Source organism: Streptopelia decaocto (assembly GCF_964273445.1).
Source record: "Streptopelia decaocto genome assembly, chromosome: 6".
NCBI lineage: Eukaryota > Metazoa > Chordata > Aves > Columbiformes > Columbidae > Streptopelia > Streptopelia decaocto.
The window spans coordinates 8,619,072-8,688,099 of record NC_138660.1 but is presented as its reverse complement, the minus strand read 5'-3'; the positions used below and the strand labels follow the sequence as shown (position 1 = coordinate 8,688,099).

General features: G+C 58.5%; 1 protein-coding gene across 2 annotated transcripts; it reads left to right on the top strand.

Annotated features, from left to right (window-relative positions):
* Positions 1-31,144: 31,144 nt before the first annotated feature.
* EPHB3 (EPH receptor B3) lies at positions 31,145-59,345 on the top strand. 2 transcript variants are annotated; one of them, XM_082055084.1, is made up of 16 exons: positions 31,145-31,313; positions 44,861-44,925; positions 45,297-45,969; positions 52,909-53,064; positions 53,183-53,518; positions 54,311-54,435; positions 54,598-54,766; positions 54,861-54,966; positions 55,370-55,422; positions 55,610-55,732; positions 55,831-56,078; positions 56,322-56,537; positions 56,628-56,777; positions 56,867-57,060; positions 57,228-57,383; positions 57,673-59,345. In XM_082055084.1, the coding sequence occupies exons 1-16, from the start codon at positions 31,217-31,219 to the stop codon at positions 57,779-57,781; spliced, it is 2,976 nt and encodes a 991-aa protein (XP_081911210.1). In that variant the 5' UTR covers positions 31,145-31,216; the 3' UTR covers positions 57,782-59,345. The 2 variants fall into 2 exon arrangements, with proteins under 2 accessions (XP_081911210.1, XP_081911209.1); XM_082055083.1 differs by having other exon boundaries at positions 55,325-55,422.
* The last annotated feature ends 9,683 nt before the right edge of the window (positions 59,346-69,028 follow it).

Genomic DNA, 69,028 nt, shown 5'->3' with positions numbered 1-69,028 from the left:
TGCAACAGCTCAGACCGCATCGGTGCCACGGGATGGCAGAACCTGTGCCTTGGCTGGACACTGCATGGAAGCGAGGAGGAGGAGGAGGGACAGGGACTATTGCAGCAGCCCGGTGTCACCGCTGCTGCTCCTGCTCTCCGCAGTGAGGTACCACAGGTCACACGTCCAGTGGCAGAGGGATGGAGTCTAACCCACCCCCTAATAATCCTAAGAATCAATTGCAGCATCTCCAGCCCCCCTGCATGTGCAGAACAGCTCAGAGTTAGAGGGGAACTTCTTGGCAGGATTCACTCTGGAACCTAGTGACAACACTTCAGGCATCCATGCTACCTCTGTCCCTGCTGCTCATTCTAGCAGCTAGCTCTTACTAATGAGCTTTACTCAATAGCACTAGATTTGTCTGTAAGAGCAGCCACTGAGGAACCAAGAAATAAGATTTAAAGATGCAAATATTCTGTGAGATAGCCAGATTTAAATGTCTTTTTCTTGGTTCCTTAGCCTGGAGTTCAGGGATAGATTTTAAAGGAAGCGAGGAAAGATCCTTCAGGGCGTGAGACAGAGAAACTTTTAAAAAGAAAAGAACAAATAAAATTAAAACGCTTTTTTGTTTGTTTGTTTTAAGCTTAAGACCACTGAATCTGGAGAAGTTTCCATCTGCCCACCCAAGGTGGTACAAGCGTGACTCCCCTGGGGAGAAGGTTGCGCTTGTCCACTCCAGTTTGCAGTCCCTTGCCAGGACAAGCTGTACCCTCGCTGGGGGTGCCGGGAGCAGCGGCACAGGGTGAACCCCAACCAGCCACCTCACTACCCAGAGCACAGCGAGCTCAGCAGACAAGGCCATGACAGCCTAAAAAGCTATGGCAGATGACAAAAAGTCCCAAATGAGCCCCCAGAGCAACCAGCCCAGGCTGGCAGAGGCTCCTCTCCTGCCCCGAGGCTGGACCCGAGTGCAAGGACCTGAGCACAAGGACCTGAGCTCAGACAGAGACACTGGGAGAATTCACACGCCAAGGCAGGTTGGTTTTGGTGTTTTTTAATCTACCACATGGCTTTTTCTTTTTCTTTTTTTTTTTCATTTTGAGACAGGAGTAATAACTGCTAAAGATGCATATGGAATTTGAATATGAATGATTAGAACAGCTGTGTATATCTATTATGAATGAACATAAACAGAAATGTATAAACTGAGATTTTGGGGCTTTTGGAAGAATTAGTGCCTTTGTTCCTGGATTTTTTTCCTATCAAAGTTTGAACCAAAGCCCATTAGCCTGGACTTTCCCGCAGCCGACCAAGCCAGGAGCTTCATTTCACCCTGGCTCCGAGCCACGATGAATTCTCCTCAACAGCTCAGTGAGCCCTAATCCTAACAAATTTACCCAGAGAAGTGGGTCTCTTATTACACAGCCTAATTTGAATGCTTTCCAAGGTTAATTTCTGCTCACTCTCTCTCTCTCCAAATGCGCCTGCCCCTCTGGAGCCAGCTCCCCCCTCTCCCAGCCCCCCATCCCACCCCGGGGGGAGCAGCCCCCTTCACCACCGTGATGGTTTTTAAACGAGAAAATAATGTGATGTGCGTCCCTGGGTCCAGGCTTTGCCCGGAGGGTTTCTTAATGCCGAGCGACTTCCTTTGCAAATTAATTGCAACTTTAGTTGGGCGAAAATAACCCTGGAAACCCCTTCCCCATGGGCTCTTCCGCATGTGATATTACTCGGTTAATCTGATTCCTGCGACTCTATTTCTTCCTTCCTCTCCCCGGCGTGCCAGTGGCTGCCTGCGAGGGTCCCGGCACAATGACCCACCGGGTGAGGGGAGCATCGCTGCTGCCCGGCTGAACCGGCCCTGGCTCTCACTTTGCAGCAGAAGGTACAAGAAAACCTCAGCACCAGGAAACCAAAACCCAGCTCAGTGCTGAGAGCAGCTGCCGGATCCATCAGGGAAGGAACCAGCTGTGCCTGGTGGGCGGCGATCGCAGGAGAGGGGTGGTGGGGGGCTGCCAGGTTGGTGTGGGCTCGCAAGCACCGGGGGATTAAAAGGAAGAGTTTCATGGAAAAAAGAGGTCTGGAGGAGCCAGGAGCCCACCTCGCCCACCGGCCTGGCTAGATGAGGCCCTGGGGGTGCTCTCTGCTGGTTTTAAGCTGCAAGAAGCAGAGCTGCAGGTGTGGAGCAGCGGCCTCGCTGCTCCAGGCTGGGGCTTCCTGTGTGCCTCAAGGCAGTGAGGTCATAGAATCACAGAACAGTTTGGGCTGGAAGGGACCTTCAAAGGTCATCAAGTCCAAGCCCATGTCATAAGCAGGGACATCTTCAACCAGATCAGGTTGCTCAGAGCCCCGTCCAGCCGTGAATGTTTCCAGGGATGGGGCACCCACCACCTCTCTGAGCAACATGGGACAGTGTTTCACCACCTTCATTGTAAAGAATTCTTTGCCATATCTAGCCGGGATCTCACCTGCTTTACTTTAAAACCATCACCCCTTGTCCTATCATAACAGGTCCCTGATGCATGCCCTGCCCATTGCCCAGTCACCGCGGCAGCTGCAATTCACCCTGCTTGCTCCATTTTCCTCGCTTCTGTTTCTTTGTACTTGGTTGATGCCTCTGTATTTTCCCACGCTGAACATCACAGGCAGCACAGCATCCCGCTGCTGGCCGGTGATGGAGCAGGGGTTGGGATGTGCCGGTGCGGTGCTGGGGTGGCTGTGCCAAGCTGGAGCAGCAGTGGGACCAAAGAACCAGGAGCAGCACCGAGCTCTTCCCGGCGGTGATGCCACAACGATGTCCTCTCTGAAGTGCCTCTGTAGGCCACGTCTGCTGCATCCCGCTGCCAGGTAACCTGTTGCTGCTCCCTGTCCCTCCCGATGCTGTCGGGCGGTTGTCTCACTGAGCAGATTCTCACGTTTGATGATTTTGCTCCAGGCGTACGAGCTGCACGTATCAAAGCTGAACTACTTCTTATCTACTGGCTGTGTTCCTGCCTGCTCCCAGCCTGGCAGTCCCGGCTGCGGGATGTTTGCAGCAGCTCCCTGGCACTGTGTGTCATGGTGGATTTGAGGTGCCAGTTTTGGGGGGGAGCCCCAGGGCAGGTCTCTGGGCTGCAGATCAGAGGGACGAGCATGGTGGGGGCTCCATCTGCCAGGAGGATGCTGGTCATTGCTGCAAGGTCAGCCTTAAATAATAGGGGCAATAAAAATAAGGCAGCCTGGAGGGAAGGAGAGAGAAACTGAGTCCTAATGAGGTTGCACGGATGCATCAGTGTGATTATTTCATGGAAATAGTTTAAAAAAGGAAAAAAAAGCATCAAGTTTAGGTTGAAGGATGTGGGACACAGCAGCCAGGGCACAGTCCCACGAGGGCATGGAGGGGTCTGTGCCTCCCTCCCCACCGAGTTCCCACCCCACTGAGCTGCCCTTGCCCCCCTGCACTGGGGAAGGTCCAGAGCAAGCCCAGGCTGCAGAGGGAGAAGCTGCTCAGCATGGGATGTGGATTGACATCTTGTCACCAGCTTTATTGCAACCAAGTGTGGTGCCTGGTATGAAGGGGCAGGAGGTTTGCTTTTAGGTATGGCCAAAATTTACCAAGAGTTGAGGTAGCAAACACAGAAAAAGGAAGTTTTTAGAAGGGAAATAAAACGTTGATGGCTCAGGGCTTTAGGCAACCCTTGGTGCCAAGGCAGGAAAGTAATTAGTGCTATAGATGGGGAAATAACCAGCATTAAATGTGAGCAGGGCGAGGGCAGGTTGAAGGGGCTGCAAGGAGGAGGATGGGCAGGGCCTGTCCAGGAGATGCAAGGACTGAGTCTGGAGCTCCCCAAGATACCCCTCCAGCATCTTGCCAGGGGGACACACCGGCAGCTCCCCAGCCACCTCCTTGCCCTGGCTCCCGCTGGCCCCGGGCCAGGAGAACGGCTCTCCCGAGCACGGCGGGACCGGTCCAGCCCTGCGCAGCTCCAATTATCCTGGGCTGGAGACTTTCCAGGAATCCCATCCCGTCTCTCTCTCCTGACCCTGCCTCCCCCGGTCTCTCCCCCCACAAAGCAATTTGACTTTTATAGTAATAACTTCTGAACCCTGAATTGGGGCCATGCCAAGGAAAGCAGCAGAAAACAATGTGATGGGCCTCGGCAGGCGCGGAAACTCCAGCGACCAAGACCAGCCCTAAAATAACTTTCAAGCGATTCTTATTTATTCTGGGAGAAAGTTCGTTCATTCACAATTTGGAGGGGAGATAAATCAGGGCAGGCTCAAGCTGCACAGAGGCAGCTGCAAACGCAGGGTGCAGCCAGCTCACCGCCATCCTCCTGCATGTGTGCATCCCTGTGCTCTGCTGACAAAAAACACACAGGTTTTGTTTGGGTTCTGTTTGTTGGGGGTTTTTTTAAGGGTATTTGGGTTCAGCTGAAAGCCCTGGGTTCAGGCAGAGGAGTCCAGCTTGAGGCTAGGGAGCTGCATGCCATGTGTGTCTGTGCCTGCATGTGCTTCGGCTTCCCCTGGCACGCTGGTCAGTGTGACCACTGTGCTGCACGCCCATGGCTTGCACGCTCAAGGTGCTGGTTCCTGACGGGCAGCGGGTGGTGCAGGCAGGTGTGGGACAGGGAGCACAGGCAGCACCCCACTGCAAGTGCCAGTGAGCATCAGCATGTGCTCGCCAGCTGCCAGCTGGGCAAGCAGCAAGTTATGTGACCTCAGAAACTCGGTGATGTTCCTGCAGTTCCGAGCCTGCTGTGGGTTCCCTACAATTCTCTGGGACAGAGCCAGAGCTCCTGGCTCTGCTGGAGGAGTTGTGGGCAGGCAGGACAACAGCAGTTGCTTTCTGAATCAGGGAAATGCTGCTGTCCAAGGGCTGGGAAACACAGTCCCTGCCTGCTGGGTGACGGGGTTGATGGAGACCTTACTGCACAGCTCTGTGGGTGTGATGCGGACAGACAGGGACCTAACTGGGGACAACAGGCATTGCCAGCTTTGTCTGCAGATCATCTCCAGGAAGGATGCACATCCAAGGCCGCCTGCTCATGGGCATCTCCACGGCAAGGTTTGATCCCACTCCACCGCAGCACCAGCCGGCTCAGCCACAATGTCACGGTGGAACAGGGCAGCATCGCCATTGTCACCGCCCTGCATGCTGGCTTTTGGGGTCAGCACTGCTCCAGAGTGGGAAAACTGAGGTGGGAAATGAGGGCAGCAGAGCTTGCCCACATCACCCCCGCTTCTTCTGCCTGCAGTCTGGGGGACGTTGCTGAGCATCCCCTCACATTTTCACTTTTGAGTTTGTTTCTGATATGCAGAAACAGTGAAGCTGGGACCCTGGAGCTGCAGAAGAGAGCCAGCCCAGTGCTGCCGAAGGGATGATTCTGTCCTGTCCCTTGCTGTGTGAGGAGAGCATGAGCTGATGTTCAGAAACACAAACAGCCTGGTGCTGGACAAACTGTGGCTTGGCCACCCTGGCAGCACAGAGTGTGGGCAGAGCAGGGTTAACACAGGCAGAGCAGCCCTCCAGCAGTGCCGGTTGGCACACACCGCTTCCTTCGTGGCACAGTGCCCGTGCCGGTGAGACTGGCCCTGCCAGGCCACAACCCTCATCCTGCCAGGCAGGAAAGCCTTCGGCCCTGCACTCCTCCTCACCTCCCTGTGTCCCCTGCCCTCTGCCCCAGCACTGCTGCAGGCAGCCCTGTCCTTGCCAGCTGACTTCCAGCCTCACCGCTCTTCGGGCTCTCTGAGCAGCTTGTGATTTTGGCAGTCAGCTCAGGGTCTTACCAGCCATTATTACAATGATTATTTTTGTTTTCCCAGCTTGAAAAGGCTCCCCTCTCACCTTGCTCCTGGCTGGCCCCAAGCCAGGTGGGACTGTGCACAGAACAAGGGGAGCAGGAGCATCCTGCGCTGCCACGGCAGGGGACCGCGGAGGGATGCGGGAGGTGGGGCGGAGGGGAGAGGAGGTCCCGTCCCTCCTCTCCTCCTGAAGGTTCAGATAGGAAATCAGCACCCGCTTGGTTAATTCATTATCTTTGATTAGTGACTCTGAAGCTTAGAACAGTTAATGGGCTCCCTCCTGCTGGTAAATCTCCAAGAGGGGCTCAGCGAAGTTATCGGCACCAACAATGGCAAGGGAGGGATGAGGATGAGAGCAATTGAATTAGGAAGCTGTTAAATGAAGAAGCCAAACTGAGCCAGAGTGGGGACGATGCAAGATGGTCACACCACTAAAACACAGGGTAGATCTCTGAGCTGTGGCCAGGTCAGGGCTGGGGCAGCAGCTCCCTGTGGCCACCAGCCCAGGCTGGCGTTTGTATTGCATTTGCTGGCTCTGTCCCTTACAGTTCCCTTCACCAACACCTTCTTCTCCCTACGTGGGCTGCATCTTCTTCCAAGTGGGTGTTCCTCCAGGGCCTAGGTTTGGTTGTTGATTAAATTAGCTCACAAGTAACCTATTTGTGATGATGACATGATGTAGCGACCTTTAGTGTTTTCATTAAAATATACATGTATATATTTGTTTTCTGTGGTTATGAATGTAATTCCACAATCCACTTAGGAGCCGGTAATTTTCTGGCTGAGGTGGGAAGTTGCTGACATCTTGTGATACATGACAAGATTGATTGTATTTGCTTACCCTTTAACCTAATAAAGAGAAAGAATGTTCCTTAGTCTGGCTAATGCTCTATAAACTTGGGCATTGCTTTAAATCAGCTGGAAGTGCAGGCGCTGAACCATACCATTGTCTCCCCAGGCCTTCTCCAGCTCCCAGCCAAGGGGGGCCTGCGGGGGAGCATCATCCCCAAGAACCCCCAGCACCTCCTAGGCCAAGGGGAACAGCACGGTCTCAGCACCCCATGTGTCCTGCACTCTGGGAAAGCATTAACCAATTTACTGCTAATGTGTTACCACCAGCACATCTGAGCAGCTGCTGGGGCAGCACCAGGCCAAAGCAAACACAGCCCAGCACCCCAAGGACAGGGAGCATGTCAAAGGCAGCTGTGCTGGCCCTGGGGCTACCAGGTCCCCCTGCTCCCACCGCAGAGTTGTCTCCTGCAAAGCAGGAGGCTCTGCAGGGCAAACCTGGCCAGCACTGCAGCACAGGAGGGATGCCGCCACGGCAGGAGAGGGAGCTGCCTTGGCCAAAAGCTGGTGACCTGGGTGACCTTGGGCACCCTGCATAGTGGGCACCATGCCCAGCAAAGCGTCTGCGCTCCTTTTCTGAGAGGTGGGAGGCAAGCGGTGGAGGAGCAGGCTGGACAGCTCGATGTGTGCCTTGGGGGAGAGCCGGCGCTGCAGAGAGGGGCTCTGCCATCCCACGGAACCATCTCCTCCAGCCTCCCTTCCTGGGGACAGCCTGCCCTGGGGAAAAGGGGTTATGCAGGGCAAGCAATGTCACCACAACACCGTTCCCCTCAATTACCCGCCCGCCCTCGGGGGAAACATTATGCCTGGGCTGTTCTTACTAAGTTACGGAGCCCTGCACCCAGCTCAGATCTTCTGACCTTTTCTGGGGCATGACACAGAGCAAATGGGGTGAGTGCATGTCCCCAGAGTGCCACATTGCCCCGCAGTGATGGACCGTGCCCACGGCAGCGTGTCCCTGACCTGAGGGTGCAGAGGTGAAGGGGCTAGAACTCAGAGAAGGGTTTTGCCAGTTGGGCACCGAGCTGTGCTGGTGGGGCTGGCAGGGGGTTGTTTGCCTGACACCCAGCTGGGAATTGCCTCTGCCTTTGCTGGTGTGCTTAAAAATAACCCGCTAGCTTGTCAAGGTTATAAACAGAGAACAAATTGCTTTCTGAGTTGATTAAACTGCTCAGCGTGGCTGTGCACGTGGCGTACGGCTGGGACAAGCCAGAGTCTAGCGTGGTGATTTGTACTCGTTAGTTCCTGTGCTAATAAGGCCTTGATGAGCTGCCTCCTCTTAGCCTCAACACTGGCCCCTACAAGCAACACTTGGCTGGGCCCCGAGGTCTTTGGGGCTTTTTGTCTTTTCAAAATGGCTTTTCTTTTTTTCTTTTTTCTTTTTCTTTTCTTGTTTTCCTTTCCATTGCTTTTGAGCAATGCCATGTTCAGCGCTGCCCCAGGGCTACTGGACCAAATCTCCAGAGGATTTCACCAGGTCCCCATTTCATTCCAGGGCAGCTGAGGGAGGATGGGCAGCAGCACACCCCAAAAGTCAGCTGCAGGGAGCAAAACCCACGCACAGCCATGAATTGCTGCCAGAGACGTTTCTCCAGGACAGTGCAAGAGCCGTCCTCACCGCCACACTGCTTAGCATCACCCCACGATGCTGCAGCCACGACGGGGTCTTCGCGCTTGAAAGAGGTTTCCAAATATAACCAGCCCCTCACTTCCCCCCCTACCCTCCCTCTCCAACTTTCTGGGAAAATCCCTTTCTGCCTAAAATTATCCAGATGTGCTTTACAGCTCGAGGGGAGTTTGTGGGAAAAAATACGAGGTTCGCTGGATGAGACGTTTCCTGAAGCGTGGGGCTGGGAGCTGGTTCCACTTTGGAGCAGACCCGCGCCGCTCACGTGCCCGCCGCTGCCAGAGCTCGGCTTAGTTAGGCCAGATTGGTTTTATCCCTTAATGAGAACTAGGGAATGAGGGCTTTTTTTTTTTTTCTTTTTGGCTTCTTTTCTTTTTTAATTCATACTGTGTGTTGGGGAAAGGAGGAAAAAGATTTACTAACAAGATTGGTGCTTCCTAGCACTCCGGCTCTGGATGCTGTATGTGTCTTTAATGGGTTATATAGAGTTTACCAGCACTGCTGTATCCCCCCAAGACCCCGCACCCCAAAGAGCATCCCAAGGAGCTGACGCCAGCACCCCATCCAGGGACCAAACTTGGGGCCAAGCAGTGCAAAGCATGCAGTTTGCCCCTGGGAGAGCAGCCCAAAGGACTGAGCTGATTTGGGGGCTGCTCACCCTGGGCAGCCTCCAACCGATAAATTCATTTTTAGGGGCGATGAACCAGCAGTGGGTGCAGACTTCTGTGTAGGGGCTTCACGTAAATCATAGCAATGCGCTGTCTCTGCCACTCTAAATCCTGTCTAATTATACCAAGGGTAGCATCTGACGTTAATTTGTTACAGAATTTGTGTATGGAGCACTCGACATTTTGGGGACGGATTTAAGAGCCGCCTTCAGATCTTTGCCCTTGCAATCCGCTGCAAGTTGCAAACGACAGCATTTGGCCATCTAGTGACCTGCCTACATTGGAAAATCGGTTATTTTGAAGTCCTGAATACTATTATTTTTATCTGCAATCATTTTACGGATGCAAAATTAGAGGCTGCATTCAGGCATCTTTGGGGAAAACAAAAAAAAAAAAAAAAAAAAACAAGGAAATATTTGCCCTCTTTTTTCCTAGCTGCCCTTTTCAGTCTCTGAGCTGTAAAATAAGACTGACAGCGACTTTGAGACACCAGCAGCAAAGCGCAGGCCGGGTCACAAGCCCGTGGAGCACTGGGGAGGGGAGGGTGCCTGGGATCCAGGCTGAGGAGCAGCCGGTGCGGACTGAGCCGTGCGATGTCAGGTGTTTAACCAGCCTGCTGGAGCTCTTTGAGGATATTACTGCTTTGCTAGATAAGAGAAATTCAAGGGATGTGCTATACTTAGAGTTTCAAAACACACTTGGCATCAGTGCAGATCAAAGCCGAATGGTGCAGGCAGCATCCCGGAATAGAAGGCGAAAGAGGGAAAAGATTTGGAATTTACTGGGAGGGAAAAAAAAAAAAAAGAAAAATACGCTGAAACCAACAGCACGAGGCTGCTGAGCTAAAAATAGCAAAGACGGTATTAGCAGCGGCTCCACGCTCAGGCTGACACTCGGCTCCGCTCTCCAGCTTGGGGAGAAACCTCCCACCCAAACTGGGAGATGCGCAAGGAAACCACGGCTGGTCTGCGGAGTGTCCGCTGTCCCAGCCAACTCCCAGCTGAAAACAGTGGGGACCAGTAGAGTTTGGGCGAGTCCCAGCAGGGCATGCTCAGCGTCAGCCTGTCCCCCGCGGGCAGCCCGTGCAGTCCCTGCAATGTCAGGTTGCCGGTATCCCACGGGCAGCTGTTTCCAATCCCATAAACTGGAACAGTGCTGCTTTGTCAGCTCCCGCGCCAGCGGCCAGCCGTGGCCGGGGGCTTGTGCTCTCCTTTGGGACATGGTGCTGTGACCACTGCAGTGGGGCCAGGGCACAGTGCCCTCCCCACGGCAGCACCCTGCTCTGCTCATGGCACCATAGGGACGTGGAGAGCTGAGATGCCCCACGCCAGCTTCCTCAGCCCTTCCTCCTCCTCGCCTCAGCCCTGTGCTCATGGCAGTAGTGACAAATCCACCCCTCGCCACCCAGGCCAGCAGCACCCAACACGCATCTCTCCCCAGCCCAGGGGAGATCAGGGGGGCAGAATGGCAGCATGCCTATGTGGTACCCCAGGTCAGGGCTGTGCTTCAGGACAAGCTTTCCTTGAGATGCTGGCTGACAGGGCTCAGCTGGGAGAGACCAGAGACAGGGAAAGCCCCACAGAGGGACACCTGTGAGTGATGGAGGGGTGGGGGCTCTTATGAACAGCTTGCAGGGCCCCAGCTGTGTGATGGGTGTTTGCAGAGTAGTGAGGTCTGGGTTCTAAGCAAAAGGGGGACTTGTGTTCTGCCTGTGGGTTCGAAGAGTGAAATACATTCTGCACCCCCAGGGAAAGAAGGAGGAATATTTCTGAGGCACCTCAAGCCATGGACCCCTTCTCTAGGTAAGTACAGTCAAGCTAATTGCATCTCTGTGAGGGTGGGGTGCAGGCAGGTGGTCTCTGCTGTGCAAAGGAAGATCCTGCTGGAGCAGGGGGGCTGATGCTACAACCCCTGTGGATCCCAGCAGCTCCCAAGGTTCCTGGGAAGACACTGGATCCAGGTCCCCTGCAGTGATACAAACATCTCCCCAAAAAGTGCTGGATCCCAGGGTGATGGCATGTGCCATCCAGCCAGGTCTTTCTGGGGATGGGCACCCCAGGGTGCCACTGAGCCGGTCCCCATCCCAGAGGTGACAGCTCACCATGCCACATGCTCGGCACCCAGGGCTGGAGCACAGCGGTGTGCTCAGTGGGGTGAGGGCTGGGTGCTGGGGTGTCTGCTGGGACACAGCCAGCCCGGCCTCATTGCGCGTCGCCAGGTTTCCTCTTGGCAATGCCAGGCCCCTGCCAGCTGAGTCTGAGGTGAGGTATTAACACTGGTATCTCTGTTAATATTGCTATAAAGCAATAAAGGGAACTTGATTGCGGAAAGGCATGGAGACCAGTGGGTTTGGAGCTGTTCCATGGGAGTGCTATTAGAGAGCTCGAAATGAGAGTTATTAAATTACTGCCAGGTACTGCAGGCTTTTCCTAACAGGGAGACTTCGGCTTGGCTTGGAAACTTAAACTCTGGCTTGTTCAGGTTAATTAAAAGAGAGCTGGACATCTTCCAGGGCCTCGTTTCTCATTTCTGACGGCCACCCCCACTCCAGGGCTCCGGTAGCATGTGCCATGGGCACCAGCACAGTGCGTCACCCCGCTGGGGGATGCTTGGGGTGCCTCAGGCACTGGCACTGGGCAGGGATGGCAGACCAGGGGAGCTGGGGGTGACATCCCACAAGATAGTGACCCAAAGGTCACCAAAAGTTCCTGGGTACCTTTGTGCCATCTGTCCTGGGATGCTGACCCATGGAGCACAGGAGATGCTGCAGGGCTGGGATCCCCACCCTTTCCTCCAGGAAAGGGCCTCAGGAGCCCAATGTAGGCAGCAGCCAGAGTCTTTCGGATGCTCACTGCAGTGGTTGTTGCTCTGCCTCCTGCCCTGCCCATTGCTCCCCGTCCCTGGAAAATTCCTGGTTCCTTTGCAAGGAAATGAGGGATGAGCGCAGCAGAGTGAGGGGGTCTGTGGGGGAAGCAGGGGGCAGGAGGGCAAACAGGGTCCTCTGTGCCCCTCTTCCCACCCCTTCTGTTGTGTTGCTCTTGACACCTGTGGTCAGGTGTGTTCTCACTGCTGCACAACTGGCGCTCAGGGATTCATGTAGCTTCTTTCCACGTGGACCGGCAAACACAGCGTGGCCGGAGGGGGGGAAGGGGTCTGGGTTTGCCCCAGGAGGCAGCAGAACCAGCCTGGGAGGGGATTGCCTTCTTCAGGGGAGGAGAAATGTTCCTCTCCCTTGTGCTCAGCTCTCTCCGCTGCTGCTTTGACTCCTGCATCAACCTCTGTGGGGATTTTCCTGCTCCCTCACCAGGTGATGGAAAGTTTTGGGCAGCCCCCTCCCCTGGCCCTGGAGCAGATCACCTGCAGAGTGGCCTGTGCGGGGCTGGAGGTGCAGGCAGGTGGCTGCACTGCCTGGCCCCCCGGGCTGGGAATGGCAGGAAAAGGGGTTGGGGGCTTGGGGCTGTGCTGACCCTCCCTCCTCCCTGCCTGGCTTTGATTCCAGGGCTGCTGGGGAGGGACAAGAGGGTTTATCCAGCAGCTCAGGCTATAAGAGTTCACATCACCCAGGTCTGGCTCGCTCCTGCTCCACCTGATCTCTAAGCAATGGAGAAATGAATTCCCTGGCAATCCCAAGTGGGGCTCAACTGGCTCCCCCCTGGTTTGCCCTGCTGTCCCTGGGAAAATGAAAAGCAGCTGGGGATGTATGTGTGCAGTGCCAGGAGGGTGCATCCTGCTGTCCATTCAGCACACAAGGGAGAAGGGTGTGGGGTGACCCCCAGGTCAGGTTGCTGTGGTGGGGGGGGGTCCTGGCTCCATACCCTCCCCAAAAAACACCTTTGAGAGAGCAGGAAAGACCCCCCTCAACCCTGCAACTCCTCCAACCAGCCCCAAATTTCCAGGTGGCAGAGGGGTGCCTGGATTTGGGACTGACACCCTGCGAGGGCTGGGGGCAGCTGTCCCGCCTCTGGCAGTGCTCCCAGGTCCACAGCAGAAGGACGGGTGCTAGGGGGCAGTGGGTCAAGGGGGTGCTGTAGCTGCTTGCTGGCAGCCAGTACCCCGCAGCACCCTCCCCTTGCCTGCCCCGGCTGGGTTTCCGAGCCAGGCTGGCGGAGGTGCGGGTAAATGCTGCTCACAACTCTGTTAGTGACTCAACCCCCTGAAATGCTTTTTTGGACTCATTTTCCCAGAGAGAGTTTAATGGGGTTTGTCGTGCCAAAACCCCAAGCTATGCCTCACTTTCATCCCCTAATGCAAGCCATATATCAAGAGACACTAACGGAGCAGGGAGGGTTTCTGACAAGGGGATCCTGGGAACAATCAGCCAATACCCCCTCCCTCCAGCCTGCGCCCCCCTGTTTTGTGCATTCCTGGTAATGTAAATAGAGAGGCGAGCGCTCGCAGCCCTCCTCGGACCCGAGGAGCCCGTCTGGGGACGGCGCCAGCAGCCCTGCCAGCAGTCTGCTCTCGGGGGCTTTGGCCGGTACCGTTTGAAGTGTCTCGAGCATCAGTGTTGGCGTGTTGTCCCTGGGGCCAGCCATGTCCCTGCACGTCCATGTCTCACACACGCAGCAGTTTAGTATTGGGGGGGCTCCAGCTTAGCATGAATTGTCTCTTATTTCCCTTGAAAAGCCACCCCTCCTGCCAAAACAGCCTTCCACCCAGCAAGCCGTGAGAGGAGGATGGAGGGTGCAGCCTTGGCACTGACAGCATCCCAAGGGGACTCTGGGTCTCTGAGCCCCTTTGGGTACCAGCTGCTGGGTCTGCCTCTTTCCTCCAGCCCCCTGGGGTGTTTCTGTCCCCTGGTTCTCATCGTAGGGAGAGATGCAGCTTCCTGGCCACAGCGAGGTGGGCACAGCCAATGCAGCAGGTCAGGGGTCTTGCAACATATTAAGGCAGCACTGGGTGCTGAGGAGCACACAATGCTTTGGCACTGGGCACCATCCCCAGGGATGGCCTGGAAAGGGGGAATTGTGGGTGGGTGCCCTTTTTGTGGTGCTTTACAAGGTATGGGGCAACCTGGAAGACTAACTTTTCTTAATTTAAATGCCTATGTGTTTGCTTGCTGTGCATTTTAGCCATGTGGGTTTTGGCTCTCCAGGAGGATGCTGGCTGTGTGTGACAGTGTCACCTTGGAGGGGACCTGCAAGCCAGCCTGGGCATGTGATTTTGTCTCCATGGGCTTCACTCACCATTGCCCACTCACTGTGGGCAATACTGGGGAGCCCAAACTGGGCACACCTCATCCTCCTAAGGGGAAAATAAAAAAAAATAGAAATTAAAAAAAAAAAAATTCAAGCCGAAAGCCTCTCCTGGGAGAGTTTCCAAAACAAATCTCAAGCCTTGGCTCATTACACAGAAACAGGAAAGCTCCCAGAGGTTTTCCTTCAGCTTGTCTGGATGAGGATCCCCAGCAGCGTTGCAGCCAGGGTAAGGGACATGGCAGCCGAGGTGCCACGGGTGCCAGCCCATGACCCCCAGGCCACAGCAGGACGAGTGGCTGCAGCTGGGAACATCTCGGGGAGGAGGAGAAGGAGATACTGGCAGCATGGATGCTGGGCAGTCTCGTGCTGGCTCATGTGCCAGGAGCAGGGTGGGCACTGGCTGCGGTGTCCTCTGGGATGTCCCAGGACAGTGGGGGAAACCCCTGAGCCAAGTACCCAGGACAGGCTGTGGAGCTGAGGGTCTGGGTGGGTGGGGGCAGCCCCGGGGACCGCGTGTGTCTGGGGAAAGTTCCAAGGGGAGAAGGAGCAGGGATGGTGGTGAGCAAGTGAGTGGGCTCATGATGAGGAGGAAAGATCCTGGTGGGGACAGGGACCCCTTGGGGCCGCCTTCCTGGTCCCTAGCCCAGCAGGGACAGAGATCTGAGGGAATGGGACTGCTCTCCACCATTGCCCATGTGTCCCTGGCAAGGATGGAAGCAGGGGCAGGTGGTGGGGGACCCCCAAAGCAGGGAAGGGGTGTGTTTCTTCTGGGGCTGATGCTTGTCTCCGGGTGTTAGTAATTCAACTGAGGGCTGGGGAGAGGATGGGGACTGCAGCATCCCCCACACAGCAATCACATAAGAAACACAAGAAAGCTCGCTCATAGCTGCAACCAAAGCACTCACAGGGTGAGAAACAATGCTGCACCAACACATGGCTGAGCTGAAGCCACTGCGAGGAAATGCCACCCCAGCCCCGTGCCGGTGAGGGGTGTCCCCATGGCACCTTTTCCTGGCGACTGGCTACCATGCCAGCGAGTGGCATTGCTCTGCATGCCCATTGCCCTTCCCCACTGACCCCCAGGGGTTCCTGTGATGGGGCCAGTGACAATGGGTGGCCCTGGGAGACTCCAGGGAGTACATGCTGGCTGTGGGAATCTGCAAGGATTTTATAATATTTGCCAGGACGAGCCCTCCGCAGCCCCGGGGTTTACGAGGCAGCCAATGTGGCTGCTTCCTTGCGGGCTGCAGCAATAAAGCTTTCCGGGGGGTCAGAGGTGATACCGACTGTTCTTAAGTGGGCAAAACCGGTGGTCTGGGATGGAAACTGAACTTCTTGAGCCATAATCAGAACCAGCAGGGTTAAATTCCGACGGCAAAATACCGAGGACTTAGCCTAAACATCTCTCCCATCTTGCTCCGTCTGTCCCAAACAGGATCCTGCAGCGTGCGGTTGTTTGGGCAAGGTCAGGCTGCCGGCGTGCTGAGGTTTGTGTGCCGTATCTCCCTGCTGCCTCGAGATCAGCCAGGGCCACCGAGTTCCCTCCATCTCGGTGCGCTGTTGCACTAGGAAAACACCTCTGTAGCACTTGGGAAATTTGGCAAGACCTGCAAATGGATGCAGAGTGAAGCAGCTGCTGGTTTCTGGGCTCTCCAAAGTGCCGGGGTGAGGTTGATGCTGGAAACCTGAGCCCTGTAATTGTATTTTTCTGCCCCAGTGCTATCTGAAGGGTTGGTTGGTTTGTTTGCGTGTTTGTTTGTAGTACAACTATCAAAGGAGGCCTCGGTGATGCACACTGCTTCTAAGAAAGGGCTTGCCCTGGAGCCAGCAGCAGCCCTGCTCCAGGTCGAGCCACTACACGTCCCCATAAGCATAACCCGTCCTACTGGTGGCGGCTCTGGAGGCAAGCCAGCATTCCCGCGGGAGCGGGGGCCTGCTGTGCCTGAAAACAGGCTCTGACATTGCTGAGCACTGCCAGGAGAGCCCCGGGAAGGGTTTTCTGCAAGGGGCAAGCAGTGGGTGCGGAATGACGTGGCCAAAATGTGATGGTGGAGAGGCAGGGGGAGTGGGGGAGTCCATGAGAGCAGGGCTGAGCAGGCACACCATCACGTTTCCTTGCTCATGGAAAGCTGGCAGAGACACCCCTGCACCTAGAAAAGGACATTAAAGAAATGCAAACATGGCCACACTTTTCAGGGTCTGTGTGCTGACCACAGTGCAGTCCTCCAGGGAGACTTGGCTTTGACCTTTCAAGGGCCAGTTTCTCCATTGGCCAACCCAACGGGGAGGTGGGGAAGCCCTCAGTGGCATCCACCGCACAAAGTCATCCAAATCGCAGCATCTACCCAGGCAAACAGGCACCTCCACCTCCCCAGGTCCTGGTTTCTGCCCCCAGCCTGTGGGAAGAGTCTCTGCTCCCTGTGGCAGGAGGTTAGCAGAGGGCTGGGTGGGCTGCTGAGCATCACCATCAGTGATTATGCTCATTAATGATGTGGAGAAGGCAGCATGTTAGCAAAAATGTGACATATTTAGGTTAGTTAAGGCTGAAGGACTTCACTGCTGTGGGAGAGGATTGAACAAAGATATATGACATTCACCATGTGCCCATGTAAGATGATGCATCTTGGATAGACTAATCAAGATAATTCACATATATTGTCCTAAATTAATTATAGCCACTAAGTACAAGCCCAACATGTCAATGCAGACAGCTCAATTAAGAACTCTTATTCAATATATGCTGATGGTCAAAAGAGCAAAGAAAAGATTACAATGGGCAGAGAGTACAAAGCAAAGCAGTGGAAATATTGCAGTATTGCTGCTTAAATCAACACAGCTCCACTAGCACATGGAGGGGAGGAGGGTGAGGGTGATGGGCAGGAGGTGATGCGGTGAGAGGCTAAAAAGGTACAAAGAGGGACCTGCTTCAGCCCTCTCTTCCTAATAATCTCTTAAAAATTGAAGAGATCAAGCATGTGCAGCAGATTTTTAAATAACGGGGGGGGGGGAGAGTGGGGGCGGAAATAGAGCTGTTTTTAAAAGCAAGTGCTATTTGAGAGGAGCAGTGGTGCCTGTCTGTGTGGGTCAGGGACCCCAGGCACAGCACCCAGGTCCCACCTGGGGTGTGCATGCCCAAGGAGAAAAGGTGGGCAAGGGGAGATGGATGCACTGGGTTCTGTGTGTGGTGGGTGAGACCAGGAGCAAACGCTGCATCCCGTCTCGAGAAAGGATATGGAGAAATTGGACAGGGCTTGGGAAAGGACATGGAAAAATTGGAGAGGGCTCAGGTACATCGGAAACCGCCTTTAAGCAGGATGCTGAGGCAGGCCCCTGTCTATTCAGTCTATGGCAAGCAAGGTTAAGATGTGAATCCATCGCAGGCAGCATGCACCTCCCTGGGGAAGGGATTTCTTTCAGTCAAAAATGTGTAATGAAACCCAGTGGCCAGGGACTGGAGCAGGTCTTGCATCGCGGCAGAAATTTGCTGTGGCCCGAGAGAGCTCTCCATCCCCCACCCTGCATGGCTGAGGGGCTTCCCACAACCTCCCTGCAGTCGGGGTCCCTTTCCCTGGGTGTTGCAGTGCCCAGCAGGACTTCCCAACACCAAACACCCTGTGCCTGGGGCGAAGGGTGTTGTGCCTGAGCCCAGCAGCAGTTGTGGGAAATCCTCGGGCTGATTTCCCTCCTGCAAGACTCCGGCCAGCATCGTGCAATCTGTTTTCATTCCTATTTCATGAGATGTGAATAATTAATGAGAAACACAATGCAGGGAGGATAAGATGAATATATATACACATATACACACACACAGAGATATATATAGTGTTAAAAAGAAAGCTCAAATGTATGGGGGAGTGTTGCAGTACAGCAGCTGTGATAATGTGGGGCAGAGAACAGGGACACAGAGGAAAGCCCTGAGAGGCAGATGGGGGTTTTTTGAGGGATATAGAGGATGGAATATAGGTTCTGTCTCCTATGGAGGGAAAGGCCCAACCAGGCTGTCCTGTAGAGCCCTGAGGGTCCGGCAGTGGGGGCCCCCAGCCTCCCTGCCTGGTCTGGGAGCTGGGGGGTTACTCCAAGGAGAGGGCGATGCCAAGGGCTGCTCCTGCATCACCCCGAGGAAGGGACGAGACTCCGGTGAGCACCTGTGCTGCAGTGGGAGGCAAAGCCCAAGGAAGGGTGAGAAACAGCATCTCTGCACCCTGGGGTTTTGCTGCCAAGAAGAAACCACCATCCTGCGCGGCCACTGCTGCCTCTGTGCAGGGCTGAGCCTCTTGCACACGTGAAGACGGAGTTGTCCACAGCCAACTAACAAGCGGCTGCGTTGTGCACCCATGTGTGAAATCCAGAGACTCTCTGTCAAGCTACACGGCAAAGCCCATCACCTGCTGCATCAGGCCTCCCAGCTGCTTGCCAGGCATGAGGAACACTAATTGGCAGTAATTAGCCCTCCTGCAGAGCTATATCACCCTGCAGCCTGGTCAGTCTTAGGGAGCATATTGTGATCTGGTGTTCCTCTGCCCCGAGCCGGGTGCTGGAGCCAGCCCTGCAGAGGGGTGACACCCCAGCCTCGGGGACAGGGACAGCTACTGCCTTCCCGCAGCCCCAGCTGTCTGGAGCTGTGAGGAATTGGCTGTTGTCCTGGGAGCCACTCTGAGCTAAACGGGAGCGATCCTGAGGCAAGACCCCTTGGCTGCTTTTCCACGCCAGAGCTGGGCCATGGCCAAGCAGAGGTAGGGTGAGGGATGGACATGTGGGGCAGGGAGTGCCTTGAAGGTGACCGGTGGTGTAGCTGTGGGTGATGGCTCCTGAGCTCTGGCATCAATGTGGTCACACCTTCATTTGCTCAGGGCATGGGGAGCCTGGGAGTCACCCATGGATGTGGCTCACCTTGCATGAAATGAACTTGAAGGTCCTTTGCACCCCAGCAGGAGTCAGCACGTGTGGCCCACCCTGACCTAAGGGGTGAACTTGGCCTGCCCTAACAGGAGGGTCTGTACTGGCAGTAGTTCCAGGGTCCCCATAGGGGGATAGCAGGTGTGTATGGCTGCACTCACTGTCACCTGCACCCCAGCCAGCCCCTGTGCCTTGGTGGCACTTTAGCAATGCACACAGTGGTGTGGGGGGCTCTGATAACCTCCTCAGCCATACCTGGTGGGACACAGATTGTGGCTGCCCCTCCCAACAGCCTGAGAGCGGGACATTTTCCTTCTCCTCCCCCTGGTTTTCCAGCTTTTGAATCTGCTTCACCTTAAAAATACCCTTTTATAAATAACCCCACTGGAGTCCCCCTCTGCATGGTGCCATGCTCAGTACCTGCCACCTTCACCACCAGCTCGTGTCCCTGTCACGGCAGGGATTTGGTGTCAGGACGGCATCACTGGCAGGACAAGATTTGTCCCCCTGTGGGTTCATCCCAGCTGGGCTGTACCTGCACTCTCTGGGGCTGGGGACGAGCAGGGGTGCCTGATGGCCAGTCTAGCCCATCCTGTCTTTTAGCCCAGAGTTGGTGTCTCCCGTTTCCCAGGTCTAATTTATCACCTCACATTTTATAAATGGGTCATTTCCCATCCCCAGCCTGAGAGACAATTGCAATGGGCCCTGGCACAATGCCACAAGTTCCTTTCAACTTCATAGCGAGTTCATCAAAGGCCTGAGACGCCATTTCCCCAAACAGTAAAAGTGTCAGAGAAAGAGGCGTGTTGGGAAGCCTCGGTGACAGCCAAGTGCTTAATTAGTGGTAATGCAGAGTTTACAGCCCCCCTGACTGCCTCCCTGGCCCCTTGTTTCTGGGAAGGGCGTGAAGGGTGAGACAGGTCTCTCTGCTGCTCGGTGACCCGTGATGTCCCTCAGAGATGCGATGCTGGCAGAGGGGACTGGAACACCCCAGTCTGGCTGCTGCAGGAAGCCAAGGAGAGATTTATCTGCGTGACACTCACCTGAGATCACCCCCATCCCCAGGTACTCCTTGTGACTCAGCCACCCGAGCACCTATGGGTGCCCCAGCACCCACAGGTACCCTCCAGTCCCTGGCTGCTGGGTGACTGGGGACCATGTGAGAAATCCCCAGTGCGAGGTCAGTGGTCGAAACACTGTTTCCCACCCAGCTGTCCTCATCCTGGTCGCTGTCACTTGGCTCCTGCAATGCCTTATAACCATCCCAGACCTGGTGGCAGGGCACCAGGCCAGTTTGGAGGGCTGTGTACTGCTGTCACATCTCTTTTGTTCCTTTCCTCTCTGCATTAACCCCCCTTCTTTTCCTCCAGAAATCACCTTCTTGCCCATCACATTGCCTGCTTCTCTCCAGGCTATTTCCGTATCCTTTTGGCGATAGAGCAGCCAGAGCTGAGTACAGTGACTTTGGCATTCAAAGTCAGAGCACGAGCATTAATGGAGCTGATGGTGTTACAATATTGGCGTTCGTCTCTCCCACCACTTCCCTAATACAGCCTAACATCAGCCGGGATTTTTAGGCATGGTGGTGCATTAAACAGGGGCTTCTTGCTGCCTCCCACAGCTGCCAGAGCCATCTTCCCACCCACGGCCTTGCAGGGGGCTAAATTTTCCATCAGAAGTTGCCCAACATAGGTAAAGCTCAGAAAGAAAATCAAGAGATTTGGTGCTGCAGTGCTTCATCCGCCCAATTCAGGGGGGCAAATCACCATGGGGAGCTCTGCTGCCATTGCAAAGCCAGAGGTACGGGAAGGCTCCTGCATCACTTGGCCAGCGAAGTACCACATCCCGCCCTGGGATGATGTTGGTCCTATCTGGAGCACCCCTGTGCCTCACCTTCCCACCTGTGAAAGTGCCATATTACCCCTCCCAGAACATGCACGAGGCCAATGGGGATGAGCAAGGTGACGATCCCCATTCTTCGTTCCCCTGGGGCTGGAGCAGCACTGAGCTGAAACAAAGCAGATATGAAGCTGATTTTCATTAGGAAGCCATCTCGGAGCTCTGGGTCTCACCGTAGAGCCACACTCACACCGAAAGGGGCTGCAATGCCAGTGTCTCTGCCCGCTCCCTGAGCACCCATCCTGCACTGTGGGGTGGACGGCATCTCCCTGCCTCAGGCAAACAGGCAGAGCTGGCCCCAATCCTCCCCAGGACGGAGTGACAGCTGTGATGGACTGAGACCTGCACACAGGACATCTCTGCCTGGAGGAGCCTGCAGAGGGACCTGGCAGCTCTCCAGCTCCCTGGCACATCACACCTGGCTGCAGTTCCCCACTTCGCCTCCTTGGCCTCGAGTTTCCTGAGTGCTGGGCTCTCCCCCCGCCACCCTCCTCGGCACGGCTGGGGCCTTGCAGCTACAACCAGGAAACTATAAAACTTTACAGAGTGCGGCTGGAGAGAAACAGGAATTGCTGCAGTGACTGCCAGAAGGGCCGGCGTTAGATTCACAAGATTTTTCCAGGGCTTGGACTCGCCAGGAAGGGATTTATCCACCTAGAAGGAGCTGTAAAAACTAAAATTAAATTCTTCATCTTGGAAAGGGAGTGGGGGAGAGAAGGAAGAAAAAGTTTGCCCTCCCCCTGAATGCTCTGCTGGAGGCCAGGGACCAGGTGGGGGGGATGTGGGGCACCCACGGCTGCACCTGCCGAGCCCCTGGCTGAGGGGGATTGGCACCCCAGGGGTCCTGCCCAAAACACTGTGAGTGGGTGCCACTTGTCCCTCGGGGATGTGCCCAGCACCCCTTCAGCCTGACCTTTGTCTCCAGGGCACCACTTGGGAATCTCTGTGTGTGCCCAGCGGGACGGTTGTGGTCAGTGTCTGGTCTCTGGTCCCCATGGCTCCATCGCATGCTCTGCCATCCACGCTGTAGGTGAGGATGGTGCCAGGCATGGTGTGGGGGCATTTTGGGAACCCAGAAAGGCGTGAGCAGGGATGTTCCTGCCATCCCAGCCTGATGGCATCCCGGCAGCTCAGTGTGGGGTGTCTTCTGTGGTGTTTTGGAGGCTGGTAAGCAGTTAGGAGGAAAAAAATGTTGGCCTGCAGGCTTCAGGGATGTGCTGCTGCACCCCAGGTGGCCATTGCAGGGGACAAAACAGTACCTGGCTGGGCCAGGAGCTGCTGCTATCTGATGGGGTACAGCTGATTTGGGGACCACACATGGTCCCCAGCTCTGGGCCAGCTGAGCTGCAGCAGCCTCTCCTGCTCTGTCTGCACTGGGGCCAAGGATCCAGCCACCTGCCAAAGGAGAGCAGGTCCCCTCCTGTGATGGGGCCACCAGCTCTCAGCCCTGGGGGTATTTTGGGACCAGGGTTGCCCAGGCACTTAGCGCAGTCCCGGGTGCATCTCTCTGCACATCTACTTCTCTCCTCCATGCTGGTGTGAGGTGGGCAGGTCCTTCCCACCTCCCTACTCTTCCCCATCCTGCCAGGCTCCCATGGAGCCAGGGCACGCCAGGGTCACTCAGCCACAACCCCACTGAACCGGCCCCGGCACCCACAGCCTGCAGGAACAACACGTCTCGCGTTACTCTACCTCTCCTTGCAGGACTTCTCCCCAAAATAAAGGTACATTCAGATGCTTTTAGCAAAAGCCCACGTTGCTGCCAGCTTTGGGGGCTGTTTCTCGCATCGGGGGAGCTGTGATGGCCGGTACAGCATCCCAGCCAGCGCATGGTGGAGATGGCTGCGCTGTGACAGGCTCTTTTCAGGAATATAGCACTCATGAGGCAATAAATCTTACATTGCTGGTCTCTTTGCAACAAGCTGAGTCCCTGGAGCCTCGCAGCCAAGCAGCATGGGAAAGCATCCCGCCATAGCTCAGGAGAAGCTGGGCTGCTCCTCCAGACATGTGGAGGCAAAGATCAAACAAGGCTTGCTTGGAAATCTCGGCAAAATTGTGCCAGAGGACATGACGGATGTCCGGGCCAAGCCAAACCTGCAGCTCTGCCGTTGCTGGTGAGCTGGGCTGTGCCGGGGCTCCGGCAGCCTTGGCTGCTCGGCTGTTGGAGCAGAGCACGGCGTGCCAGCAATTTGTTCTGTACTTGTGCTTTCAGGTTGGAAAAGGCAAGGGAAACATGTAGATGAGAAGTTTACGTGCAAAATCCTGTCAGCTGAGTGCCCGGCTGCTGGCAGTGCCACACTGCTGGTGTCCTGCCCCACCGGGACACCCCAGTGCTGCTTTGCAGATGGGCTTTGCACTGGTTTTCGTTTTATTTTGATTTTTTTATATGCAACAGATTTTATACGGAATGCATGGAAGCACTGCTGCAAAAAGTATGTATCAGGGAACGCTCTTTTGTCACTTGTTCTGCCTTTCTCTCTATTTTTTGCCTGTTACTGCTAGTGTAGGCTCTTAAAATAACTGGCCACTTTAAACCATGTCCCTTTGTTCCCCAGCTGAGCACCACTGGATGCCAGCTGGAGAAGGAGAGAGGTGAAGTGTCAGGGTCCTGCAGAGAGTTTCAAAGGAGGTTTGTGGTGATGGGGACAGCATGTTACACCCCAAGTCCTTCGAACTGCCCTCTCCCTCGTTGCCTGCAGAGCCCTGTGCTGTGGGTTTTCTCAGGGAAGTACTAAGTTTGCAGGTTCTCAGCTGGCCCCCATGCCACCATCCAAACCTCATCCAGGCTCCAAGGGGCAACCACAGGCAACCCACAGCCTCCTAGTGGGTGTCCCTGCGATACCACGTCCCCCTGCCTGCAGCCTTCTGCCCACAGGGCTGCCGCTTCCCCATCCTTGCACTGTCTGCTTTGCAGCAAGTTTAGCAATGAGAGCTCCCGAGCGCTGGAGAAGAGAGAGGGGGATGGAGGCCACACAGCTCCCTTGACCCCAGTTAGTGTGGGAAAGGGCTATGGCAGAACTGGTTTGGAACTGGGATGTGGCCCCAGGGGAAGCAATGGCTAAACCTGGGCTTATCCCAGCTGAGCGCCAGGGCAGCGGATGCAAATCCCAGGTACTGCCTGGCACCTCTCCCAGGGCGTTTGCACCCTCATCCTCAGGCGCCCCAGGAATGCGGCGTGGCAGGGAGAGGGGATCCCTGCAGCCGGGGGGGACGGGGGGGCACAGCCAGCCAGGGTGCTGCCAGCAAGCCAGGCTCCACCGCCACAGGGCACTGGGGCTGGGTCAGAGCCCAGCTTGGAAGTGCTATGTCGGGAGGCTTGTGCCGTGCCTGGGCACGTCCCCGCTTTGTTTATTCTTTCAGCTTATTATTTTGTTTGACTATTTATTCCTGGCTGCCTTTTTCTCACGGTGGCTGTATTTATTTAGCACGGCGAGCCTGGAGCCTGCTGGGCTCGCGTGCTGCTGCCGAGCAGAGCTGTAACCCGGCATAGGGGTTTCCCTGAGTGCCTGGTGGGGTGTTTGCAATGTCCACAGGAGTGAGATGATGTTTTAAGGAGACAGGGGACAACAGGGTACAGGAGGGTGGTCACGCACGCTTGGTGCTGTTGGTGTTGCCAGCATGCAGCCACACTAAAGCACTTTGGCACCTGCCTGCCTTCCCACCAACATGGCACTGTGGGGTCAGGACAGCTGTGCTGAGTGGAAAAACCCTGGGTGGGAAGGAGGTAAGTTTGGAAAGCATGAGGGTGGCCCATGAAGTGATGCCACCCCCTTGCCATCAGTGCTGCTCCTGGGGGACCCCATCCTCACCAGCTCTCCAAGGTCCCAGTTGGCCCCAGAGCCCATTCCCCTGCAGTACCGGGGTGATGTGGGGGTGCCATCACACTGTCAGCCCTCCACCTGGCCCCAGCTCGCCCCTCTGTCCCCAGGCCACACATGGCATCCCCTGCGGTGTCAGCCCCTGAGGACTCGAAATGCTGGGTCCTCTCCGCGTTGAGGATGCGGCTGCGGCTGGGGGCTGAGAAGCCATGGCAACCCGGCAAGGATGGGGGTTGCCATGGCGACAGAAGGCGCAGCATCCAGAGCCAGCTTTGGGTAAGGGATGCTCCAGGTGGGTGAGATGCAGGACTGGGGTACCCCCCAGGGCTGGGGGGTGCCAAAGCCTCAGCTTGGGGTATGGGAAAGCCCTCCTGCTGCAAGGGCTGCCCTGGCTCACAGTGCCTGGAGGGATGGGCAGGAGGGGTCTGGCAGGGTCCAGGTCCTGTGCTTGGCCATGCTGTGCCCGTTACCACCATCACCTCCAGCTGCTCCCAGGCAGCCTCAGTGGGACACAGTGCCAGTACCTGTGTGCTCAGTCCCGGGCAGTGACCAGCTCTGCAGCACATCCAGTGTCAAGAGAAACTTCTTGGGTTTTTGCAGCTAGGGGTGTCTGCCAAGCATCTCTGCATGCTTCAGATATGAGCATGGACCCCAAATATCTTGTTAGCCTGCAGGGGCATCACTACCCTGCGCTTGGGAATAGCTCTGCAGGATCAGGCTGGGATGCATGGTGGGATTCAGCCCCTAAATCTCTCTGTGCATGGAGGGCATTTGCTCCCTGTGACCAAGGCGGGCATTGGGCTGGCCCCAGCTCAGGGCTGGGAATGCAAAAGGTGTAGCCGCCTAAAATGTCACTGATGGGGCCAAGCTGCTAATTGCCCGGTCAGCAACGATGCCGGAGCAGGCAGTGGGCTGTGTGAGGACCACACCGTGGGGCATCACCAATGGATGTCCCTGCTTTGGTCCCCCCAGCCTTGTGGCCACCCACTCGCAAGCATGTCCCATTGTCTCCCCATCTTGCCATTGGATGGGGGGGCAGCGAGGGGACGGGGGCGATGGAGGTGGTGGGGGGAAACAGACCTCCCAGCCGGGAAGCATGAGGGAGAGTGACATTTGCCAGACACCGATGCTGCTTTTGATAAAGACGGGGCGCGGGGGGGCAGTTTGCTGCCCGAGGCACCCACGTTTCCCACACCTCCTGGCAGCTGGGGCCGAGACATGGCCCCTGGCCCTGGAACCTTTACCTCCTGCCCCCCTGGTGCTGTCCTGGCAGAGCCGGAGCCGCATGAGGCCAGATGCCTCCTTTCCATTTCAGACCTGGTGGGCTGCAGAGCAGAGGGGAAAAGGGCACAAACACTGATTTATCTTTTTTTCTTTTTTTGACATAGCATTTCTCAGCATCTGATGAGACAGGGCTGATATGGAAGTGGATGGTGTCACTCGGGCAGCATCAGCACAGTTACAACGCGTACCCCACGGCAGGCGGACAAGGCCAGCTCTGCAAACACACAAACCTCAGCTGGATTTTCCCAAGGGCTCATCCCCAGCGCAATCAGCCCAGGAACCAGGTTTCCAGCCACCTTTCCTCCTCACAACAGCTCCCAAGGCACCCATACCTGTCGGGCTGGGCCCTTTCCCCCTCCAGAAATGGTGGCTGAGCTCCTGCAAGCACACGCTGGGGAACAGGGCTGGCGGCCGCTGGCAGGAACTTTGCAGCGATTCCACCCTGAAGCTTGTGGCTGGGCTTTATACCCTAAGCCTGCTTCAAACTTTGCACTGGGAGAAGTGATTTGTCTGCAAATGTTATGTGGTTAAAATAAATGCAGAGAATTTTAATCCTGGGAATTTGGAAAGTAGGAGATTTAAAATAACAAAACCCTTTCATATGGTACTTAATCCAAAATTAGCTGGGGTTTAAGTTTTACGACAGTAGCTGATCATTCCTCGGCCACCTCCTGTTTGGCATGGGAAGTGGGGGGGTCCCCAGATCCCCAGAGCAGGGGGCAGCGGGGGCTGCAGGATGGGCTCTCCCAGCCCTGCCATGCCACACCGTGCCAGGGCAGTGCCGGAGGATCGACGGGGCTCTTTTTTTTTGTTGTTGACATGGAATGGATCTCCCACAGCTACTTAAGGTTTTAATTGCCCTGTGATTAAAGTTTTCATTACTAAGCAATTAGCACCTGAAATTTTAAGTGCTGAAAGTGTTTAACTGCATCCTGAAGCTGCCAGAGGTGAGGGGTGGTGGAGGTGGGTGGGACAAGAGAGGGTTTTGAAGTGGGGAGCAGGAGGTGGCCACCTCGCCGGGGCCCAGCCAGGCTGGCACGGGTGCTGCCAGTCACCCTGATCCCGCTGGCGGTGCCAAGCGCCCAGCGGCACGGGGAGGAGCGCCCCGAGGGGTGAGCACCCAGCCAGGCTGGGAAGGAGACAGGCTGGAGCCGGCACTGACCCAGCGGGAGGCGCGCCGGCTGGGCGAGCTGGCACGCGACGGTGCTCCCCAACCTGGGAATGGGGCCATGGGCTTCTCCAAGACCCCTGTGTGCATGGGGACCCCCCAAGTGCCCACTCAGAGGTTGCCCCTCCAGGGGCTTCTCTCCCATTCCAGGGAAGATGGGGAGAACGGAGATGTTGCTTGATGCCATCATGGCCCCACTGCAGCCATACCCAGCTCAGAAATGGGGGGGGATTCCCCCACCTCAGCTTCCCTCATCCCCAGCATGGCTGTGTTCCTGCTCAGCAGGCAACAGAGGCCTCATGTGGGGTATTATCTGCCAACCACTCAGTGACACCCCCTAAAAAAAAACATCCCCATATCTATCTCATGGCAACGCGCTCCCAGGGCTGGCTGCCTGGCCAGGAATGCACTCGCGTCTGTTTGTTTTAAAACTCCTGCTGGGTAATTTTGTTTGATACCCCTTAGATCTTCTGAGAAAATAAGAATAATCGTTCCCTAATCACCTTCTCCTCGTTAAGTTGCAGCTGAGGTTGCCACATGCAAACGAGGTGAGGGGTGGTGGCAGGGTGCAGCGGGCAGGCTGTCTGGGAGCACCCCTGTGCGTGGGTGCACCCCTGAGCGTGGCCGTGATCTGACACACACTGTGCGTGTGCCACTGTGACGTGGAGCCATCACCGGAGCACGCCGGGGCTATATTTGGAAACGGAGTGTGAAAGGTTTGCTCCAGCAGGATGGGGTCTCTGGGTGGGAAATTTCTCATGGAGAGGTTTGTTCTCTGGACATCAAGGTCTGTGCTGCTTTTTGGGGCTTTCCTTCCATCTCTTGTCAGCAGATCCGATTGTCCTGCTGCTTGCCATCTGCGTGGGAATGTGCCCTGGGGACACCACGGGCACCACAGCTTTGCCGCGCAGGCTGGAGGGCTGTTGGAAGGCAGAGCATCCCTAACTCAGGTGAATGCTGGAGACACACTGCCCCGCATGCCCCACGTTTCATATCTCAGCCTATCCCTGCCCACATCGTGCTGACACGGTCCCTGTCACAGCTGTGTCCTGCTCCAGCCATCCCCTGGGGTGCCAGTGGAGGGGACCAGGGCTGGGGGTGTGTGTGCAGAGACTTCACAGGGCTGGGAGATGCCTGGTTTTCTACAGGTATGTATGTCCCCCAGCTGTGACATCACCCCATCCCACGGGGACCACAGCAGCACCATCCTTAGCACCAAGTCCTCGCACAAGCAGGTGAGTTGGTGTTACAGAGCCAGCCCCCACCAGCAAATACCACGCAGCCACCACAGTTATTTCCTATTTTGCGAACACCGGAGCCCCACCAGCACCTCTTCTCATGTTGCCTGCTGGCTGTGACACCCAGGCGGTGACCTGGGGCTACCTGTGCCGCTGCTGGCCAGGCCCCCAAATCCTCAGCCCCCCACTGGGACCACAATGCTGCACCCACCTGCACCAGGGGAGCGCGAGCCCCCGGGGAGAGGCTGACTGGCAGCACCAGCCCAGTGGGAGCAAGCAGGGGCTCATTAATTACAGCATGCGGGGAGAGAAGGGATTAAATGGAGCATCCTCCCCCTGCCCGTGCCCCCCTGCTCCCTGCTCCAGTTTCTCATCCTTTTTCTGAAATAAATTCCTTTCGGGCTGAAATTTGCCAGGCATGGCTTGACTCCAAGGGGAATTCTTGAGGAAAGTTTAAGTAAAATTGGTTCAGCCATTTTTAAGTTATTCAAGTGTGAATAAGCAATTTCCCCATGTGCTCCATTCAGAAATTTTGTGCTTGGGTAACTCAGACCTCTGGAATCACACAATAAACGACATTTCCACATCTCGCTAAGCTGGCAGGCTCTGGCTGCGGTGGTTGGTACGGCAACTCCAGCGGGGACAATTTCCTGGGAGTGACTTCGCAGGGAGACAGCAAATCTTCCCACCCTGAGCGTGGCCCCTGGTCAAATTTCTCGGCATCTCCATCAGCCCCCACCACCCTCCTTCCCCACTGGTACAGCTTCTTATCCCAGCACACGTGTTAACAGTGCCAGCTTTGCCACTCCTCTGTTGCTCATCTCCTTGAGTGACAGTGTGTTCAAACCAACAACTTTTGCTTCTTTGCTCAAACTTCGTTATTTTCCACCAGGGTGACCCCATTCTGCTGCTTTGCTCCCCAACCACTTCATTTTACCTGGAGAGTCCAACACCCCACTTGCTGCTTCTCCTGTCCCTTGCAGAGATTTATCACAGTCTTATGTCATGTCCCGTCTTAAATTATCATGCTGGCTCTTTCAAACGCAGCTTTTCCCTTCAAGAACCGTGCCCAGCTGTGCCGGGGCACTGCAACAGGCCTCGGGGCATGGCATCCTGGAGAGGCTTCCTGCAGCTCCCAGGAGATGCCAGCATTCCTGCAACAGGAATGGGTCAACTCCAGATTTTCAGCAGCCTAGATCTGTCCTGATCTCTCTGGTCAGGGCTCAGGAAGCCAAATCCTTCTGGGACAAGGAAGGAAAATACCCATCCACGGCCCTGGTGGGTTTGTGCAGCAGAAGGAGGAGCTGATACGGACACACTCTGCATCCATCTGCACAGCAGAGAGGCTGACCACGGCCAGCCCCGGTAACATCCCAAATTCCCTCTCCTGCTGGGATTCACGCAGATGGTGGCCAGGAGCATGGACCCGCGGCCACCCCGCTGCATTGGTGCAGGGCCGGGACTGCGGCTGCACGGTGAGGGAGTTTCTGGGGCAGGTTTCTGGGGCAGGGAATGCTGTGGCAAGGAGCCGCTTGCCATCTGCAAGCGGCTGTGGCGGGGACAGCCCAGATGGTAGTGCCGCAGGGACAAGGCTGCCCAGGGCGATGCGCCCAGCCGTGCACCCCTTTAACCCCAGACCTGGCAGAGCTCCTGGGGACCAGGGGCATCAAAATACCCCAAAATCAGGGACTCGAGGGAGTTTGCTGGGCCCTCCCCAGGCATCCAAGGAGAAGATTTGTGGTGTGGCACACAGGGCCAGGACAGGTCTCAGCCCATGTCCCTCACCCAGCACTGCGGGGATGTGTCTGTCCTGAGAAATGAGGCAGTGCCCTCTTCAGCCACTGGGACAATGTTGTGCACCATGCTGAGAGAGCAGAGTCTGGCCCACGCAGGGCCACAAAACCTCCCCATGGCAATGCAGGGAGAGAACAGGGAGAGGACTGAGGCAGTCACAGGCCAGAGGCAGCGGCTGCGTGCACGGTAGCCAGCACTGTCTCCCATGGGGAATGTGGTGGGGATTGCACCCTGGGGGTGGGGAAGAGGGAGCTGGGGGGATGGTCAGTGCAGGGTGCTCCCTGTACAGTGTCACTCTAGCCGGGAGCCTAGCACTCAGCCCTGTCACCAGGGTGGGAATCATGGCATGGTGGGGCCGGGATGGGGTGGAGTGGGATCTGAATGCGAGAGGATGGGATGAGGTGGGTGGAGAGGGATCAGATGCATGGGGTGGACTGGGACAGGATGAGGTGAGATGGGATGGCACAGGGTGGGACACATCAGATGATGGAATGGGACTAGAGAGGATGGGACAGCAGTGGGTGCACAGGCTGCCAGTGGTGGGGCACAGAGAGGTCCATGGCCCCGTCAACATACAGTAACAGGCTTACACATTCCCTCGCACCGGGTGGGGGTGCAGGGAGGGCCTGGTGTTGAGGGGTACGCGCGGCCCCTTTAAGACCCCAGTTCCGCGGGCGGCCGCTGGGTGGGGCGCGCTCCCCGCCCTGCGCCTCCCGTGCCGGGGGGCGGGGCCACCGGGGGCGCGCCGGGAAGCGCCCGCCCCCTCCAATTCATCTTTCCGCGCAGTCTCCGCCCCCACCCCGCCGCCGCCCAATGGGTGCCGCTCTCGCCGTCGCCAGGGGCGCCGGGTTGCCAGGGGCGGGCTGATTGGCGGGTCGGCCCCGCCCCGCGCGGCTCAGCGGCGGCAGCGGCGGCGGCGGCGCCAGAGCGCGAGCGTGGCGCGGCGGCGAGAGGAGCCGCGCGTGGCGCCGAGCTCGGGACTGCCCGGCGGGGCCGCCCGCACCGCCCCCCGCCATGGCCGCGGCCCGCCCGGGAGCCCCCCCGCCGCCGCCGCCACTGCTGCCCCTCCTGCTGCTCCTGCTGCTCCCCGGCGGCCGCCGCGCTCTGGAGGGTGAGTACCGGGCGGGCGTGCCCGCCCTCCGCACCGGGGCCCGTGCCGACCGCGCATACACGCACGCACTCTCCGGGGTGTCCCTGGCCCACCGGGCCTCGTTGACGTCCGCCCTCGGCTCGACCCGTCGCGCCGCGGACGCCTGGTTGTTCCCGCGGGGAGCTCGCCGCCGCAGCGCGCCCCAGCCCCGTTCCCAGCGCTTAGCCGCCCTCAGTAGGTTTCAGAGTCAACGCCCCGTGGAACCGAGCCCGGCGCCGCGGCCGGTGGCTGCTGGCAGGGAGCGGCGCCTCTTTGGATACACGGTTCACGTTCCGAGGCTTTTCGCCACGACCGAGAGGGCTGGAAAATTAATATTTCTTGCAGTGGAAGCTCGCGGCGTGCCAGAACTGGTGGGGCCGCCGGAGGAGTGTCCGTGCGCCGCGTCCGGCTCCGTCCGTTCCCCGGCAGGACTCGCCGCGCCCGCCGCCTTAACCCCCGAGGCTCCGGCGTGGGACCGCCGGGGCGAGTGGCCACGAGTGCCGCATCCATCCCCGAGCGGGGCCGCGCTCCGCGATTCGGCCGCCCCCGCGGGCCCGGGAGACAGAGCGGGGAGGAGGGCAGCCCCCCGCGCTCCGGTGGAGTTGGGGAGGAAAGGACGCTGAATTATCCCCCCACTCGGAGAGTGAATCCCGGTCCCCGAGGCAGGGCCGTCGCTCACCCGGTTTTGAGCGAGAAAAGCGGTTCCTGGCCCCGCTGGGGAACCGGGGGGTCCCGGGGCGGGCGACTTGGGTCGCACTGGGAGAAGGAAGAGGAAAGGGGCCCGGGCGGGTTTTTGTTTCGGCACGAAGTGTGCGTGGCTCCGGCCGGCAGCGCCGGGGGCGGCGACGCTCCGGTGTCCGGTAACCGAAGCCGCTGCCGGAGCCGCGGAAGCGGGGAGAAACCCCGGCTGGAGAGGAGCTGTCGGTGCCCCCGCCCGGGCGGGGAGCCGTGGGGGCTTTTGTGTGTTCGGAGGCAGTTTTGTGCTCGGCCTTCCGCTGCCGTCGCCCCGCGGTGCCGGGTTTGGGCAGCGGCACCGGGGCGTGACCCTGGGAAGGAGCCCTTCCCCGCTGCCGATTGTTTGGGGGACGTTTCCTCCGGCTTTAGGCTTTTTGGAAAGTTTGGGGAGATTGCTTGTTGTCTGTGTTTCTTTTCATCCTTCCTCCCTAGGATTGGTTTGTTTGTTTGTTTTCCTTTAAAGGGGAAAAAAATTAAAAATGGTTTTTCTTTGTGCGCCATAGGAAACGGAGCTGTGGGCCTGCTCAGTCCATGAGCTCCGGGCTGTACAGGAGCCCCACGGCAGGAGGGGAAGGAGCAGCCTCACTGCACCCAGCCCTCTCGGCATGGAGGCTCCAGAGCACCCGGGCACTGCTGTGTAGGGCAGAGCCCTGAGGAGCCCTCTCTGCTGGAGAGGTGCAGGAGGATGGAGTTGTGGGCAGGGAGCCCAGCGGGGCCCCACGCCTGCGGGCAGCCCCTCGCAACCCACTTCCCATCAGCGGTTTGGGAACCGGGGAAGGAAAGCCAACGTGGGGACTGGCAGCACCGGCGTGCATCACCCAGGGACTGTCCCACCAGTCCCTGGGCAGGCAGGGAGCCCCAGCCTGTCTCCCGCTGCCACCCGAGGATGGAGCGGTGTGAAGAGCCGCATGGAGAGAAAGAAAATAAACAGCTCGTGTTGAGGTGTCACTGGGTTTTCTCAGCTTCCCAAGTGTGCAGAGGGGTCAGGGGCCGAACACACCGCCCAGGGAGATCAGAGCCCAGCTGGGTGCCAACCCCATGGGACTGCTTCGGGGCTGGCTGGCAGCCGCCCAGCATTTTTTGGGGCTGGCCCTGATTCCCCTGAGATTTTCTTTTTTTTTTTTTTTTCCTTTTTTCCTTTCTCCTTCACTCTTGTCTGAGCTGGAGGGAAAGTTGCAGAGGGGCCGGGAAAGGTTTCTGCCTTGCCTAGCATTAGGAAGCCGTTGTTCGCATCGGGCTCAGTTAGCTCCCGCACTTCTGCTGCACTGGGCATTTCTGGCCGCTCGCGATGCTGCTTCCTGATGGGGACTGGCACGTTTGGGCGGTTACTGTAAATCTAGCGTGCACGTTCGTTTGGATATTTTAGTGCTGATCATAAATCTGGCACAGCCATAAATCTGTGCGCACGTCCTGTGGACAACAACGGCAGCGAGCGGTCCCTGGACCCAGCCACCTTGCCGTCCCCTCTGAGGGGACAACGGGCTGCGCTGGCAGCTGGTGCTTGGCTGGGAGTGCAGGGGGCTCCAGGGCTGGACAGTGCTGCCCGTTCCCGGAGGGATGGCGGGGAGTTGGGTTTCTTTACAAGGCCCCACGGGGGTGGAGGGGAAAAGCCGCGCTCGGCAGCAGCTCAGTGAGGGCTTTGTGCTGCCGAGGAGAAAATGGTTTCTCTCCAGATCCTGTAAGTGCGCTGGGTCTGTTTGAAGTCACAATGTGTTTTTCTTCTCCGGTTCAGCAGTCTCCGGGCTGGCTGCAGAAGGAATGTTCTATCTGCGGGCAACAGCAGATCCTTTCTCCCGTGCAGGGGTCGGAGCTGAGGAGTTTGTCCCGACAGGGCTGAGGGAGCAGAGGCCTCGCGGGGAACGGACGTGGTGGAACGGAGCGGGGAGAGCGCTGCGTTCAGAGCCCTCCTCGACCATCTGGGGTTAAAACCCTGGTTTCAAAATGCCCCAGCCCAAGGGAGCGTGGATGTCCGCAGGCTTGTTCTACCCATTGCCCCGGGGGCGTGGGTGGGCTGGGACTGGGACTTGCTGTCTCGCTCCTGCCCCGAGCAGCCTCTCTGGCCCCTGCACTGAGCAGCCTCTCTGGCCCCTGCACTGAGCAGCCTCTCTCTTGCCATGGGACTGTCTTGAAAGTTGGGGTTCCCCGTGAGCTACCCCATGGACCCCCCTACAGAGGCATCTTATTCCTGTGTGCAGCCCTGAGCCGACTCAGGCTCTAGCAAAATACCCAAACTACCCTGAAGCAGGAGGATTTCTAGGGGGGATTTTCCTCATCTGGGCTTTTCCTGTTCACGGCTCCCAGACCCCCGCCGGGCATTACACAGGCTGACTGCGCTCCTCTCTGCACCGGCAGACCCCTGCTTAATTGACCCCTGGACTGGAACTGCCAGGTATTTTCTTGGCAGGGAGATCTGCTTTCTGTTTAATTACTTTTCACTCAAATGGCATGTTTCTCGGCGGGGCGATGGGGGGAAGTTAGCCCTGCTGATTTATTGATGCTTGGGGTAGGACTGCGAGGGAAAGCAGGTCCTGGGGCTTCGCGGTGCTCGCTGGATTCATTAAATCTCTCGTTCTTCACTAAAAGCTCGGTTTGAGGAATCCCGCCCCATCCGAGCTCCCGAGGCGCAGAGGAGAAGGGCTTTCCTTTGTGTCAAGCGGAGCATGCGGAGAGACGGGGAAAGGGAAAACTTGCAGCACCGGGGTCTGTTTTCAGCTCCGTGTTTCTCTCGACATATGGCTCAGTCGGTGAGGCTGCGGCTGCGGGGGCCATGCCTGCCCGGCCCTCGCAATTGGGAATAGCGGCCTCTGGTTTTTAAGGAATGAACCGAAACTCCTTGTTTTGTTGTGATGACTTACTGCGAGAGATATTTGGGGAAACCAGTTTGTTGCATTTTCTTTCCGTGAGCCGTTTGCTGCTGCCACTGGAGCAGGGGAGCTTGGTGTTTAATTAAAACAGCCCGAGCAATCTGAATCACAGACTTGCATGGTTTTTAAATTGTAGCTGTTCCTGTTGTGCTGAGTCAAACTGGTTTGTCGGGATTAAGCGTCTCTGCCTGGGAGCCGCGCTGGGGGAAGGGTGCCGAGGCGGCCCTGGCGTCGGGATCCCGGTTTCTGGCTGGTGGAGGTGGCGGGGTGGGTGCCAGCATCCCCCAGGAAATGGGGACTGTCCCCTGGGCTGTGCTGGACATGGTGGCCACCATCGCCCTGCGCTTCCCCAGGGCTGAAGCCATAACAAGTTGGCATCGCTTTGGGAGCAGGCGCATTCCCAAGCAAAGCATTTGGGGGACAGTGGGGATGGGGGTGCCCCTCCACGGCCATGTAGCTCCTCGCAGGGGCCAGGCACAGATCCATGCCCCCAGGGACAAGCCTGCCATCTTGAAGGCCAGGCAGGCTTTTGCAGTGGCACTCCCACCTGGCTGAGACAGTCCCATTTGAATTCATGTTTTGGTTTTTTGTTTGTGTTTTTTTGTTGTTGCTCAAAAACCAGTCCTGCGCTCAGGCTGGGGCGGGGCTGGTGGCGCGGCATGGCCGTCCCCTCGCGGAGCTGAGCCCCATGCCGGCTCCGTGAGGAGCCCAGCAGGAGCCATTTTGTAGGGTGGGTGGGTGTCCTGCCTGCAGAGGCCAGGTCTGCCACTTGTGGCTCTCGGCCAGTCCTCATCCTCCTGCACTTGGGCTTCGGCATCGCCCACCCTTGGTGCAACCGCGGAGGTTCTGTGGGGTCAAGCTTAGGAGCAGGGCCACATCCCCTTTGCTCAGGGGTGCCATTTCCAGAGGGGCTGCAGCCCTCCCCTGCCACTCGTTTTCCACTCGGCACAGCCAAACCCGCCAGCCCGTGCTCCCCGAGCAGGGATGGAGTCAGCCCAGAGCCGGCTTCGCATGGCCGCCCCTCTGAGGAGGAAGCGGAGCCATCTTGGGAAGAGGCAGGAGCGTGGCGGCTGGGCCAAGCGCCGGCCCCATGGCCGCTCTGCGTGTGCCAGCACGTGCCGGACGGGGGTCCCAGGCTAGGGGGGGATTGTTGGGGAGGGCTCTTTTTATTTTATTTTTGCCCGTCACTAAGCTCCGTGCTGCTGGGGCCTGGTGTTTCTCACGCATGTGGCAGGAGCTGTTGACAAACACCTGTTTCCCGGCCCCCTCCCCAGGAATGCCCCAGGGGCCCCGTGGGGGCTGCCATGCCAGAGAGGGGGGACAGCGGGGACATCCCCTCCCCGGGTCCCTCGCCCCTCCCAGGGGAGCCCTCCCCTAGGGCTTTCCTGCCCAGCAGCAGCTGCGGGGAGCAGGGGGGCATGGATTTGGGCCTCCCTGTTCCTCTCCAAGGTGTGGCTGTCCTGCGAGGCTGCCAAAACCTGTCCCTGGGAGGGGACACCAGTCCATGTTTCCCCCCCTGACCGGTCCTACTTGTCCCTTGGGTGCTCAGCCGCCTGCCCGGCGAGGGCTGGGGTGCGGGAGGGACCCCGTGGGGCGAGCGGGGAGGGGGGGCACTCGGCCGGCGTGCACGCACACGCAGCGTGCGATCCAAGGCCTTTTTTTTATTAATGAGAAAAATGTGCAGGGCTTGAACGATCGCCAGGAACAGATTTATTCTAGTTCCCCAGAAATTAAACTGAAATGAAGGAGCGAGTCAGCCCGGCCCGGCACCCCCTCCTGACTCTGTGCTTGTTTTAACTCTGGAAGAATCTGACTTTGAGGGTGGGGGAGGCAGGGAAGGAGGGGCGATATTTGGGTTTAAGCAGTTCCAGATGGGCTCGGTGCACGAGGAGAGCCGAGGAAGCGAGTGGAGAGCAGCGCGGAGATTTGGGTAACTGCCCCAGGCAGGAGAGAGGAGGGAGATCTTGGCAGAAACTCCCACTCGGCTCTGCCGGGATGGGTTGGAGCTTGGCAGCCGAGCCGCCTGTCTGTGGGGCGAACCTTTGGATGTGCAGCCAGTAACCTTTTTTGGGGAGGGGGTTGATTGTTGAGTTTTTTGGTTTTGTTTTCTTTTTGATGTGTTGTTGGGGTTTTTTTGTTTTGGTTGGTTTGTTTGTTTGTTTTTTAATATCATTACTCCTTCCCTGGGCTCTTTCCAAAAGTACACCCTGGGAAAAAAAATGGAGCTGGAGGGGGGAGAGGGGCCTTTTGGAGCTCAGCCTGACACAAATGGTTGCCCTGGGGAGGCAGACCTGCAGCCCCGATCGTGTTCCCTTCCTTCCCCCGGGGACTTTGGGGCTCTCCCTCAGCCCGCGCCAGCCTGGCTCGGTGGCCCCATGGGGACACTTGCCCCGTGAAGCCACAGGGCGATGGGGCCTCAGAGGGAGGCGTCAGGAGTGTCCCCGTCACAGCGGGGCCTGGAAACGAAGGTGGTTTTGTGAGATGATTTCCTGCCTACGTCCCGGTCGATGGCATTCGCAGCTCGAACAGGTCTGGCGTCTTCCGATCGGATGAGTTATTTATGTGGCAGCAGAGGGTGGCTACATGGCCATTCCTGCTGGGGATGATGACCTATAAATCTCTTCTGCCTGCTCGGCGTGGCTAGTCACGTTGTCCTATGGTAGCCCATGGCGAGGAGCTGCAGTGGGCAGCCCCTTCCCCCGGGCCAGGCAGGGACATGCCTGTCCCAAGCAGGCAGCAGTTGTTTTCAGGCCAGCAGTGTGTCTGGCAGCAGGCAGGGCTGCGAGGCCGTTCCTGGGGTCTGTCTATTCCCCTTGCCCACAGCCCGGCAGAGCAAAAACGGCTTTTCACCCTGAGCGAGCCGAAGCAGCAAGTGCCGGGGCACATCCACCACGTGGGCAGGGATGGCAGCTCTGAGCTGACCCCGCCGTGGCCCACTGGGCTCTGACATCCGAAATCCCTGTAGTATTAATAGAACAGTAATTGCAGTGCCGGGCTGGACTCGGGCAGCTGGCTCGTGTCCTCTCCCGGTGTCGGTGCAGCCTTTCTGCGGGACCAGGGCCTGGCAGCAGGACCTGGCAGGGCTCGGGCAGCGGGCTGCACGTGTCCTTGGCGTGCGATTGCAGGGCAGGAGGCTGCCGTCCTGCAAAAGCTCTGAGTACCGTGCTTTGGAGGGGGTGCAGCGTGGGTGCCAGTGGGCGCTGGGGCCTGGCTTGGCACAGCCCAGCTTGGTGGCAGAAATCTGCCCTCCCCAGCTCGACACGGTTGCGTGACAGGGAGGAAGCGACCTCCCGTCCCTCCCTGCATCCCAGGCGCTGCCACTTGAGCTGCTTTTGGCAGAGCTGGCACCTGTCCTCTCTCACATGCTTCAGTCTGTCTCGCGGCCGTCAGGAAACAGCTCCAGCAAGGAGCACGCAGCCGGAAAACCCTCTTCAGCCAGTTAGTGACCAACAGTTGGGCGACGGGCAGGGCCGTAGGGAGGGAGCGCTCCTGTCCCCCTCCATCCTGCATGCCAGGCAGCTCCCGGTCATCCAGGAGCTGAATCAGCCCATCTAGAAGGTGCAGGGCATTGGGGTCGGATGGGGGGACTGTGAGGGAGATGCACCGGGTGATGACTCTGAGTCACGGAACTGTCTCCCTGCCTGAGGTTGTTATACCCCAGTGCGGGTGTGGGATTGGGAAATGGAGGACGCATCCTTGGAGCATCCTTGGAATTGGCATCTCAGGCTCTGCTGCAACTTTACCATGGTGCTAATGGAGCTGGGACCAACAATGGTGCCAGGACCAATGGTGCTGCCCATCCTTGGCCAGGCTCTCCGGGGCAGGGACTCCTGCCCTTGTGTGTGCATGTGTGGTGCGTACAAAGGGGCCTTAATCTCAGTTGGGGCCTCTGGGCCCTGCCATAATGCAGAAATAATGAGTCTATTATTAAGTGCCCACAGTACTTCTTCACTCCGGTGGCTCGCCTCCAGCAGCAGGCAGAACCTGCCCCGCTTGAAGTGGATGTGTCATCATTTGCCTCAGCAAATCCGATCCCCTTTGATGATGGGCCAAACGCCCTTGGCACGAAGGGCCACAGCTGTGATACAGGCCCCATTTTTTTTTTTTTTCCCCCTCTTCCCTTTGTTCCCAGTTCATGTGCAAGTTGTCAGCTCACCCCAGAGCCCAGGGCAAGCGTGTGTTGGTGGGCATGGGCAGTCCAAGCCCCCCATATCCCCCCAGACAGGACCGGTGTGGGGGTCAGCTCCCACGGTGGCCCCGTGTCTCCTGCATGAGTGCTGGGGAGCAGCAGGCGCCCTGCTCGGCGTAAGGACGGGTTCCCAGCGTGGGCGGCCATAGGGAGCACTCCAGCCCTTCCCTTGGGCAGAACCGCACCGCCCCTGGCCTGCCTGGCCTGACAGCTGGGGAGGGCGAGGGTGGGACCCCTCGTGGCCCTCCAGCCTTGCGAGGGACACTCAGGCATGCGGGGGTCCCCAGGAGAGCCGGGATTCCCCGGGGGGTGCTGAGCTGCACTGTGTGCCGGCAGTGCTGCCGGTCCCGTCCCTGCAGAGGGAGCTGGCAGACAGCATCTGCCGGCACCTTTGCCAGGCTCCCAAACCCCGTGCCCGGCACCTCCGCCGTGGGTGCCCGCTGCCCACCCTGGGTGCTGGCAGCCCTGTGGGTGCCCTGCCTGCCTCCCTCCCTGGCTGCAGGCTTCCTCGCTGCTTTCCTGGCTCTCACCTGTATTAGCGAGAGACTCCCTTCCCTGCAGGGCAGCTCAGGCACAAGGGGCTTCTGCATGCTGAAACCTCCCAGAACAACGGCTCCAAAGCTGCCGTCCATGGGGTTCCCCATCCACGGAGCATATGCTCTGCCGTGGGGTGAGTGGGACACAAGTGCTTTACCCTTGCAGGCAGAGAATCCCCTGGCCTCAGAGCAGGTCCGTCCCCTGCCCAGGAGGAGGGCAGCCACGGGGTTTGGCTGGGGCAGAGAGGGAATGACCCTCTGGGAGGAGGAGGAGGGAGCCAGGTGGGCAGCACGCTGCAGGAAAATGCATCACGGGGTCTCCCAGACTTGAAGCTGGTGCGGGGCGCTCTGTGTGGCTCAGCTTTTGTGTACGCGAAACGCTCGTCAGCGGGAAAAGTGCAACCTCAGGTTCTCTCCCACAGGCAGCTCTTTGTTCCCAGATAAAGGACCTTACACCAAAGGCCCTTTATGCCACTGCTCAGAACGGTGCCGGGATTAATTGTACCAATAGGTGCTTGAATGGGGAGCACGCAAGACCACTCGCTCCTGCTGTAATTATCTCCAAAACCGAGGAGGAAATTAAAAATGTGTGGGGAGATGCCCCTTTTGGTGGCTTTTCGACTAGCAGGCAGTCACCAAGACTGAAAGTCCATCCCTAAACGAGCTGCTTTTCCTACCAGAGGAGCATGGCACGGTGGCAAGGGGGAGAGGCATCTGGCAGTTGCTGTGGTGGAAGCCAAGCCATGTCCTGGGGCAAATGGCTCAGCCCTCGGTGTAGGCTACAGGATCTTGGCGTGGGGCAAGCGGTCCAGCCTGGCCATACAACCAAGCCATTCGCCCCACACCGGGCTCCTGCAGACATGGTGCGGAGTTTTGCATGGCTGCCGGAGAGCATGGACACGTTGCAGAACAGGTTTCTCTGTTTGTGGCAAGGCTGCGTGGGCGTCTTTACTAACTTTCCTCCCTTGCCTTCTTCCAGGATTCTCTGGACTTGCATGAGCTGCCTTCTCCTCGTCAGGGCGAGGAGCTGGCGTCCTACCTTGCCAGCGCATCCTGATAAAAGCTGGCAGTCCCCATGTTCAAAGGCAAGAGTGTTCAAATCGGAGCCGGTTGGTGGAGACGATTGAGTCTTCCCCAGCGGCTTCATCTTGAAGGAATTTTGATTTCTCCCCCCCCCTTTCTGGCTCAGCCGTCGCTGCCGTGCACGTCTGCCGCTCAGCAGCGCGAGACGGGCTCTCTGGGCCTCTTAGAGGGGGGAGTTCAAACGTTTTCACTGGCCTCAGACCATGCACACCACATTCCTGAGCCCCTGTGTGGGGAGGAAGAGGTCCCCAGCTCCAGATGGGTCCTCGCCAGGGCTTCAAACACTTGCCGAACTGCTGGGGACTCTGCAGAGGTGACAGGAGAGCTGCTGGCAGGGGAACCTTGGTTTTTGTAGCTCAGGGTACATGTGGAAGGAGATTTTTGCAGGGCAAGGAGGAGGCAGCTAAAGTAATGTGCGTAGCCCCGTCCAAGGAGTGAGACTCTTTCCCTGTCCTAGGATTCAACTCTGCCCTGGAAGTCCTGCTTTATGTGGGGTTGACTGTGCCCTGCTGCCCTCGCTGGAGCACAGTGAGGCTCCTGCTGCATCCCTTGCCTTTGCCCAGCTGAACGTAAGGAGAGGACAACTCCCCAGCACTGCAGACAGAGATAAAGCAAGCCTTAGGGTGACTTCCCCAAGCTGGTGAAATTGGGAGCCAATTTCCCGTTGACTAATGGAACCAGGCTCTCGCTGTGGCATGTGGGATTGAGGTGACTTTGACTCACTGCTTGGCCAGCCCTGATTCCATTCACGTCCCTGTAGAGCACCTGCAAACCTGAACTGAGCCGGGAAACTGCCCATGCTGCCTCTGAACCCATCTCTGACACCATGTGCTGGAGGAAAGAAGCAGCCGGATACTCCCAAACCACCAAAATCTGGTGCTTGCCCATCTCCCCAGCCCTACTGGCCCATGCCCTTTTGTGGGCTCCAGTGCTTAGCATGCCCTGGTGTTTGCTGGAGGAAAGACAAAGGTTTGGTGCCAGGATGCTGTGAGATTGCAGGAGCAGCTTTAAGGGTAGAGAGGGGTTTCTGTGGCTTGGCTGCGGTCAGCTTTGCTCAACACAGTGGCCCTAGGACCAGGCAGCACAGCAGCCCGTGGGGCCGTCTGTCCATGACTGTCATGGGTGGTGGGCTGCGAAGGGCTGGGGAGCTCCCCTGACCCCACCTGGCCCCTCTTGATCCCGTGGCTGCAGGGAAGCCCCACTGCCCTCCATGCTTGGCCTGTTTCCTTTAGCTGAGTTGCTCAGTGATTTTGTTTTTATTGTTTCCCTCCCTGCTCTCTGTGTGGTTTACATGGCTCTTGCGCCAGCGGCCAGCTTGGCTCTGTCAGTTTTTTTTCCATCCTCTGCCGGTCAGATGGCAGATGCTGCCAAATTAGGATGCAGGCAGTGAGCCTCCTGTCCGAGCTGTGTGTCTGCCCCAGGCCGGTACTGGTGGGGACAGCTGCCCGTCCACCCTGTTCTGCAGCCAGGCCAGCATGGAAAGGACTGTCTGCGTGGGGCTGGCAGGGGAGTTCAGCACACCCTGGGCAGATTTGGGGAGCACAGCTCCCCTCCCACCCCAGGAGCAGGGGTGCCCAAAGGGTCAGGTCCAACTTGGCTCTGCCGTGACTGGATCCTTGTGCTGCCCTGCTCATGGCACACCCCGTCCCCCAGATCCTTGTGTCCCCATCTCCCCAGCCTGACACTCCGCCATAGTTGCTCATCCACGCCAGCCCCATCCCTGAGCACACAGCTCACCCTTCCCCGCACCTCCCGCCAGCTCCAGCCCTCCCGTAGAAACACCCCCCAGCTGCCGGACCCGTGCGGGGTCTCTGCTCTGGGACTTGGCAGCCCGGCGCTGTCAGCACCGAGCACACGCTTGGCTCTGCTCCGCCGCCAGCACGGCGTGCCCGGGCCCCCGCCGGCACCACCGTGTCCTTATTAGGACAGGACCCGTCCCTTGGAGGGGTGCGGGTGGCCCTGCCTGACAACCCGCTCCCCCATGGTCCGGCACCAGGGGAGCCACGCCAGTGCAAGAGTCTGGGGAGCGCGGCAGCATCTCGGGGATGTCTTGTGGCTGTGCACAGCTGCACTTGTGCCCTTGTTGGCGGTCAGTAGCGGATGCTGTGGAGAAGGGGAGGGGAGCAGGATGGTGGTTTGCGGCATCCCATGGGCAGGTGGTGCTTTGGGACTGGGCAGAGGCTGCCCCATGGATGCCCAACCCTGTCCTGTGCATGCCATGCCCTGGCCCTCCTGACGTTGTTGTCACGAGTCCCCTTGCATTACCTGTTTGGCAGAGGGCTCCTTCCTTTTCTCCCTTTGTTTTTGGCAGTGCCCTTAGTTTGTGTTTTTGAGAAACAGCAAATGACTACTGCCCAATAACCACCTCTCTGCTCCTGTCTGCAAAAAAGAGCCAGTGTCATTTTGTCCTTCCTGCTACATATGTTGTCCCCCTGACCCTCTTCCCGCCTAGGGAGCTAGCACCATGCGGGGTTTTCCTTGCTCTGTCCCCAGTGCCGTGTCTGCTGCCAGTGCCACCAGCCTGCGGCAGGACTGTGTTTATGTTTGCTCCATGTGTGCAGCCAGGGGCAGGCTCACCGGCCAGGCTGGGATCCCGGCAAACAGCGAGATGTGTCGGATAGCCCACGTGTCTCCAAATGTGCTTGTTTATCTGTGCTGCAGTGGCCCTTGTAGCCTGTGCTGCTGGCCCGTCTGTGGGTGGTGGCTCGGGAGCTGCTGACGGGTCTCCCCGGGGTGGGACGCTGGAGGAAGGTGTTTACCTCCAGCCAGGCTCCATCCAAAACCCCGCGACACGTGAGCATTTCCTTCCTCCTCCACGCTTCCTCCCTGGCCCCATCAGCCTGTGGTTATCCTGGGGTGGAAGGAAAGAAGCTGAGGCTCCTGGGGCTCGGCCATGGTGCCTGGCATAGCTGAGCTGCCCCGGCATGTCCTGTGCCCCAGACGTTGGGAGCGAGCAGCTCCCAGTCCGCTGCCAGCTCTGGGGGCGGGAGACAGCCGTGGCTCCCTGCCCTGTGTCTCAGGGCTGGGTGGGCTGAGGGATGGATGGATGGATGGACAGCCTTGGGAGCTGTGCAGGGTCTGGGATGGGGCTGTGCTTGCAGCCCGGTGATGCCCTCAGCAGGGAGGCATTTTGGAGCTGGTCCTGGGTCCTGCTTGGGGCTGGCGCTGGAGCCCCTCTGAGCACACCAGGGTCTGCAGTGGGCTGCCCAGCTCTGGTGCTTTCACTCCCCCCCTTGCCCTAGACCTCCATGGGCAGGAGAGGCCCCTGGGGGTGCCTGCTTCCCACCAAACAGCCTACATGGAGTGGACAGCATCCATGGAGTGAGGGTTGCGGAGCCAGTAGCCCACAGAGGGGCCATTGGCACCAGAGCATCATTGTACTCAGTGCGTTTCGCTCCCGGTTTTTGCGCGTGGTGCTTGCACGGAGCTGCACGGCTCTTCCCGGGATTAGCGACAGCTGCCTGCAATTGCAGCTCTTCCCAGACAAGCGTCTCGCTCCCCCAAGGCTGGGGCTGGGGCTGTTTGGGGAATGCTGCCGGGGTGGTTTGTCTTGTAGTCTGCTCCAGGAATGTTGGCCAGACGGTCAAATTCTTCTCCCCTCTTGTAAAATGAGTGATGTGGGGCGTCTCTGGGAGAGCAGCCTGCCAGTCCCTCCTCCTCTGGATAAACCTGCCTGGCCCGCACCGCCCTGTCATGGGAACAGGCCCTTTCAACCCCAGCCACAGTAAATACGCGCCCTGCCAAAGTGAAGGGGGAGGGTGCGGACAGGGGCACCCGGTTTCCCTCCTCTGGCACCCCCTGTGCTGGCCACGCTGGTGGCCGGGGTTGGCAGCCCGTCCCCCCCTCGCCACCTGGCCAGCTCCTTGTCCTGCTGTTTCCCTGCTCAGGCACAGCTCTCTGGGGACAGCTCGCTCTTCCTGTTCTCCTGACGGGAGAAGAGAAATCTGGAGTCTGTCTGTGCTGCTCCCTCCTCCTCCCACCATGTCTCACCCCCCAAGTTGCTGTTTTCCACAGAAATGTCAGTCTCGGCTCTCCTCTCCCCCACTCCTCCTGTGTTTTTTTTCCCCTCTAATCTTGGCCTTCGTCTCCAATTACTTCTTTCTCTCCTCCCTCTCTCTCCAGAGACCCTGATGGACACGAAGTGGGTGACCTCTGAGTTGCAATGGACAACTCATCCGGAGACGGGGGTAAGTCTGGAGCCAGCCCCAGTCCCAACCTCCGAAGGGCACAGCTGGCCCCAGCCCCATGGGTATCGCGGCTGCTCGCCAGTGCCTTTGCAGAGCTGGCTGCATCTTCCTCCTTCCCTCCCGTGCTTATCCTCTCACCTCATGAAACCACCTCTTCCTGACTCTGTGCTGGCAGAGCAGGAGCACTGTGGTCCCTGGCCGGGGTTGCTCTTAGTCACCATGATGACCAGGAGGGTTGGGATGGGTAGAGGTGCAGCTGCTTCTCTTCCCTGTTGACTATTGCCCAGTCCCCTCACCCTGTGCCGTTTGCAATGTGTCCGTGCCGCGGATCTCCCTGGCTGGGGGTCTAACCTGCTCCCTCTCACTTGCAGTGGGAAGAAGTCAGCGGTTACGATGAGGCCATGAACCCCATCCGCACGTACCAGGTGTGCAACGTGCGGGAGGCCAACCAGAACAACTGGCTTCGCACCAAGTTCATCCACCGCCAGGACGTTCAGCGTGTCTACGTGGAGCTCAAGTTCACTGTGCGGGACTGCAACAGCATCCCGAACATCCCCGGCTCCTGCAAAGAGACTTTCAACCTCTTCTATTATGAGTCGGATACTGATTCTGCCTCTGCAAATAGCCCTTTCTGGATGGAGAACCCCTATATCAAAGTGGATACAATTGCCCCAGATGAGAGCTTCTCCAAACTGGAGTCTGGCCGCGTGAACACCAAGGTGCGCAGCTTTGGCCCTCTCTCCAAAAATGGCTTTTACCTGGCCTTCCAGGACCTGGGAGCCTGCATGTCCCTCATCTCCGTCCGGGCTTTCTACAAGAAATGCTCCAACACAATTGCTGGCTTTGCTATTTTCCCGGAGACTTTAACTGGGGCCGAGCCCACTTCTCTGGTCATCGCACCGGGCACCTGCATCCCCAACGCAGTGGAGGTGTCCGTACCCCTGAAGCTGTACTGCAATGGGGACGGTGAGTGGATGGTACCTGTGGGAGCATGTACGTGTGCTGCTGGATACGAGCCGACCATGAAGGATACTCAGTGCCAAGGTACGTGTGTTGCGGTGTGACCGTGGCCCTTTTCCCCGCAGACGCGGTGATGTGGAAAAGGTGGTTTTGCGTTGAGCTTGGTCTGTTTTCAGAGGTTTGGGAGCTGGGCAGGCTCCCTGAGGAGGGAGCAGGGTGGTATCTCAGAGGACTGGTCCACAACTTGACTTGGCATCTGGAAACCTTAAAGCCTTGGTGGTCCAGGCTGGCGCGGTGTCTGCTGTGACACACTGGTTACCATCCGCCAGTGCTGTCTTCTGCAGGATGTGTCTCCTCACCAGGAGCCGCATCTCAAGGCACAGTCCTCAGCATGAATCCAGCATGTTTAATCCCCTGAGCAGTACCAAAACCTCCCTCTCTGCTTCCTTGCCATGTCCAGCGTCTCCCCTCTCTCTCTCCTGCGGTGCTCATGGCTGGGGCGAGCAGTTGTTCCAGGCAAGCGTGATTTCCTGCTGCTTGTGTGGAGGCACTTGGAATCCCCGGTGGCGAGCGGGGCCCCGCAGCGCTGACTGCGGGAGAAGCTGTGCGGATGCTTGCAGATGCTCACTGCCAGTGCTGAGGACTTGTAGTCGGGGGAGCGTCGTGGAGGCAAGGGAGCCACAGCTCCCCATCCCTGCTCGGACGGGAGGGAAGAGCATCCTGCACACGGAGATATTGGGGATGGAGAGCTGTCCTGGATGGCAGGGTAGCCCTGTGTGGGTCCTGCAGCTGCCGTGCTCTCCCACGACAGCTTTGGTGTTGCTGTTTCACGCCGGGTTGGGCGTGTCGATAAGGAAAAGTCTGCCCAGATGGATGTTGTTTTCCCTTGGGGTGATTTTATTCTTGGGAGCTGTCTCTGGCACGCAGGACCCTGCCCTGGGGTGGTTTGCGTTTAGGGCAGAAAGATCACTGCTCCACTTGGCTGGAGGCAATATGCAGAGAGCAGGACGCTGGCTGGGCCCCCAGCGCTGGATGCCTCGTGCTTGCCGATGACGGGATGCTTGGCGCCGGCCCTTTGCTCTTGGCAGAGGCAATGCAGTTTGGGATGGCCCGTGACATGGGGCTCGGGCCAGGCTGGCCTCTCTGTGGCTTGGGGAGCTGCGTGATTGTCAGCTGTGCCGCTGTGGCTGGTCAGGGAGAGCTCAGCCTCCACAAGGCTGCGGCTTTGCTGGGGGACCGGAGCCTCCCATAACACTGGTGCCAGCACAGCCCTGACTTTGGGGACAGGTTGCTCATGGCCCCAACCCACTGCATCAGTCTTGTAAGCAGCTGATCTGGGTTCTCCCAGGGCAGACAGACAGTGGTGCCAGGCACCTATCGCTGGCCTTGCTTAAAAGCGTGTGCTAGGGTCCTTGTTTCTGAGGAGCTGGTTTCCTTCTTGCTTGGGCTGGGAGATCTTAGATCTTAGACTGTATGGGGTGTTTTGCTCTTTTCCAGCTGGGAGTGGGGTTTGGGCACAAAGTGACATTGTTGCCAGCCAGCATCTGGGCTGTGCTGAGTGGGGGCATCCTGAGGGTTGGGCTTAAGGCATCGCTGCAGCCCGGGGCGAGTCCCCTCTCTGCATCCCCCCAGACAGGCAGACGACTCTCCCAGCGCCTTTGATTTCCACCCCCAAGCCCTGGATTCCTCCCCAGCGTGTTGGGAAGCCGCACTGAGCTGCGGGCTCGTCTCCATCCGGCAGCCTGCCCTCTCGCCGGGCAGAAGCGGCCGTGTCCTCACGTTTCTCTGGGAAAGCTGTGCTGCGCTTGTAGGATCAGATTTTCCGCCATATGATCGTGTGTTTTAAGTGGAAACAGCTGAAGAAGGGCTGGGAGAAGCCGGAGCCACGGCTCCCTTTTCTGCTCTCGGCTGGATGTTCCCTTACCCCATTCCGGCAGCCCGGCACCACCGAGAAGGCTCTGGACCCCCGTGGCGTCTAGAGCGGTGTGGATGTGGCCCTGCAGAGCTGGGATTTCGGCGCTCCGGCCCCAGGGAGCCCACCGAGGCTTCACTGCACAGGCGAGGAGCACTCTGGACTGCCAGATGGCATTTTAATAAATAACAATACCTAGTTACTGCTTAGATGGGATAAGCCCTGTTGTAAATCTCCCCCTTTCCCTAGACTTTCAGTGGCCTTTGAAGATCTCCTCCTCCTCTTTATCTCCATCCAGAGCCAGGATTAGACCTCGCATTCAGACCTGTTACAATGCAGCTCGGATCCTGGTCCCTCGGGAGCCGAGGGCTCATCCCGCCCGGCTGAAGGCAGTTTCTTTGGGATGCTTTGTAATGCGACACGCCAGGCTGGTATCTGACGCTCTGGTCCTGAGTTGCCACAGCATTGATTTGGCATTTCATTCTCAGGCTCATTATCTTTATTTAATTAGCACACGGCCCTTCTGGGGGTTGTGCCGCTTCCCACACGTTTCCCCGCCACGCAGAGCTGCAGAGGCAGCTCTCGCTGGAGGAAGAGGAGCTGGCTGGGAAGGGAGATGAAGGCTTCTGCATGCCTCCACAGGCAGAGGTGAGCTGCCTTCACCCCGAGCCCTGCAGTCCCCAGGGTTCAGCCTTCCCCCCAGCCCCATCCCTTCTCTTTTGGGTTTGCAAGCACCTAAACAACTCAGGGGACTTGGGGTCCTGGAGAGGGGTCACGGTGCCCCCAGAGCCTGCACCCCACGCAGGAGGGGAACTGAGGCTGTGTGGTGCAGTCAGTGGACACCCAAACCAGAAAACCGCCTGGGGAGACAATGCACAGCAGGACACTGTGCTCTCCTCCAACCCGTTTCTCAGCCTCTTCGATGTCCCTTTTCTGATGGCAGCAGGCGCTGTCTGTTTGGGTGCAATCTAGAGGTGATAGCAGGTCAGGCTGGGGCCAAAAGCGGGATCTTTGTGAAAATAAATTTTCCTTTGCAATCAGTGACTAATGGAAACATCACCCCGAATTTAAAAAAAAATGCCAAGCAAGCGTTGTACTTGCCAACTGTTTGCAGCTTTGCATTGCAACACGGGCTTGCTGCGTGAAACCCAGGAAGTGAAACTGCCTGCGATTAATTGCCCGGGATGCCAGATCAAAGGCAGCTCGGCAGCGCAGAGCTGTGGGTTTACGGCCAGGCAGCTCCACAATGGGTTACTTGTACCACGGTCGAGGAAATCTGCCCCTGCCGTCCTGCCTGTGACCCGCTGCGGCTCGAGAGGCAGCTTTGCTTATTGAATTTATTTTTTTCCCCCACTAAAAAAAAAAAAAATCGGTTTGCCGCCTGTTCTTTGGATGCCACTGTTCAATACCCTAAGGGCTCTTTCCCTCCTATCCTCTTCAAATTTACTCCATTCACTTTTGGACTGCGCTAGTGTGAAATATTTCCACCCAAAGGGTGATTTAAAAAAAAAAACAAGTGCCTTTTAAGAGAGACTTAAAAAGAGAGTTACCGCCTCGGCTGTAGCCAGGCTGTTGCTTCCACAGCTCTAATCCATCTGCAGCCGCTTACGAAAGCAGGAAGGGAGCGAGCCATGCAGGTTCATGAAGCACAGATCGTCCCAGGCAAACTCGATTGCTGCCTTTAAAGAAATTACAGGGTGGCTGGACAAAGGGATGTGATCGGTTTCATTTATCTCAGCTCAAGCGAGGCGTTCTGCTTCAGTCCTGCTGGGAGAGGAATAGCTGGAAGGATGCTGGAATAGCGTTGTGTGGATGGGAAAGCGGTTAAGACCTGAAACAGGATAGTTTGGGCCTGTTATTTCCTGATGTGCCATGGGCTATCCCTTCCTCCCTCGTTTGCCCAAGGAAGGGGAATCCAAAATTTTGGGAATGCGTGCGGGGTTTGCCTCTGCTTACCCGCATCCCATGCAGTAATGGAGACTGCCTGCGGGATGAGTCACTGCTCTCTGTACTACCAGGAGGGTTTTATTTTGGTGTTTTTTTCGGCTCCCCTCCCTTGGACTTTATTCACCGGGGTGGGGATTGTATTTGGGAAGAGTGCCCTCCTCTTCTCCCAGCCCTGTGCTGCAGGTCCATGAGGCACGATCAGTCCTGGAGGTGAAAATCCCAGCAGTGGGTGCTGTGCTGGGTGTGTGATGCTCTGTGGAGGGTCCAGGGGCAGTTTTGCAGCCCACCTCCCACCCGCCCCCCACACAAATTCCCTCCACAGCCAGTCCCCGCTGTCTCCTTCCATCAAACCCGTGGCTCCTCTTCAGAGCAGGGAGCTCCGCTTCGGTTCCCTGACCTGTTATCCCGTGGCTGTCACTGACTGTCATGTTCTCCCTGGCGGTGACCATGGCCCGGCACCAGCAGATGTGATCTGTGTGCAGAGGTTTAGGGTTATTATTCTATTTGAGGACACTTCAGAAGGAAAAGTGCTTATGCAAACCTCTTGGTGGGGAGAGGGGAGCCCGGCTCCCTGGCTTGGGCTGGATGGAGTCACGTTCCTGCTCCGGAGCTCCCAGGCTCGTTCCCTGGCACGCCGGCCAAGACGGTGGTTGTTGTACAGGCAGTTTCTTGCAGAGAAGAGATGACACAGCGGCTTATCCACCGGGGACCTGGGATCAGCTTTCAGCTCAGTTACAGCCTTCAAATGTGGCGGCTGAGAGCTGTCATGCTGCCACCGAGGTCTTTATGCTCTGATTTATTAAGCAGGGTTTGAAACTTAAACACTGGAGAGCCTCTGGGCCTTGGTCCCTCTCCCACTCTTTCCCAGCTTAATGGGGCTGAGACGTGGCTCATCCCTGTCCTGTTGGGGTGACTTGAGGAGAAATGACCTTCATCCCTTGTGCTGGGTACTCCTGCGGGGTGGCAGGCAGCTGCCCAAGGACACCTTTGCCCATCCCTTCCTCCTGTGCCCAGGAGCATGGGGGACACTGTCGCCTCCGCACCCGTAACACACCAGACACTGGCTGGCGCTGAGTGCGCAGGAGGCCAAGCACCATGGACCCTCCTGCACCCTTTGCACAGCACCTCGCTGTCCCCTGCTGCCGCACTTGGGGCATCGGCTTCTCAAAGCCCCGGTTGCTCCAGTTTTGCTCTCCCCCATCACGCCTGCTATTTCAGGGGGTTTTGTCCCTGATGGATCTGGGCTCCTGTCCATAACCGAAGCATGTTTGGCAGCTTTCTGAGCCCAGAGCGTTCTTGTCCAAGAGGTTTCAGTCATCTCTCATTCCTCAGCAATCTGGTTCCTTATGTGCGAATCTGCATCCACCCAGTTTGAACCGCCCGAGACTCCAGCTGGGGTGGGTCTGCCTGTGCCGAGACTGCTCCGCTACCTCTGGGCATCTGCTGTCCACATCTTTGCATTTTGTGGTGGCAAGGGTGGCCTGGGCTGGGGGGACAGGAGCCCTAGATCTGCTCTCCAGGGGCTTCCATGACTCGCAGAGGAGGAAGGCAGTGTGCCCCTTTGCCCTCCGGCCTGCACGGTTGGGATGGGCTAAGCTTTAATTTCCAAGGGAAGGCCTCAGGGCTGGGTGAACTCAGGTCAAGGAGCTGGAGCAAGTCAAGTGATGTGGCCAGTCTTGTTCCAACCAAAGAGGTGTCTTCTCGCCAGAAGGCTCACACCCTGGGAGCAGGAAGCGGCTCCCACCATCCATCCGGGCAGGGGGGCTGGCAAGTGTGTGGTTTTCAGGTCCCCCCCTCAACTGTGGGGTGCTCCCCTAGGATGGGGCTGCTTGCACAGCCCCCTGCTCAGCAGCACTGCAATGGAGGGGGGCTGATCCCCTGTGGCTGCTGCTGCTTCATGTCTGTGCAAACCAGGGGTCCAGGATGTTGCCGTGGGGCTGTGTGTGAGTCCCCATGGGGCTGGCCCAGCAGCATGTGAATCATCAGCGCTCCACACCCCACACGTGGGGCTGCAAACAGCCGGAAAACTGCCACGGAGGGTGTCAGGAGATGCCTCATAGCAGGAAACTTCCGCTTGCCACAGCCTGGTGAGGTACCAGGAAACCTCCTTCTGTTTATGGTGACGTGCAACAGGTTTGGGACAGGGCTGCCGGGATGGTTACATGCCCTCAGGACCTGCCCAGACCCCAGCAGAGCAGGGAGGATGCGCCCTGCTCCGTGGCCATTGGTGCTGATGCCACCTGGGCCGTGGCAAAGGGGGTGATGCCAAAGCAGAGCCGGTGCCGGTGGGTCTCTCACCACTTTGGCCAGCTCCTAAAACAGAACACAGGACCCACGCCGTTGGGACAGCACTGCGATAAATCAGGCTATTTCAAGGTGCAGGTTGGGTTCCTGAAGCCGCTCCGCCCCTTGGCTCAAGTGCTGTTAATCCTTTCACGTGCCCCTCGTTATGACTGACGCCCCATGGTGCCAGCCCGGCCGGATCCCAGGACTTGTGGCTCCTTGAAGGACTCTGATGGGAAGCAGGGGCAGGAGGTGGCAGCAGTGCCGGAGCAGCTCTTTAGCCAAGGACCTGCAGGAATGTTTTAATCTCGCTCAGCGCTCCACTTGAGTCGGCCTCAGGAGGTGCCACCACCCCAGGGTTGAGAAGTGGCTGAAGAGCCCCAGGCAGAGGGTTTGGGACTGCAGAGGCCTCTCGTGAGGGCTGCTGCAGGCAGGGCTGATGGGTCCTTTCCTTCCCAGCCCCAGCAAATGGATCACTGACCCTATGGAGGGTGCTGGGCATGGAAACCAGCTGGGGAAAGGAGAGGCAATGTGTGCAAAACCCTTGGGAAGTGCAGTGAAGAAACAAAACTGGGGATGTGCTCTCCTGGCTGGACCTGCTCTGGTGCCTACACAGCTGCTGGTGATCAGTTTTTCCCATCTCTGAGTGCCCCAGCACAGCATCTCCTGGGCAGAGCTGTGCCTGTGCCAGCAGCCAACCCTGCCTGGCCAGGGCCATCGTGTCCCTGCGCACAGCTGATGGCAGTGGGAAGGCTTGTAGGTGGCCTGTAGTCCTCGAGCCACTAATCAGAGATGTGGCATGGAGCAAGGAAGCTTTGAGGGGAATGGTGGATGTTTTCTGGGTGCACCTTATAACTCAGGTCTTTTTTCTCTTCCTCCAGCGTGTGGCCCAGGAACCTTCAAATCTAAGCAGGGGGAAGGTCCCTGCTCTCCCTGCCCTCCCAACAGCCGGACCACCTCTGGAGCAGCAACAGTCTGCACATGTCGAAACGGCTTTTTCCGGGCAGACACAGACCCCGCAGACAGCGCCTGCACCAGTGAGTCCTGCCCTGGGCGTGTGGGGGCAGCGGGGGTCGGGGTCTGTGCCCAGGGTTGGGGGGACTGTGACCCAGGCATGGGGACACACCATCCCTGACCCCTGTGTTCCCCCCACAGGCGTCCCCTCTGCCCCTCGCAGTGTCATCTCCAATGTCAACGAGACGTCGCTGGTGCTGGAGTGGAGCGAGCCGCAGGACACGGGTGGGCGGGATGACCTGCTCTACAACGTCATCTGCAAGAAGTGCAGCGTGGAGCGGCGCCTGTGCACCCGCTGCGACGACAACGTGGAGTTCGTGCCACGCCAGCTTGGCCTCACCGAGCGGCGCATCTACATCAGCAACCTGATGGCTCACACCCAGTACACCTTCGAGATCCAGGCTGTGAACGGCATCTCCAACAAGAGCCCCTACCCTCCCCATTTTGCCTCCGTCAACATCACCACCAACCAGGCAGGTCAGTGGAGCTGACAGGGAGCAGGGCTGGCTCTCCGCCGCAGAGCAGAGCGGGGATTTCTTGCCGACAGCCTTGGAGGCTGCGGTCCTTTGTGCTGCCACCTCACTGTCTCTCGGCGCCTGCATCTAATCCCCTGGATAAATTCTCCTCTCCGTTTAACGTCTGTCCCTGGAGGAGATGAGATCAGAACGTGTGCAGGCGAAGAAGGGCAGGGTTGGCAGATGCTCCGGAGAGCTCTGGATCTCCTAGACGTACCCCAGAGATGTGCCTGCTGCGAAGGGAGGAGGAAGGAAATGAGATTTCTCCCCTGTGGGCCTGGGAAGGCTCAGCACCAGCTCAAACCTTCGCAGCCAGCTGACTGCTCTGCCCTTCCCTCCTTCCTCCCACTCTGGCCCATCTCCAGCGCACTGGTAATCTCCAGCCGCCACGCTCTGATCTGATTTCATGGGTCTCGTCAGTGGGGTGGAGCATGAGCTCCTGGCAAGTGGAGGAGGGGAGGGAGCCCCAGTTTGGGCTGGCAGGACCCTTCCCCAGACCAGTTTGCAGCTCGGTGTGAGGTGAAGCCTTACCTCAGCGCTATTTCCAGTGCTCCCCTTGCTCCCTTATCACCTTGGCTGCAAGAGGTGAGTTCACACACATCCCTATGGAGACTCGTGGGAGGCCAGTCTCAAAGCCTTTCCATGCTGTTCCATTGAGATTGTCGGAGCAAATCTCAGGCAGAGGGCTGATGTGGGATGGTGGAGGGGGGAGCCTGGCGCAGATGGCTCATTCCTCCCCTGCCCTCTTTCCTAGCCCCGTCTGCCGTGCCTACAATGCACCTGCACAGCAGCACCGGGAACAGTATGACACTGTCGTGGACTCCCCCGGAGAGACCCAACGGCATCATTCTTGACTATGAGATCAAGTACTCGGAGAAGGTAAAGCAGGAGGCAGCGCAGCCTTTCCCCTCCTCCTGCCCTTCCAGCTGGTTGTCAACGCTGGGCCAAGGGGGTTCCTGCAGATATCATGCCTGGGGGATGTGGGAGCCAGCAAAGGGAGGATTGCTTTGCAGAGGTGACATCCACATGTCTCTCCTACAGCAAGGCCAGAGTGATGGCATCGCCAACACGGTCACGAGCCAGAAGAACTCAGTGCGGCTGGACGGGCTGAAGGCCAATGCTCGGTATATGGTACAAGTCCGGGCACGCACGGTGGCTGGATACGGCCGCTACAGCCTCCCCACGGAGTTTCAGACAACTGCGGAGGACGGTAGGTACCAGAACCAGGCTGCCTCCATCTTGCAGCCATCCTGTGTGTGCTCCTGACCCAGCTTGGTGTTGATTGGTGCCTCTGCCTCCATCAGGCTCCACTAGCAAGACTTTCCAGGAGCTGCCTCTGATCGTGGGTTCAGCCACTGCGGGGCTGCTGTTCGTTATTGTTGTGGTGATCATCGCTATCGTCTGCTTCAGGTACTGGCTTTGCAGGGATTGGGAATTCAGAGCTGGGTTTGGGGGTTGCCTGTGTCTGCCCCAGAGCTTTCCCCCTTGTCTGTGGATAGAGCTCTGACAGCTCCAGTCTGAGAGCAAAGGACTGGACCTGTCTTGTGTGGGTCCTGGGGGAGGACTGTGCATCTCTGCTTCCCCAGCACCAGCTGGGGCTCTACCCAGGCTCCTGCCGTCCTCCCTCAGCACAACTAGGCCATCTTCTCCCATCGCACCTCGGGCAGAGGGATGGCTCTGCTCGCGGGCGGCTGGAGGGGAAGCTCTCTGGTGTAGGCCATTTGTGCTGGGATTTGGAAGCTGGCAGTGAATGTCTTTGCCCCATCAGGAAAGGGATGGTTACTGAACAGCTCCTCTCGTCTCCTTTGGGCAGGAAGCAACGCAACAGCACGGACCCTGAGTACACAGAGAAGCTGCAGCAATACGGTGAGTGCGAGAGCCCAGCAAACAGGCTCTGCCTGCCCTGTCCCAGCTCCTGTCCCATGCACAAGGCAAGGGGGCAACCTTTGGTAGCCAGGGACCAGGAGGGATGGGGCTGACAGCTGGCCAGAATGGCTCAGCATCTGTCACCTGTGTTGTGTCCCTCCCGGTAATGATTCCTCTGCCCTCGCAGTTGCCCCTGGGATGAAGGTCTACATTGACCCCTTCACTTATGAGGATCCCAACGAAGCCGTCCGGGAATTCGCCAAAGAGATTGACATCTCCTGTGTCAAAATTGAGGAGGTCATTGGAGCAGGTAAGTCCCATGGCTGAGCATAGCAGCTGCTTCCACCGCTGCCTCTCACCCTGCCTGTGTGTCCCACCGTGCTGCCTCTTCTCTCCTTCCCCACGCAGGGGAGTTTGGTGAGGTGTGCCGTGGGCGCCTGAAGCTGCCTGGCCGCCGTGAGATCTTTGTGGCCATCAAGACGCTGAAAGTGGGCTACACGGAGCGGCAGCGGCGGGACTTCCTGAGTGAGGCCAGCATCATGGGCCAGTTCGACCACCCCAACATCATCCACCTGGAGGGTGTGGTGACCAAGAGTCGCCCCGTCATGATCATCACAGAGTTTATGGAGAACTGCGCACTCGACTCCTTCCTCCGGGTGAGCGTCCGTCCCCTCCTGCCCCGGGCCGGCGGCTGCAGCACTTGGGGGGCAGCAGCTCCGGCCCTCCTCCTGCATTCTCTGCATTGTTGTGCTGGCATCCCCAGCGCTAAGCTGTGCACAGACATTGTGGGGTGGGGGAAGAGGGTGGCTCTAGGAAGGAGGAAGGTGTTGGTAGCACATTGGGATCGTTCCCCAATCCATTTGGGGTGTTGCAAACCCCTCTGATCTCTCCTTTGGCAGCTGAATGACGGGCAGTTCACGGTCATCCAGCTGGTGGGGATGCTGCGAGGCATCGCCGCTGGCATGAAGTACCTTTCGGAGATGAACTATGTGCACCGAGATCTCGCTGCCCGCAACATCCTGGTCAACAGCAACTTGGTCTGCAAAGTGTCTGACTTTGGGCTTTCTCGCTTTTTGGAGGATGACCCAGCTGACCCCACCTACACCAGCTCCCTGGTATGGGACACTCATGGGGGACCCCCAGTCTGGGGGTGGAGGGAGACACCCCAGGAAAGCGCTGACTAACAGAGCTGTGCATCCCTGCAGGGGGGTAAGATCCCGATCAGATGGACGGCTCCTGAGGCCATTGCCTACCGCAAATTCACTTCAGCCAGCGACGTGTGGAGCTACGGCATCGTCATGTGGGAAGTGATGTCCTACGGGGAGCGACCCTACTGGGACATGTCCAACCAGGACGTAAGTGCTCCTTGGGGAGTGTTGAGCTACGGGCCGCCCGTGGGAGCCAAGGTGGCTCACAGCCTGCCTCTCTGTGCGTTTCTCCGCAGGTGATCAACGCGGTGGAGCAGGATTACCGCCTGCCACCCCCCATGGACTGCCCCACAGCGCTGCACCAGCTGATGCTGGACTGCTGGGTGCGGGACCGCAACCTGCGGCCCAAGTTTGCACAGATTGTCAACACGCTGGACAAGCTCATCCGCAATGCTGCCAGCCTGAAAGTCATTGCCAGCGTCCAGTCTGGGTCAGTGGCATCGCTGCCTGCAGCCAGGACTCCCCCCAAGCCCAAGGAACACTGGGGTGTTTGGGATGAGAGGTGTGGGAGGACAGGGATAAGAAATCTCCCCTGCTTCCCGTTACACCTCTCTGTCCCCTGCTCCCTGTGACCTGTGGCTCTCTTGCCCCCTTCAGCATCTCCCAGCCACTCCTGGACCGAACTATCCCGGATTACACCACCTTTACCACCGTGGGAGACTGGCTGGACGCCATCAAAATGGGACGGTACAAGGAGAACTTTGTCAACGCCGGCTTTGCCTCCTTTGACCTCGTGGCACAGATGACTGCAGAGTAAGTTCCTGCTTGCAGAGGAGGGAGAGGGCTGTGGCACATGGTCCCTCACCACTCTGGCAGCCAGCTCCTCCTGCCTGAGCATCTGAAGAGCTGAGCTGTGCGTGGGGGTTTCCAAGTGGGTTAGGGTCTGGGGTTCAGCATCCAGTCCCCTGTGGTGGCAGAGGGACACGGGAGCTTGGCAGAGGGCTGGAATGAAGATGGGTCCCTTGGCAGCAGGTAGATGTGGGAGGGCCACGTGTTGATACTGCTGCTGGCAGAGGGCTGAGTCTTCACCTTCTCCTTGCAGAGACCTGCTGAGGATAGGGGTAACGCTAGCAGGGCACCAGAAGAAGATCCTGAGCAGCATCCAGGACATGAGGTTGCAGATGAACCAGACACTCCCGGTGCAGGTTTGACCACAGGGAACTCTGCATTGGAACGGACCGAGGGAACCTGCCAACCAGGTTCAGTTTGCGGTGCAGCCAGGCTTCCCGTTTCCCCCTTCACACGGCGCTCCTCTGCCTCGGATGGTCGCCTGGGACGGGATGGGACACCCTTCCCTGGATCGGAGGCACTCGTGCCGAGAGGGAGCCCAGCTTTTCGTCCCGTGTCCTGGAGCGGCGAGGCAGCAACGCGTCTTCATATTGAAGATGGATTATGGGACAGAGATGGCACATCCCACTTCCCGCCCTGTCTCGGTGCTCATCAGTTTGAAGAGTTGTTCTGCTTCTTGGATTTATTTTCACCCCGTTTTCCAACCCAAGTCCTCACTTCCCTTCCCAAGGCCACAGACTGTTGACCCGTCCGCTGAGTCCGTCAGACACGTCCGAAGCCTTCCCTAACTCTGGTCCCGGTGTGGAAGCAGCCGGGGGACGCTGAGCCGGCGTCAGGGCCGGGGCCATCGGCCGCAGACAATCACTCCTCTCCTCCAGCCCTGGCTGCCCCTCCGCCTGAGGGGGCTGTACTGGAACGTGTCCAAAGGGAAGGCTTCGCTCCCTTTCTTGGCTTTGCACGCCAGAACCCGAACCCCATGAGATTTACTATGCAGGGAGTTAGGTTAAAAAAAAAAAATAGCGAAAGAGAAAAAAAAAAAAAAAAAAGAGATATTAAAAGATATAAGAGGGAGCAGAAAGGGGAGGGAGGGGGACCAGGCGCCCGGCCCCACATCTCTGCCCCTCTTGGTTCGCCTGGCCGGCTCTGGACTGCAGAGCGAGGCCATCAGCACGTTTGCACAGGGACCCTCAGCTCCCAGACCCACGGCAGCCGCGCTCCCCCCGAGGGGCCGGAGAGCGGGGCTGGGGCGGGGGCTGCGCCGGGGGCCGAGGCTCCCCTAGCCTCCTCTTTTATGCAGAAGGAGCAGGTGCTGCCAGCGCGGCTGCCCCACTCCTGACACACGCTGTGATTGCTGCCAAAAGACTCACTCACCTTTCTTTCCCTGAGGATTCACTGCAGCCCGGTTCCTCCGAGCCAAGGGAGAGACTCCCGGCGTGCCTGATTGTGCGTGAGTGTGTGCATGCGTGCGTGGGTGCGTGCTGGCCGGCAGGACTCTGTGAGGCAATGGGCAGAATAAAGGCAATAAGAATTTTACCAGAGTTTCCTTTGCTCGATCGCGCTCCCCCTCCAGTGGGCCCGGCTGCCTGCCGAGGTCCTGCTCCTCCTCCTGGCCAGCCCCAGGCTGGCTCTGTGCCCCTTTCTGCTCCCCCTTCCCTTGCTGTCACATGTTGGGGTGGTCAGTGCAGGCAGCGATGCTGTACCTACCCCACAGTGCCCCTGGCGTGTTCCCCTCTGGCGTGTGTAGGGTGGAGGTCATGAGTCCCAGGGCAGAGCCAGCTGTGAAACTCCATCCGATGCACATGCTCATCCTTTTTATTTTTACTCTCCATCCCCGCTTCAAGTCAAGCTGGAACTGTGAGAACCAAACCCAGTGTGTGAAAACCGAGTGGGGAGCAGCCGTGCGTGCTGCCCATCCCAGCACCAGAGTGTCCCCATGGCCCCGGGCTCCTTCCCGGAGCACCTGTCCTCCCCTGCTCTCCCCAGGCACAGTGTGGCCCTGGGCAGGAGCGTGGCAGCAGCCGCCAGCATCCCAGAATCGCCAGCCTTGCTTCTCCAGGACATGGCAGCTGCTGAGCCAAGTGGGAACAGGCCAGGGTGGCCGTCCCAGCTGCTGGTAGCAAGGTAACCCCCCCGGGGGCTGCTGTGCCTGGGAGAGCAGGGTTGGGGGTCCCCATGCCCTCAGCTCAGGTGGGTTGCTGCCGAGTGGAATCTCTAGTTGTTCATGCTGGCGGTTTTCAGGTCCTGACATCCCCTTGGCTGCAGTGCACCCTCCTGGCTCACTGTTCTGCTGGCAGGGTAGAGGGGCAAGCAGCTGCTCCTCAAAACGAGGGGGTGCACCGCTGCGCTCCCCCTGCTCTTGGCCCCACTCCCCTCCTCCCTGGACTGGCCAAGCAGGTGCTATTTTTCCTCTTTCCTTGAAACTCGCCTGCCTTTTGGTTTCTCATTAACCCCATCCTCCTCCCCAGAGAACAGCAAACACAACCAGAGAGCGGCCGGCAGCGTGTCCACCCGCATCCCACTCTCTCTCTGCGGGATGGATCAGGGATGCCGGCTGCCGGGGACACATCAGCTCCATTTCCCCTGCGTTTCCCAGCCCTGCCTGCTCCCACCCTGGCTGCCCCCAGCCCCTGTCACAGTGGGACCCCAAATGGCAGCGGTGGCCAAATCTTCCCACTCCCAAGTCAGCCAAAGCAGTCCAGTGTTAGGAAGCCTTGAGGAGCAGGTTATCAAATAGATGTCAGAGCCCATTTTGGGTTTGCTGACCCTCTCAGCACCCTTGTCTGGAAGTGCTGTGAGGCTCAGGGGCTGCCCCTGCTGCCCTTCCTCCCCCAGCCCTGGTGCTGCAAGGCTTGGGGTCCCACCAGCCCCACCACAACCTTCCATCCTGGCCTGGCTTTGCTTTGGGAGGGTTTCTACACGTTTTAAACAGCAAAACCCCAGCAAACCCCTTCTCCATGCTGACTCTGCTCCCACAGGACACAATGCAGCACTCCTGCAGCCAGCCACGGTTCTCCCCCCAGCTTTGGTCCCCCACACTTTGCACCCAGGGGCTCCTCATGTGCTGTACCCACCACCTCCCTTTTTATACAGATCTGTACAGGGGCAAAGCTGTGTTCAATGGTGAAAGAAAAGCAACAGCGAAAAACAGCAGCAAGGGAAATCAATGCGAGCGTGCATTTGTAAAAATATTTTTTAACAGAAAGACTTTTTTTCAATTAAATTATTTAAGGAATTTTATGGAGGTCTGTGGTGCCTGCGTGGTTCTTGGTGGGGCTCTGGGTGGTGGGGAGCCATGCGCTGGGTGGACGTGGGTGTGTTTGGACACGTGTGTGTGCATGTGTGTAAAAGCTGATCCATGGCAGTGAGCAGGAGGCACTTGGCCCTGTGTGGGTGCAAACCCAGCCCAAGCCTCCCCAAAGATGCTCCCCAGCACCTCTGAGGGCAGCGGTGGGCGAGGACCTTTGTGGGGCTGCGAGGAACAGGTGGTGCTCCCTGAGCCAACAGCCCTTGGGTGCTGCTGGGTGGACATCCTGGGGCAGTAGGGATGGGGACAGCATGGGGTGGCCCTTGGGGAGCATGGTGGCCATGCTGGGGGGTGAAGGCAAGCCCTGCCTGCATGCTGCCTGCTCTCTGCCTGCACCCTGCTCTTCCCCCCTCCCAGCCTGTGCAAAAGAGCCTTTTGTGCTGCTGGGCTTTTTTCCCCCCTTTTAATTCCTAACCAGGAGATTAAGAGAAGACAAAGGCTACAATTGTTCCCGCTCTGCAGAGAGCTGGAAAGTTCGGGGAGGGGGGACTGTCCCTTTCCAGACAGACCCAGAGGAGGGGGATGCACACCCCAGGTGGAGGGGCCGGATCGGGTGGGGGGACACCCTGGGAGCAGCCGTGGGGGGTCCCAGGGGCACGGCTGGGGTGAAGGCACAGCGGGTGCTAGCGGGGACCCCACTGGGGTGGGCTGGGGGCTCAGGGCTCCAGCAGGAGGGGGGAGGCTCTCCTCAGCAGAGGAGGAGGAGGATGAAGGCTGGGGATGATGGGTTGGCCGGCTCGGCTCGCCGTCTGCTTGGCGTTTTCCCTGCTAACTCTTGGCTGACACCTCGGCGACTTGGCAGGGAGACGATCCCGCATCCCCGTCAGCCGCCTGGGGCCGGCACAGCTGGAAGGGATCACGGCGCAGCTCGGCACAGCTCGGCCGCGACCCGGCAGCCCAGCCTGGGGCACAGGGCAGCAGGGACACGGGCAACCCCCACGTCTCCCATTATGCCTTGTGCCCACCGCCACCACCCTGTGCCCAGGGGAATTGCCAGAGCAGCAGTGCCAGGGGACACATGCTGCCGCCGTGCTCAGCCAAGGACGGACAGACGCCGGCCAGGCGGGTCGTTGCCTCGTGGCCGGAGCTGGGGACATGCCATGGCCCGGGAAGGGGCTGTCCCCGCAGCACGAGGGACAGGACCCGGCACATTTTCCCATGCTCGCAGGGAGCCATAAGACACCCACGAACACCCCAGTTCTGCTCCTTCTGTTTCCCGTTAAGATTATTTATTGGTAATTTTTAAGACCACTTACAGACTCTGTTCACGTGCCAGGACCCTACGCAGCTTTTTCCCAGGGCTTTTTTTTTAATCATTTAAAAAAAAAAAATAAATTGTTTTAATCATTTTCTTCCCACTCCTTCCTTCCAGTCTCCTTTGGTAGCTAGCAGGGGGCTTGCATATGGTGTAGCGCTTGTCCTCCCTGCCCACCACAGCCAGGGCTGTGTCTGCCCCCACGAACGGGACAGAGTGTCACCACAGGAGGACCATGAGGGACAGGACCCCCCTGAGCAGTGCCCAGCACCCCTGCAACAGGAGTTGCCAGCCAGCCCGGGATGCTCCTGAAAAGGGGAGCTGGGGGCTGCTGGGGGAGCAGGAGGCAGTTCTCCCCCAGATGCTTGGGAGCTGACATCGTGTTTGGCAGCGCGCACCCAGCAAGTGAACGCGACTGCATTAATCACCCGTCGCCTGCCTGCCTTATTTGAGGAGCAGAATATGACCCGATGCTGAAGCGGGAGGCGAAAAGCAACTTAGGGTTATTAAGCAGGACCAGGACAATGCTTCAATCCAAGGCGAGGGAAAGGCTGGATCTGCAGGAGGAAATCAGAAGGAAAGCTAGAACAGCCTTGCTTTATCGCCCCACTCACCGGGCACCCTGGCTGGAAACGTTTGCTCCTTTGGAAACAAGGGAAGCAAAGGGCCAGGAGTGAGGGTAGGGACACTCCGGTCCCTGCCAGCTTGCCTCGCCTGGGTTTCGCTGGCTGTCGCCCTTGCCCATCCCTGGGTCGCTGGTGGGTGCAGACCTTCCTGCAGTGGGTATTGCTGCCCACGGCACCATCACCCACATGTCCCACATCACCACCCACCCAGCCCCTCCTGCCCACTGAATCGGGCTTCTCCTGCAGCAGCACTTGGGGGAAATGGGGAGACCCCTTCCCCCACACCTCGCTCCCCTCCACAGCCGCAACCCAACCGGCTGCCGGGCCCCCCCCCGCATTGCCCTCCCGTTGTCCCCCCGTTGCCCCCGCTCCCACTTTGATCTCCCGCGAAGCCGGGGCCGGTATCGCCGCCGGGGGCCGGGGGCCGCCCCGGGTGTCAGACAGGTTCAGCCACACATTTCTGGCTAATGAGAAATTTCCTCTCCCCGCAGCTCGGCCGGGTTTTTTTTAGCTCCGGTATCGCTACCCCACCTCTGCCTCCGCCGGGCCGGGCTGAGTCACGGGGGCGGCCGGGCGGGCCACCTCCCGGGCCACCTCACGGGCCACCTCCCGCCACGCTCACTCGCCCGCTGGCCCGGTGCTTGCCGGGCCCTGGCAGCAGCCCCTCCCCACCCCTTCCCCGGGGGGTGGCGTGACCGGGAGCCCGGCAAAACCAAAACTCCGATGACCCATCGTGGTGCAAGAGGCAGACGCTCCAGAGCGATGCCCCGAAGCCGGGTGCTGCGGGGTGGATGGGCTGCGCCCAGGGAGGGGGCAGCGCAGCGGTGGGTGGGGGTTATGGATGCTGCAGCCCCCTGCACCCCACCGCCCCAGCTCCCCCGGTCCGTGCTCGGGGGAACCGCAGCTCCAGGCTGCTGGGGAAGTTCAAAGGGAAGGGAAAAAGCAGCAGCCCCCACCCTGTGTGAGGGTTTGGGCTCGGGTCCCCGCAGCCTGCAGTCATTTCGTGCCTTTAACGGGTTTCCTAATGAGCCAGCGTGGGAAGCGGCAGGGGCTGAGGGCCCCCAAACTGGGGAAGCAAAGCGGGGTGAGCAGCTCCTCCTAGCATAACACATGGTGAGGAGAAGTGCCCACCACCCGCCCTGGTCCCTTATGGGCTCCCGCCTGCTCTTGGGGCTCCCCACTGACCCTCAGCACACACCCACCACCCCAGCAGCCCCATGCTGGTGCCCTGAGAGAAGGGTGCCCTGTGCCACTACCTTCTGGGGTGACTCATCCTCCACCATCCCCCACTGTGCAGGTTTCCCCCATCCTGCTGGCCCCGTTGTCACCCAGGCGGGGAGTCTGGGCTGCACCCCGGGAGGACAAAGCTGAAACTGTGACCCATCCCTGGTGCCGTGAGTCAGGCTGTGCTGGGTGGCTTGCGATGGAAAGCGCTTTCCAGAACTGTCCCCAGCCCTGTCCCCAAACCCATCCGCATCCCGCAATGTCATGGGACAGAAGGACCCAACAGGAGCCACTGATGGAGAGGAGGGAGGTGAAAATCTCCAGGGAGGGGGCGGGTGTTTCTGTCCACAGCCGAACCTGACAGAACAGGGAGCGAGAGGATGAGCCCAGCCCGCGGCAGGAGATGTTCGAGCTGGCGTCATCGGCCCTGGGCAAACAAACCTGTGGGACTACACGGGGTTGGGGCAGAGCTGGGCAGAGGGATGGGCAGAGCCTGTCACACACCAGCCCCAACTCTGGGGTGGTGGACCCACGGGCACAGCATATCTGGGGGCTAGTATGGAGCAGCGGCTGTCCCCAACACCATGATGGTGGCCACGCTGTGGTCCCAGGCAGCAGGCAGGGGACGGGGCACACCAGCCCTAGGGGGGACCCTGTTCACACACTCCCATTGAGCAGGCAGTGGATGATGGACAAGGCATGTCCCAGCCTCCGCACCAAGATAATCCCATTCCCTCCAGCACTGCTGGCCCATGGCCGGCATTTATCTCCCACCAGGGCTGACGTCACCCCCCAAGACCCGTCCAAGGTGGCCTCACTGCTCCTCCTGGCTTTTCCCGAGGATGAGGGGCTTTGGGCCCCCGGCTCTGGGTTGCACGCAGGTGGATTTATGATCATAGCCGTGCTCTGGCATCCAGGGGACAGGAGAGGCAACGGGGCCTTTATGGTTTTAATACACCTTTCTGACAGTGAAGTTTAAATGGCCTCATAAACCCCCCCGTCACCCACCCCCAGCAGAAGGCAGTGGTTTATTAGGGCTGTAATTCTTCTCCTGGCATTTCATCAGTGTCCTTTTAATCTGCACTTGGTTTGGGGTGTTTTTTTTTAAATTTCTGCTCAATACTGGCAGCTGTAAATGCTGTTCAGGCTGGTCTTATGCAGGGACCCTCCAGAGGGCAACTGGCCACTGGGGCAGGGATGGGATGGGATGGGATGGGATGGGATGGGATGGGATGGGATGGGATGGGATGGGATGGGATGGGATGGGGTGGGGTGGGAGGGGGTGGGATAGAGTGGGATGGAGTGGGGGAAGCTGGCAGCTGGTACAGCCAGGTCCCCACAGAGGGGTCATATTGGTAAAGGAGAGCCAAATTTTTCCACTCCAAGCACATCCCTCCTCTGCCAAGCACGCCCAGGCAGTATGGGGCTGCAAAGCAAGTAAAGGCTTCCCAGGAAACCTTGGGATTTCGGCAGCAGAGCTGCCAGGGAGCTAATCCTTTGTGCCAGGCTTTCCACTTTCATCTCATTAACTCCCGCTCTCTGTGCCGCTGCCCTCTCGGTTTTTCTGGCGGGGAGATAAGTCTCCGTGCTCGGTGCGGCGAATCCTCTGCGCCTGCTCGCCCGATGCTCCCGGTCGCGCTGATGCTGGCAGGCAGCTTCCATCCAATTACAGCAGGGTGAAGCTCATTTTAATTGCATAGAGCAACTGGGATTACGCAGACTTTATCTCCTAATTCCCTCTTTATCTCTTAACTTCACACTTGCTGCTTGCATTGAAGGCAGGACAGCTTGTGCCGGCGTTTGCAATTTCTGAAGTAGCCTTTCCCCCACACGACATCCCCTTGTCCAGATGAGGTTGGCCCCAAAATGCCAGCGCTGGGGAACCCTCCATGTCCCGTGAAGCTGGGACGAGCTGCTGGCTGCAGCCCCCAGGACGTCCCTGAAGCACCAGGGGTGAAGCCCACCCACCAGGGGATGGCACCCATCGTACCAGCTGCTTTGGGAGGAGAGGGCTCACCCTCACTCTAGTGTCCCCAGCAAAGGCCACGTGTCACCTGGAGGCAGAGGCTCTCCAGGAGCGGCTGGGATGGGCACAGCGCCTGGGATGGGGCTTTTCTCCGGAACACCCTACGAACACCCAGGCAGCACAATGGGTGCTCAGCAACGCTGCTGGGGCTGCTGCAGGGCCAGGGAGTCCTTGTGAGGGAGGGACAAAGTGGTTTTGCCCCCCAAAATGCATTCTGGAGACAGCAAATGTCTCAGCCAGCTCCTTGGGGACTCTCAAGAACCCTTTATCTGTCCTGTGCACTTAGCTGGGATGAATGCTGCTGCTGGGCTCTGGGAGCTTGTCAGTGAAGTCAAAGGCATTTGTAATCTCTCCAGGTATGAATAGCACCCATGGGTGCCTGTCTCCCCCTATGAGGGGCTGCCCCATCGTCCCCCCCCACAGTGGGAGCACCACAGAGCCACGGTGCCCTGTCTTTTCCACCCTTATTTATTCAACCCCTCCAGACAACCCTCATTGCCCAGGGCAGGGTGATTTGGGCATCCAGCAACACCCACTTCTGTGTGCGGACATGTCCACCCTGACCCAGAACAAGCTCTTGAGATAATGAGATAGCTGGAGGCTGCCCTGGCCAGCCCCGATAACAAGCCAACAGCCGGTCCCCTCTCCCCATAGTGACATTTCCCCGTTTGGTGTCCCCTGGCATCACAGAGAGCCAGGTGCTGGGCTTGCCGGTGCTGCAGGTGGGTAAACTGAGGCAGCAGGGCAGGGGGCAGGTACCCGGCTTAGTAAGCTCTGCATCAGCGCAGCCAAGTGCTAATTAGCTACCATTAGCACATACTAATTAATCTAATTCCGATGACCCACAATTCCGCAGCGTGAGAGTTGCTCCTCGCCCTCTGCCCACGCCATGGCCGGTGGCAGCAGGGACGGGACGGACCAGGGAGCCACTGATGCCACTGCCGGTGCCACCCAGCAGACGTGTCCTCCCGGGGCTCAGCCCTGCAGGATGGCAGCTCCCGCTCTCCCCTCCCCGGGCACCACTGACACAAGCCAGACCTGGCAGATCAGGCATTTCGGGTGCCTGGAGATCCGCACTTAACCTGGCAACTTTTACTGCAGGAGTGCCCCAAGAGACCAGCCCCTTGGCATCCCACTGGCTGTCTCCCACAAGCATCACGCACAGAGGGCTGGGTGTGCCTGGGGGGCCGGGTGCTTTGGTGCGGGGGCTACGGCAGCGAAAGGGTGTCTGTTAATCCGGCGGCAGCTGCGGGGCCCGGGCTTGCTTGTTCAAGGGATATGGCAGCTCGGTCAACAATCCCCCGGCCCGTTTCGGGGGGGATTAGCAGCCCCCCGGGGAGGTAAGGGGCCCACATGAATATCGGGCGGGTGGGAACACGGCTCTGCCGAAACAAAGCCAGCTGGGGAGGTGGCGGCGAGTGGGGACCGACTGTCCCAGGGCATCCCTGAAGCAGGGGATGGGGCTTGGGGACCGTCTCTGTCCCCGTGCTGCTCTCACACCCCATGGTGCCGACAGGAGGGAGCTCTGGTTATCATCTGCGCCACCCTGGTGTGATAACCCCTGCCAGGGCGGATGGCAGCCCCCCACCACTCCCTTGACCCCCCATCCATCCCCATGTCCCACTGTCCCAAGTCCCAGAGGGAGCTGGCATGGGAAGCACCCAAACATTAACACCTGGGAGCTCCCAGCAAATAAGGGGAAGTGTGTAATTAATCCTCGTTTGCCACGGGGTGGCCAGCTGGGGTGAAATCCAGGCTGAAGGAGGTTGTGGGGCTATAAGGTCAGCACTGTCAGGAGGGGAGCTGGGTTGCATGAGGATGGTCTTCAGGGGCTGTGGGAGCTTCCCCTGCCATTCTATGCAGGTGCCTCCTTGGTCCCCTAAAACACCCCTGGGTTCAAACTGGGAGGCTTCAGCTTCTGTCTAAGCAGCAGGTAGGATTTGGTGGGAGAGGCAATTTGGGAGAGGATTTGCCTTGGTGTTATTGCATCCCACATTTCCCACATGCTCAGCACCTCTCTATCCCCTCTGCACCCTGCTGTTATGTGGCATGGGACCCCTTCAGCCTTTTTGCCCAATATTTGGGGTTACCAGTGTGTAAGGACTTGGTGAGCAGCCCCACAGCTCTTGGTGTTTGCTGAGCAGCATAGAGCTGAGGCCCAGGGCTTTGTCTGCTCACAGGCTTATCTTCTTGGGGAGCAGAGACCCTCCCTGGGGGGCTGTGAAGGGCCCCTGGGGTGTATGAGCATTCCTTGAGGCCATGAAGGCAGGAGAGACCAGGGTATGTACCCAGGGAGGGGTCCCCAGTGGTGGTGGGGCACAGGGAATGAGTGCCCACCTGGAGGGCTGTGTGTTGGGTGCATGTGTGGGTACATATGTGCAAACGTGTAGCTGGGTGCTCCTGCAGGCACCCCGATCCCCGTGGGTGCTGAGTGGGGTTCACTTTTCTGCTCCGTTAGCCACGGCTGTGCCGGCACATAATGACATGGTAATTGGGAGCGGAGGCCCGGCCACACGCACTGCCTGGCTCGCTGGTCAGCCCTCAACACACCTGGATTTGCTGCTGCCCAGGGGGATCCCACCATCTGCTCCCCTTGCCCACCCGGCGGAGCCCGGCATCCAGCCCCATCCGAACTCTGCCCTGGTGGCAATGTGGAGGGGAAGCCCCCCGGCAGGCTGCGGTCACCTCCTCGCCTGGGAGCTGGGAAACCTGTCCTTCCCCGTGGTGTTTACATGGGTAAGAGGGGTTCCTCCGCCGCTGCACATCGCATTTTCTGCTTGGTCACTTCCATCTGTGTCCCCGCATAATGATTTTTTCTGCTACATTAATTTAACACACTGCGGCGAGCCGAGGCGCTGGGACCCTGGGCTGCTTAATTGTGTCAAAGGAAAGGATCCCCGCTCCCGCTTTCATCGGCGGCTGGGGCTGCTGCGGGGTGGGTGTCCCGGTGGGGGGGTGGGAAGGGGTCTCGGGGTGGTCGTGGGATCTGGAGGGAGGTGGTGGTGGAAAGATGTGGGGTGTTGCAGGGCCTGTTGTGAGTCCCGCCCCCAGTCCTGGAGCAGGCAGGGGGTCCTGGCTCGGAGCATGCACCAGGGGCTGTGGGGGGTCCTGGGGACCCTAAAACAGAGCTCCTGGCACCATGGGGAATCCCACCTCATCCCTGTGGGTGCTGCA

What these genes read in the sequence shown, in the direction of transcription:
- EPHB3 (XM_082055083.1), top strand. Translation starts at nt 31,217, where the DNA reads ATGGCCGCGGCCCGCCCGGGAGCCCCCCCGCCGCCGCCGCCACTGCTG. An exon ending in GAAGGATACTCAGTGCCAAG is followed by an intron (nt 45,970 to 52,908) that starts GTACGTGTGTTG and finishes CTCTTCCTCCAG; the next exon opens with CGTGTGGCCCAGGAACCTTC. An exon ending in GGGACATGTCCAACCAGGAC is followed by an intron (nt 56,778 to 56,866) that starts GTAAGTGCTCCT and finishes GTTTCTCCGCAG; the next exon opens with GTGATCAACGCGGTGGAGCA.